At 45.7% G+C, this 72089-nt stretch overlaps 1 protein-coding gene across 1 annotated transcript; it reads right to left on the reverse strand.

The window, feature by feature from the left end:
- Nucleotides 1-6120: 6120 nt before the first annotated feature.
- Nucleotides 6121-48234, reverse strand: LOC121046063. Its single transcript, XM_040499728.2, is given in 30 exon segments — nucleotides 6121-6260; nucleotides 8265-8433; nucleotides 8435-8490; nucleotides 9256-9401; nucleotides 9996-10162; nucleotides 10250-10372; nucleotides 11534-11784; nucleotides 14203-14326; nucleotides 15091-15252; nucleotides 15810-15964; nucleotides 16138-16212; nucleotides 16460-16613; nucleotides 18879-19106; nucleotides 21818-21927; nucleotides 22017-22133; nucleotides 23029-23180; nucleotides 23848-23975; nucleotides 25578-25651; nucleotides 27234-27438; nucleotides 28433-28515; nucleotides 30297-30464; nucleotides 30657-30860; nucleotides 31692-31823; nucleotides 33073-33159; nucleotides 36281-36446; nucleotides 39636-39741; nucleotides 42461-42590; nucleotides 43416-43604; nucleotides 47257-47445; nucleotides 48072-48234. Coding segments are annotated over 30 exon segments (4353 nt in total).
- Between the last annotated feature and the right edge of the window lie 23855 nt (nucleotides 48235-72089).

Consider the following 72089-nt stretch of genomic DNA (forward strand, 5'->3'; position numbering starts at 1 on the left):
GTGTTGTCAAAAGTTCCAATAAACAAACAAACAAACAAACAAATTTATTAAAGAGGTTAAGACCGAATAAGAAACACTTCAAAATCGCAATCGATTTGAACGCGTGGAGCTTTCTGCTGCCGCAGGCAATGGCGGGACAAGAAGCTACCTTTCAATTGGGCGTGCTGCTGGGTCCTCGCTCTGCTCATTTTCCTGATTGTGTTTCTGTTGGTCATCATCAACCATCAGGGTAAGTCCTAGGAAAACCTCGACTTCGCGATGCTCGTTTGATTCTTTCGAGTGGTTTAGAGAGACAGCACTCGAGAATTTTGAACTCGCACCTTAACTGGCGGTTTGTGTAGTGGGTAGAAGTTAACCGTAGATATTTAACATACTGGCTAGGTGGCGCCAACCGCCGCCTGAATAAAAGGGTTCAGCTGCATGCATCCATCCCGTAGCCTTCCCTGCCGCGCGGAGTGCGCCTGCTTTGGTACGGAGATCCCCGTTGCACTTCGCGTTGTCAGGGTCCAGACAACATGTCGGACGCCTCATTTACTCTGAACCGTCTGTAGAGTACAGGATGAACGGTCGCCTACTGGAAGTGGCTTATATTTCACGGTAACTTAATTTTTGGGCACATTAGGAGGGAAAAAAGGTGTCGCAGGAAACCAATCGCGAAAGCCAGGGCGCAGTTAAGTCATTGGCCATCTCAAAACTTTTTCTAGGCGAAATATATATATATATATATACATACAAGCCGGTATTCCGACGAATTTGGAAAATATTGAGACCTAAAGCGTACTGTTGCTTGGGCTAGTCGTGCTCCGTGCTTGCCTTGAATTAGTCGGCGAACGGTAGAAATTCCCTCTGATACCAAACCTATGGCTTTCAGATTGGCTCTGGTCTCTTTTCGAATATTCAAATTTAGGTAAGTGCACCTTGAATAAACCGACACGAAATGCATGCGTAAAATGCGTTTTCATAATGCGTTTTTTTTAATGCATTAACTGGGTTCCATGGTGGGAAGCCGGCGATGTCTGTACCAGCTAAAAACGGCACCTAAATTCCCATTTTCCTATTTGCTGAACGAAACGGCAATTAAAGTCCCATGGGCTGCGACGCCTCCTATATCAGATGCCTCGTGAAGGAAGTCGGCAAGGCCGCTCGAGCTCAAAGCGAACGGGCCTCAGGAATCAAACACAAAGAAAAGCACAGCAACGCAGGTGCATTGTCACGGAAGCCGTGGAGCCGGTGGGTGCACCGCGCATGCGCAGTAGGGGAGCGTGACGTCACCTCCAGAGTGGCGTGTGAAAAAGGAAGCCGGCGTATTGCTTGTAGGAATGCGCTGCGTATAAGAATGCTTTCGCATTCCTACGCGTAAACTGTCTCAAGTGTCCTTCTATAATTTTTGTTTTTCTTGAGTGATATGACAAACATAGCACATAGGTACTACATATCGTCGGACAAACGAGAGACGAGCAAAGGGGCTCTGCTGCTTTCAATTTTTGTTGCGTTCCACTTTAATACCAGACACCACCGAAGAGCACTCGACCAGAAACGCCACTTTTGATGTCACCAACAAGTCCACACAGGAAGTATCAGAATGTAAGCAAACCTTTTGTTGTTCTTTTTTTTCTCACAATTATCAAGTCTGTGTCCCAATAGCTGTATTAAAGCTACTGAGAAAATCCGCGTCAAAAGGCGTCGTTGTCGTCGGTCATCCACAGGTGGTCAATCGCTTACTGTGACTTCTTTTTAGTGTGATTCATTCTCTTGTTCAAACGTAATTACAGCGAAACTGTTATGCGCTAGGATCTGGGAAAAAATGCGTCCGCGGATGTTGACTGAAAACTCCCCATTTTTCGAGGCAAGTATGAATAAATAAAAATAAAAAGAGAGGGCAACCAACGTGGGTCAGCCTTCCTGGGCATTATTAGTTAGTGAGGTCCTAATCTCTTGTTATCATCTCTAGGCATCGTCCTCGAGGTCGTCCTAGAAGTCGTCCTTGAGGCCGTCCAAGAGGTCAATCTAGGCGTCGTCCTCGAGGTCGTCCTAGATATCATCTTTAATATTGTCCTACACGTCGTCCTCGAGGTTGTCCTCGAGGTTGTCTACGAGGTTGTCCTCGAGGTTGTCCTCGAGGTCGTCCTCGAGGTTGTCTACGAGGTTGTGCTCGAGGTTGTCCTCGAGGTTGTCTACGAGGTTGTCCTCGAGGTTGTCCTCGAGGTTGTCTATGAGGTTGTCCTCGAGGTTGTCCTCGAGGTCGTCCTCGAGGTCATCCTAGGCGTCGTCCTCCAGGCGTCGTCCTCGATATCCTCCTAGAAGTCGCCCTTGAGGTCGTCCTTGAGGTCGTACTCGACGTCGTCCTCTAGGCGTCGTCCTCGAGGTCGTCTTCGAGGTCGTCCTAGAAGTTCTCTTTGAGGTCGTGCTAGACGTCGTCCTCTAGGCATCGTCCTAGACGTCGTAAAATTAACAGCTTCGCTGGTTCTCCATCTTTACGTGAAGTAGAAGGGCTCTAAATTTTTTTATTCTCCGAAGAGTTACATCGCAACTGAAAATCATCTGATTGCGATGGGTTAGGAGTAAAGAATATTGTGGGAGGGGAGAAGGGACTAAGTATGGCTAGCTACCCCTGACGAGAGTTAATCAGACTAGGCTTTCATCGAGAAAATCAGACTGTCAATTTTGACGGTATTGGTTTAAGAGCCCGGTTACTTCAAGATTCCACCGTGGTGTTTCTGTACACCATTAAAGTTGTCGTTCGCCACTAATAATCTTGGTCTTGACATCACGGGTATGATTCATAAGGGGGCGCCACCGAAACATCTCACCAATGCAGCATAAATCCCTAATGTTCGTACAAGCCCCCCCCCCCCCCCCACCCCCCCCCACTTCCCACCAGAAAAACAAATAGTTAGTTTTAGAACCCCGAAGTCCAGTCTCTCGCATCGAGGATCCGTCATTTGCTCAGGTTGATGCACGAAAAGGTAACACCCTATAAAGCTTCAGAGTGTCAATTCAGGCCTATACTTTGTTTCATCCTACGATGAACCACGCGAAGAGGTATGGACCGTCTAGTCCCATCACGGACGAGTTAAAAAAGAAACAAAAAAACACGTGGTATATTTTTTGGACGGGCGCATTTGTGCATGCGTCCAGTCACGTGGTTTTTAACTGACTAGTGATTGGACCTGGCAGCCTGTAGCTTTAGCTCTGGACCACCATAGAGTAAGACAAAGCATGATCTGTATATATCTATATATATATATATATATAAACGAATATGTGCAGATGAATATATATATGAAATAATATGAAAAATATATATATATTTTTTTTTTGATAATTCGTATTGGCGTGTTTTTAGATTTTCGTTTCATATTTGTTATTTTTCCCCTAGACGTCAGCGTAGGACTTGGGCAGCTGCAGGTTCGCGCAGATACGGTATTTTGATCGCTGACGCCACGGGTACGACGAGTGTCGGCCCGAAGATCAGGTCTATTTGCGACTCCAGCGAACGATAGGGGGCACGCTGGTCAGGCAAAATGGCGGACGAAAGGAGGTCCTTCGCGTCGTTCAGCACGCACACCACCATGCATTTCTTGCACTGCAGCGTAGTTTTGGTGTTACATTTAAAAGCCAAAACAATTTTTCGACGGTAAAAACGTCATTCTACTCAGTGCGTCGGAATGACACGACGGAAGCATAACATAGATTACTAGAAACGGGGTTTGTTTTTATCCTGCCTACGAGAACCAAGCAGCGATAGCAGATGGCAAAGTCGAAAAGACCTCCTCTCGTGAGCTTCTCGCCGCTGCCACTACGCGGCGTAGATTTCGCTTGAGTCGCCAATAGCTCTTCGTGAACCGCGTGGCGTGGGACGCGATTCTACTACTGCCACGGTTAGCCCACGCGTCATCGATGGACATAGCTGCGGCCTCGAGTTTATTGAATGTTCATTAAACGGGAGCGGCATTTCACTCCTTGGTTGTTCCATGCACTTTTGTGCTTGATTAATTTGTTCAACACGTAGTCAAAAACGGGCCCGGTTCCGGTCTTCTTGATTGTGGATCACGTGGGAGCCGGCTTGTCAAAGGTTGTAAATAGGACTTCACACACGCGGCAAGGTGACGAAAGCGTGAATCGTTTGCAAGCGTCACCGCCTCTCCGCCTCGCTTTCCCCCTCGCCACGCTAAAACGCTACGCTCGCGTACTGGCGATCAATCTGCGCAGGAGGTATCCGCCATTAAATTGCACGCGTTCTCTATGCTTTGAGACGGAGCCCCTTTTCAACATTGACTCTCTAATGTTACGATTGTTTTTCTTTGTTTTTTTTTTTTAGTTTTTGAGCGAGTTTGAGCATTTTAGATGGGCCAATAATTTCTCACTTCCTTTTTTTTTCAGGGAACGTTAGTCTTGCATTCATAACGACGACGCTTCAATGAAGAAGTTGACAAGGGTTTTTCTCGCACCCGATTATTTTCATACATTTACGCAACATCGGCAACATCGAACTGAAGACACTGCGGACGAAGCCGGGGAGAAATAATTTTTTTTTTTCACCCCACTTCATGGTGCCACAACCATTATGACACTTCCCTTTTTTTTTTTTTTTGTAGGCTCGATCAAGCCCGGCATTTATTTTGAGGACACTTTCCGCGGGTATTCGAACAAAGTCATTAGTACGAAAACGAATGATACTTTATTTCATCCGGCTGATTTGCGTATGTGTCTCTAATGTCTGTGAATGGGATGAGATGGCTGTTGGCGCGTGAAAAAAAAGTATCTATATTAATAAAACAACATGTCGAGGTAGGTGCAAGAAGGTCAAGGAAATTTTATTAACACACTAACAGCTCAAGAATGTAGCGCTCCAACAAATAACAAGGTTAGGTTATTTACATATGGCTTATTAAAGACGTCATAAAATATATATTCTTGTTTGGATTATACTTATTTTTTAGAAAGCAAAGTCTTCGGGACTCGATTGCTCAATTTTCTTATTAATGCACACCCTAAAAAAATTAAAAAAAAATTAAAATCTATGGTGTAACATGTGTAATACATTTGCTGGTCACTCTTCTCGTTCCCAAAACCGAGGTTACTAGTTGCTACTGTGCGTTCAACTGTCGTCGTTTTGCTTAGTGCTCGCGAGCGCCAAAGTAACACACGCTTTATTATAGAAAGTCTTTGTATTCAAACCCCTTTAACAAGTCCTCTCCCTAAAGTTTAAAGATATGTTCCGAAGTTATTTCTGGTTACTTAATTTATAATAAAAGTTTTTTAACCGGATATAAGGATATTTTAGGTTACAACACGGCATGAAGGAAAAAGTTAAGCGAGTGACAAAAATAAGTCGCTTGAAAGAACGAATCTTATAGCGTAAAATCTGGCCAGTAGAATGATTGGTGTGTACACAACTCAATGGTACACTCACATAACTTTTTTCATAATGTGGTAGTAATCGATCACTGTGACGATTTCCGTGACTTAGGCATATCATCGGCCAAAATAGTACTAGTGCCACTGTCGAGAGGTTGACGGTCATGACACTGCGCGAAGACGCTCTCTGGTATTTCGTTGATTTTCCGTCATGGCAAAACGTGCCACTACAGACGTTTGACTACATCACATTTAGACTGCCGTCGAAACAACGACCCCCGCTATAACGTCCTATGTTCATATACATAATCGTTTCTGAGGAATTGTTTAATAGTCGTTTCATAGGAGCAAGCTAGAAAAACCTGTAGCTATAAACTCTTTTTTAATGCAGTATCTGCTCAAGCTACGTGTACTCCATGTTAAGCTAAAAACTATGAAGGGCTCCGATGTCATCAATGTATCGTATGAAATGTTGGAATCAATCGCAAGTTACCATGCAGTTATCAAAATGTGGTAATTGCTATTGACTTATGTCTAAGTCCGATCGGGACAACGTCCCGTCGTTCCGGATTATTGAGAGGGCGCATGTGCTCTTGGGAGGGGAGACTGTCATCACATACGTCAACGCAGTCCAAAGACCACGCGTGCTTCAACCTTCCCACCAATGTCTCAAAGCTGCACACAGTGGATCTTCTCGGAGGAGAACACACTTGCTGTCCGTGACTGTGTTGTTCTTCATTCTTAAGAGTTTGTCCACAACTACTGCGGTGCCTGGTCGGCCACCTTGGACGAGCTGGTACTCTGTTTCTTGTGTACCATGAACATCATGACGGCGGCGATGATGAAGACGCTCATCAGGCAGGCCACCACAATGCCAGCTATGGCCGCCGTGCTCAGCCCTGGTCATGGAAAGGAAAGAGGAACAAAGTGACGTTCACCTCGACTTGTAAACCCGTGTTCCCTTAATGGCGCATTCACACAACCGCGTTGAATTACACCTGACGTCAAGACACGACTGCGACTTACCATGGCATTCAAGCGTTGCGTCGCTTAATTGCCCTAATGCCTTTTAGCTGTATCTAAACGGGGTGTATCTCAAAACGTCCCATTCTCATTTGAACCTTGCACATTTCAACCCATTCTCATTTGGTCCTTCTCGCTTGAACCTTCTCATAAGATCCGAATCGTGTTTTTTGCAACTGGACCCATTCTCATTTCGCCCGTTCGCGCTACGACCGAATGGCGCTAGTTCGGCATGCTTCTAACGACGTTTTGCCTTCGCGGCTTTGTTGATGAGCCTTACCTTGCTTGGACCCCCAATATACCATCAGATATATGTTATGTGTAGAGGTACGCACTGGAGAATCGTATATTGACGCCTGCTTCCCTTCCTCTACGCAAACGGGAAAAAAAAAAAAAGCGATGAACATTTAATTTGGAAATTTTGTTTGAACAGAAATAGCACACATAATAGCAGTGGTTCTCAATCATTGATGTTTCGCGGACGCCTTGTAGAAAGGCGGAGATGATGGAGGACCCCGTTCGGGGTGAGGGGAATAGAAAGGTATAGGTTATTATGATAATGATTTAAAAATGGATATAACTAAGTGCTAATGTAAAGTAGACTTATCTCATTTACATACACACGAGAATACTCTCCCGAAAATTGGAACGTTTCTTCTCAACGTGAAGAAAGACAACTAATATCGCTGTGCATGAGTGATGAGACAGGGCTTCGCGGACCCCTAGGATGTCTTCGCAGACCCCCTTTTGAGAACCACGGCATAGAAGTGGTGGCATTGTCCCAAGTCGAGAGATCTCAAACAACGTGACATTTCGGAGTATGATCTGACTCCGATAAATAGTTGGTCTGTTTTATTGTCAGCTAGTAGCTTTTCACGACGACCTCCACGCACTGCTAAAATCCTTAGCAGTGAAAGTATGCCTGTAGTGTGGCTGGAACACACATACACACACACACACACACACACACACAAACGCACACACAAATTATATCAATGTATTGATATTACCCCCAAAAAAACGGTTTTGGTGTAGAAAGAGTCAAGTGCGACGGGTCAAAGCGAGATATTCTTCAGAATCGCTGTTTTGAAAAGGGCCAGGTGAAAAGGGCGAAACTAGAGCGGGCCCAAATGAGGAGTGTTGGAATGCGAAAGACGAAACGAGAAAGGACCAAATGCGACAGGTCCAAGAGAGAAGATCTTTCTGAGAATGGTTGTTTTGAGAAGGGCCAAGTGAGAAGGTCGAAACGAGAACGGGCTCAAATGATAACCACCCATCTAAACGTAAGCCCCCCCCCCCCCCCCCCCCCCCCCCCCCCCCACCCTAACGCATTCCAACACGGTTAAATAATACTACTGCGTGAATGTTACGCTGGTTAAGTAAGTATCTGCAATGCAATACTTTAACAAAGTTGGCGTCACCCATCGGTATATAAGCAACATTTGTTTTAGAAAAGTAGATGCCCCAATAATTTGCTCGGCGCTAACTATATTGTGCTACGTTGTCAAAACTAGCGTAGCGTCCGCAGTGCTGCAGTCACGCACTACTGCGAGAGCGTATGTACGTGACCTTTTGTGTTCACCTGCGCTCGTGCAAGTAGCTTTCACAGCCTTGGAGCCCTGCGGCCAGCCTTGGCAACGTAGCACACGATACTTGATGCCCAGTATAGGAGCTCCCAATGAATACATTAAAGGCCGAAGCATTTAGACGATACAGTGCCAGAAGTTCGCAGATCTCTTCGGCCGATTGTGAACGGTGCAAGAAATCTGGGAGCGCGCAAAGGCTACACAGCCTTGAGGAACATAGGAATATTGTGGAATATTAATGAGGAATATAATAATTGAGGAATATTGAGGAAGGGACCAAGCAGAGGCCCTTACCGTCTTCGACTTCGAAGACGGTGAAGGATCCGGTGGAAGTTGCCAGGCACGAGACGAGCTTCTGCTTGACGCCCAGCATGGTCATGTCTCGCTGGGTCCACTCTTCGTCCCGCTCGTTCCAGCGGAAGCAGCGCAGCACCTTGCCGGGAACCTTGGACTCGTTGCCAGTCCTGACGCATCTGCAGGCTCAAGGCCTCCTTGACGTCCTTCACCTTCACCTCTTGACCTACGCAAGGCCATCACCCGTCTAAAGCTTGCGGCAATATCTCTGTCTGCAGTGGTGTATTTTATCTGAACCTCTTGTCCCCGGCTTATCTAGTTCGTGTCACGTATTAACCGGTTAAAGGAGCCCGGCTCACGCGTGCGGTCTGTTTTCTGGAACAGCCCGGTTAAGCAGACACTCGCTTCATTGGGTGTCAGGTGAGCGGTACACAGCAAACAGGATACAAGGGAGGATTATAATATATATACCCATGGGGCATCGCAATATTCTGTTGATTTGTTGCCAGTTTACGTTTCTAGTAAACGTATAAGCGCCGAGAAAAGCAACCTAATAAGGATATATTTAAACTAATGGTTACCAATATGTTATTTTATATAGTGGATATGGTCCATTAGCCCAGCAATCTAAACGGCCAGAAATAAATTCTCATAGCAACAGAACACTTTTATGCAGTATATGCGTGAAAGTTATTGCATTGTAGATGTAATTCTCGTGGCACTGGATAGCATCTCAAGGCGCCCACCATGGGTTTTATAGTGACGTGACGAGATAACGTTTAACAAGCTTGGAATTTAGTTATTTACAAGTGTGTTGGTATACACTGCAATCTGAAAAACTTATAGATACCTTCTTTCGATGTGTAAAGCTTGAAATGACTTCTACATTTGAATTATTGACCACCACCCTCGCAGGAACAAATCGACAAAAACGATTTAAAACTAATTTTCTTCCGATAGTTTTCTTTTTAACGTGGTAAATTTCACTGACCAGTGTACGGAGTCCTGAATGTGAGCGACACTACGGGAGCCATCCGGGTTCCAACGTCGCTTTCCACGAATGGATTGTTCTGGTGGACTGTAACGACGAGCACCACTCCCTGGCACTTGTTGGCGCCGCACCTCCACATCTGAAACCTGTGCGGGACATGTAAATACCCTGTATATATACTTGGATTACGCGGTCTCGGGCAAACGGGGTCACAGTACGTGAACATTAATTTCCATCCGCCAAAATGCACACGCAAGCGCATGCTTTTCGTAAGCAAACTGGCACGAGTCATTCTCTTGCGTTGCTTGGAAGCTTACCCTTCTGAACTTTTGGTTTTGTTTCTTGCTTATTTTCACACACCTTCGGGCTTTATCTCTGGGTGTCTGTGCAGCGGTCCAGTGTAAGTACTCTCAGCTGGTGTCAAGGGACATGACTTCAAAGCGAGACACATGACCGATGGAGCAGCCAGCGGGTCGCTTGGCGCGTCGAAAAGATGGCTGAACCTGATCAAGCGCCGGCCAATCACAGCTTCACGTACCTGATGGCCCTCAGCGACCTTTTCGACGACCTGTCGGACGCTTTGTCGTGCAGGTGTCTGCGCTTTTTCTTCAAACAAAGAAGGAAGTGTGTAGTCACAAACACCAACTACCATCAATTATTTCCTACAGTGGGTTTCTTCAACTATTTCGATACACAGAGCACAAACAACAACAACAAAAATATACTTTGTGGCACCGCACCTCTCCCGGAGGTTTTTGTGGAAGGTGACGACGACGTCTGGGACACCTGGCTTCGTCTGGCTCGGAATCGTGACCTGGTCTTTGTTGAGAAATCGATGGTGGATGTGGGTCACTTGGTCGGACACGAAACGAACCATCTGTCCCTTGGGAAGCATAGATGACGTAACCTAGAGGCAAACACGAAACTCAGCGGGTTAAAAGTGGCGCGAATTGTGCCGTCTCCTCAAAAGGACATAAGTGGTACGAAACGAGACCTCTTCAATTCGTTTCTGGGCGTTGTCCACGTTTCTTCGAATTTGATCGTTATCCGGGTGTCGGACGCTAACGTTCCGTGTCCAAAGGTAGACCTCCTCAAGTGTCTCCAGGCTGACTGGAATCTGGAAAATGAAACATTTTAAATAGGTAAAAATAAAATTACAAGTTTGTAGGTGCTAGACTTTAATTAGAGCACGGAATCTCGAACCCAACCGGATTGAATTGAATCTGTCCGGATCAGACATCTAAATACGGCCGGGGTTCAGGCCGTGTGAATGACTTCAGAAGTTGCTTGGGCATACCCTTGCCCGCATAGCACGCGGTAGGCTAATCACTCGCAGGAACGCGTCTAGCCAATCTTGGGTCCTAAATCTGGCAGGCTTCACAAAGCGATACGCGGGCTTGGGCAGTCGGCATGCGAAACATTGTGTTCAGTGCTCGGAAGATTGGGCCAATCCGGCTTGCGGGTTCCATCGTTCGCTGGAACCCGCAAGCCGGATTGGCTTGCGGGTTTTGTGACTTATAGACCGATTCAGTTTTCCCGCTAAATTTGGCGGGCAAATTGAAGTCGCGCGACCTATGCATACGCTGATTAAGTTTTTCCACTAGATTTAGCGGGTACGCCTATGCAGCTTTTCCGCTAAATTTGGCTTGAAACTTTATGTTACGTGACCTGGTGCCACGTTAATAATCCAATTCAGTAAAACATATAAAATAGCGCAACAGGAACAAGGACAAGAGGTAAACAGGACAGGCGCTAACTTTCAACTAGTTTTATTCTGGACAATCGAACACATATATACACACGACAGGCAAAGCAGCACCACGTAAAAGTTGATTAATTTTTCACCCGATCATTCAAAAACTGCTTTGCCTGTCGTGTGTATATATGTGTTCGATTTTCCAGAATAAAACTAGTTGAAAGTTAGCGCCTGTCCTGTTTACTTCTTGTCCTTGTTCCTGTTGCGCTATTTTATATGTTTTACTAAGATGAACCAACTAGCCCAACAACGTACCTTACTAATCCAATTCAGTCTCCTTGCTAAAATTAGCGGAGAGACTGAATTGGACTATAGGTAACGCGGCGTCCGGTCACGCGACGTGATTTTCCCCACTAAACTGACTCACAAGACTTATGTAACAATTTAGTTTCCACGCCAAGTTTAGCGGAAAAAATAATGAAAGGGTAGGTTAAAACAATCGCCTTTTAATTACTGTACTCAGTGCAATATAGGGTTTTGAAGATAAATATCGTTGTTAAATTCTGTTGAACCTGCACCGACCTTTTTGCGTAAAGCGACCTCAGAGGTCACCGACGTGGCTTCCAGGGCCCCAGAGATGATGTCCACGTTGCCTCGATCCATGAGGACCTTGGTGGCCTGGTACACCACGGAGATGTCTCCGGGCTGCAGGTGTTTCATGTTGGTGCTCTGGAACGTTGCTCCCAGCAGCTGATCGAGGACGAGGCTAGGCGCCTCGACGGTGTTGTCCGAGAGCGTTGAGAGGAGCGCAACCACGCTCTCAAGTTTCTTGCCTAAAACACGAGAGAAGGCATTGTTAGTAACATAAAATGTGCTATAGAGCTGATGTCCAAAGATTTGTCACGAAAATATGATAAACGGCAAGTTGTCTTTACAAAGGACTGCGCGCCCTGGCAGAACTCAAACCAATGTCCTCCCGCTCAGTAGTCAGACAAGAAAACATTTCATATGTTCAAACTAAACTTTGAACCATGGCGTAAACGCGCAGTCGCAGGCACCTTAAAGGGATTGTCCGGTCAAATTTCGTATTCGAGAAAACATTTAGACATCACTGTCAGTGGCTCATCTTCCACGACAAATCTGAATTTTGTGTGCTTTCTTGGACGAGAAATTGGATTTTAAACCAAGCTTGCATAGCCGGCGTTTTCATCTTCCACCTTCAGAGCAGCGGAGTCTCTGACGTAACCTAACGCAAATATCGCGCCGAACGGAAGCGCCCTTCGAATTTTGTCTAATGCGTGAGTGCTATACGAAGTGGTTCACTCTTGTTGCTGCGCTATAATTTTTTGAATATTTATTTTTAATGAAATAAGATTCTTGTTGTGCGGATGTTTCGCTCCCCATTTCTCCGCGAGATTTACAGTTGCGAGTGAAGGCGCTGCGTCGGGAGTACTGTTTTTCCATGGAGGAATGAATCATCTATGACTTGACATTTGCAAGCCTGGTGTGACGCGAGAGCAGGCATTAGAGCGCAGCCCTTGATACTTGCGATGTTTGGCATGGCGTTTCATATGACTATCCGTCATAAACTACGCAAAATGGGGGTGTCGTTTAATAAAATAAAAATGGCCTATGTCAATCATTAGTCTCCCGCCAGGTAACCATCACAAAATCTTAAGAACTTCCGGCTTTTCTCGGACAATTCCTTTAAAATTTTTTTTTTAGAACGTGTAGAGTGCGGTCAACGTTTCTACACTACATTTATTAGGCACAATAAGCCGAGCAGCCGCGAGCAGCTGCTTGCGCTTGTAAACTATAGCGAGGTCTTGGAAGAAAAAACATTCTCATTTGTTGTAGTAGAAAAAAAAAAACAAATTGCTGATTGCCATTTTTTGCAAAAACATGAAGACTTTTGTTTATTAATTCTTAGTTCATAGAATAAATATCATGTTCATGAACAAGCTATTGAGAGGGGAACGGTGTCCGGTAAAGCCCCTCGGTGTATTTGCGTTTGTCTTGCAAGTAGCGTCAAATACCGCAGTGCACGAGGCGCGTCTCTGGAGCAGCCTTTGGAAGCAAATGGCGGCGGAGCACCCGCCCGTGGCTTGAATCCTGCGGGTTTCTATGACAATGGTTGGCGATACTTGTAAAAAAACACCTTTATCAAGGGGTTTTAGTGGCCGAGTGTGTTAAACCGTAGCTCGGAAGGCGTGAAGCTCTGCAAAACTCGGGAATCCTGGGTTCAATTCCCGCCCTTGCCCCTTCCGATCTAGTTGAACATCGTTCCGGCGTGCGGTAGTGTATCACTACTCAAGTGCTCATTAAAGACCCTAGGCTGGCAGTTGTACTACACTGGCTAAATTAATTTTCTTCAGCTGTGAGGCAGTTGTCGCCCCTTGAGACAGACTGACTTGAAGATTGTCTGATGGCTAATTACGCTGCTAGATTTGGAGCTTTCCAAGACCGCTTCATGCTCGCGCGTTTAGAGCAGTGAATGCTAACTCGCATTTGCACGTGCATAAAGATGCAAAGAAAAAGGCTCTTCGTAACCGCTTGAAATCTACGTGCGGAATTCACCATAAACGTAACAAAAAATCACAAGCGATACTGAAAGCGCACTCGTGTTGGTGGCTAAGACGACTATAAGTACAATACTGTGGCATTTTTGGGCACGTCACCAGACAAGCTGAGCGTACAAGTTCAATCAATATACAAATATGCGAGCGCGTACTTTTGGAAACGGACCTGCCGCGTGAAAACATCCGCAGCCAAAAATTCTTTCCAAAGCACCGCGCAGAAGGCTGCGACTTTTTCAACTCTGGGGCCCCAAGTCGGACACTCGGCGAGAAAGTCGGCGAGATCTCCGACCGCCGCGATTGGCCAGCGCCAAGGTCAAGCGCGGCGCTGGCCAATCAGAGATCTCGCCGACCTTCTCGCCAAGTGTCCATCTTGGGGCCACTGTAATATACGTGGCTTGCACTGACGTCATATCGCGTACTTTTGACCACCATATAAGAGGAGGAAAGGGAAGCTGCTTTTGTTAGAGTTTTGAGTGCCGGGTCAATCTTTTATAATCTTCTGGGAGGAGAATAGCGACGTCTGTGCCAATCCAGGAGGCACAAAAGAGGATGCTGGTAAGAGGGGAGATCCTTCTTCCCCTCTTCTCTGGTGGTCATCGGGGCGCTCTTTGAATGACGTCACATGCAAGACATGTTTACAAAAGTCTCGAGACGCGGTTGCGTATCTCTTACCTTCTCGATACCGCTTGGACGCGGTCTTGTAAACAATCTGCAGACTGTCTGTGTCATTCGACGGAGGAACCGTAACGAGGGAACTATTGCAGAACAAGCTGCATTGTCCGGATCTATCGCAAACCTGTAAAAGTTCATTAATTATTTTATTTATTTATCTATTTCAGTTCATAGAAAGTCATTACTTATTTAGCTTGATAGAATCCGCGCTACAAAGCATTTTACGACACCTACTGAAGGCCTGCGCGGGGCGCGAGTACCAGCCTACGGCTGGTACTCGCGTTCAATAAAAAAACACGATTCCCAGTCGAATTTTGACGGAGAACACGTGACCAATTAGTGATCCGGCCCTCAGTGGGTGACGTACACAATACTTCAGCTTGGGCGAGTTGGTGGTCCATGCTTACACTTCACAGCGCGCAAGAACAGACACACTTCAAAAGTTCACCCACACAAAGAAAGAACACTCACACTGCGCTGACTCAACTCTGGTTTGTATTGTGCTTCCTCTTAATCTTTTGTTACACTTATATATAATGAACCAATTCAATCTATGGCTGATATTACCAGATAACTTTTCTTATATAGTACCTTTTTTTGATAAAGCTATCGAAGAGGAGCTAACATATGAGCTATCTATTGCGACAATGTTTACGATTTCTATGTTTTTTCTGGTTCGTTTTTTTATTGGTCGTGCCCGAGAGGGTAGACGATTTATCACTACGCCTTTCTATCTGGATGGCGTTGACTGTAAGACTTTCTTCCGGAACTCCTGAGGGCTCTTTTACTTGTATATACTGCGAAACACTAGCCTGGCGTAACGCTATATCGCCTTTACATTACAAAAAAACATTTAATACGCGTTGAGTTTTTGGACTCGAGACTCACTTGAGCGCATATCTTGCTGAAGTTGGTGGGTGGTACGATGAACTCGAGCAAGGGCGAGTGCTGGACTGTGGTGATCGGTACGAGCTCGTCGCCCACGAACAACTGGTACGTCATCGGGTGGGAGCCAGTTGGCACAGAACACGAACGGACCATGGCTCTTGTCTAGAACCAGGTTCGGATCAAAAGGTTATTGCCGACGAAATCTTCAGAAGAAAGGTCAAAAGGTTTCTAGATTAAGCCGGTTTAGAATCCCGCGAAACCAAACAAGGACCTAATACTAGAAGTCTGACAACTATGTCGACCCGAAGTCTACATCCTAAGTGGCGCAAGCTACCGCGTCAGATGCAAAGGGTATAGCCATTCATCCATCCATTCACCTATGACGTGCAGAAATGGCCTTTCAGGTACAACCGAGTAAGGCCGGCCGAGTTATTTACTTATTTCCGAGTCAACACTGGAAGAAGTGTGAACAAGCTTTTTCCTCGAACCCGTGACAGAATGTCTGTTTGGGATCCTGCGAACATCTATGGCATAGAACGGTAAAGATCAAAAGCGCTTGTCATCAAGCGCTTTTGATGACCGAGCGGTTGTTTCCATGTTGACCATGAGCACAGTAGCTAAATATCCGCTTGCTGGAAATCGGGCCTGTATAAATCTCGGCATGCAGTTCGCGTTTTTAGGCATGAGCAGATAGAAAATGCCTTCGGCTTCGTACTCACGACGTTGAAGACTTCGACAGCACCGTCTGCTTCAAACTGCACGCGACACAAGGTGGGTCCCGGCTTAGCGTACAGGGAGACGGTAAGATTCCCACAGCGGTTTTTCTCGCAGATCTTCAGATGAACGCTATATGTCCCGTGGGGCACCAAGCTTTCTGTAGGTCAAAAAGGGTAGTAGATGTAAAATGCAAGAATATCCGAGATGGTACTTTGTAAGGCTATGCTCCGGTTTATAGGCTTCCGTTAAGAACCGAATGAAATTGGCCCAATTAAAGTTTCAGAATCACCTCTAGAAATGACCATCTACTTAATTTGATTATTAACTTACTTTCAGGGAGAGTGAGGTAGGTGTGACCTTCGAGGCCCTTCTTCACCCCAGCCGTGCTGTATTGACACACGAACCCTGGAAGACAATACCAAAAGCACCCAGTCGAATTTCAAAGGTGCACTACAGCGCCACGTGCGAAAATGGTGAATAGCGTAATCAAAGTTGCCTCACATAATTCGGAGAAATTTCGACAGATTCGATAAATTTCGTATTTGATAAGTGTGGGCGTGGTCCCATCCTACTCGGGCGCACGCACAAAGAGTGCTCTGGAATAACCGTGCGAATGATCTGTCTGTCCAAAGTCATCGGTTGGTAGTCTTACCCGGGACACTCCAGTTGATGGACACGGACTTGGAGTGAACTTGAAAGAGTGCGTGGACCACGATCGCGGGACCGGCGGGTACCATGTAAGACGACGTAGTTTCATCATACTCGTACACGGGTGTGTTGCCCACCAGGACATCCTCGAGGGAAACCTGTGAGGAAAGTCCGCGTGTTTCTGGCAGAGCATGAACGGCCCTTCCACCGAGATCCGGTGACCATAACAGAAAAAGGGGGGCGTCGCTCTCTTCAACGTCATCAGCACCCGAAAAATCAAATTATGGGAAGGCGAGACGTTCTGCTCTATTTTCTTATCTTTGAAGGAAGGCAGTCTATAGATGGACGCCTTATTGCAATATAGAGAACGCACGGCGTGTGAAATGCAGTTCCCAGATTTCTTGCGTGAGCTCGACTCGTGAGAATTATACATAGCCACGCCGCGTTCTCCGTCGTTCATGCTTATATCTGGTGCGATTGTGTAGACGCTTGCAAGCAGGGCGACTGACTGCTGCCACGTCTCTGCTCGTGCGGGCACGCCCGTGCACTTGAAAGCTCGTCAAAGCTACGTTCCCGCGTACGCTGCACGTGATTTCACGCACAGGGCACCAGTCGGGGCTCCATGCTTGCAATGCGGATCGCAAGTTCGTCTGCTTCTTTTGCAGGGGTTGTGGTGACGTCAGCTTTGATCAGTTCTTATTAAAGGATGGTGGGAAGACCTCAAAGCAAGCTGCCTTGAGGCCTATTCACTATCCTCCCATCAGAGCCAAGCAGAGCTGGGCGTCGTTCTGACGTCAAAAGAAGCAGACGAACTTGCGCTCCGTATAGGGAGGATTCACTGGCGGCCATAGCTGTGTGCGCGTCTGCTAAGGGCGTGCTGACGGCGAACTTCCGCAGTTCTTTCGCAACGTGCATTCCGCATCATCAAGATTGCCGGCATTAGGGACTTTGAACAAACTGTTAAGCCTAGTTCACATGCAGCGGTTTTGGCCCTAGAGCGGCGCGATTTCTGCCGTCGCGGCGCTCTGGCCAGCACCAGCAATTCAGTGGCACGAGCGCCGCGACGGCAGAAATCGCGCCGCTTTAGGGCCAAAATCGCTGCATGTGAAACCCGCGTTACCGTGTTCCGCGTACCGCACTACCGAAGCCTTTGGAGCATGCTTCTAAACGCTCGCCCCGCGGTCACAGTATCACCCGGGCGCACGCTTAAATAAAAGCATGCTTCAAAGGCTTCGGTAGTGCGGTACGCGAGAACGGTGACAGTTTGCTCAAAAGTCCCTAATATTTCAAAACAAACAACATATTTTAAATAAAAAACGCGCGGTAGTGTTACCGGTACGTTTTTAAGACCGCACTTCGTCAACAAATTGACCAAGTCTTAATGGTATAAACTACTGATGAATCATCAAGATATATTCATCTTCCAGGTCACATTTGTTTGCGTAAATTCTTCTAAATAATCGTTTTCTTTGTTATTTTCTTGTTTTCTAGATAGCTTCGGAAAGTTAGAGCCTCGAATCGCTTTTATTTTTTTTTATTTATCTTCAATTACTCAGAGTAGGACATAACCAATTGCCCATTATGTACTACCCTGCACAAAAACATAAGCAACACCAACAATTTAGCTCTTTTACGATAAGAAAACGTTTTTGTTTGTTCTTGCTTTAAACAGCTATAGTCACGTCTTGGCTGCATAATGCGAAAGTTTTTGTGCTTGGAACTTTTTTTTTTTTTTTCGTAGCCTAGAAAAAAACAATAAAGCAATAAGAAACATAACTTATAATGATCACGTCTTACAGCTCTCCAAAGTTTTCTTCCTCATTCGTGTTAAAAAATACCTAAGAAAGAAGCCCTTAAAGGGCCCATGAAACGATTTTTGGGTTGGGATGAATGATTTAAAATTGGGACTTTAATAATCGCATATCGTTTAGTTGGCCAAAAGAAAGAGGCTAGAAAGTCAAAAGCCAGCTTTTCGGTACGAACATTTGAAAATATAGCGGACTATTTTGTACCTCCTTGCCTTCGAAAGCTGTCCGCCTTTTCACTATGATACATCCGCGGTTCCAAAAGCGCGTCACCGGCGCCAAACTGACGTCAGCAGTGCCCAGCTCACGCATTGGACACAAGAACAGCGTCACTCGGACGTATGCGCTCGTCAACAATCAATCCGTCGACGAATATTTGGATTCGCGTTCGTGGCCAATGAGTGCCCAGACGGAACTTATCATCACTGGGGAATGACAAGTTCTATGGTGTGCATAAGAAGCACGGTGGAAGCTAGGAGTCATTGCACCGGTCCCGAAGGAATGTCACGACCACGTGATTTCACAATTCGCATTTGAGTTGAGGATTAAAGCTAAGGAGGAAGAAGTAGGAAAATCGTTTCTTGACCCCTTTAAAGAAATGTCAACGTATCAGCTTGCCAGCGGAATAATTTCTTCTTGGGTGATCACGAGCGTGGACGTGGCGGCTTTTGCTCCCGGCTCTCCGCTGCTGTTGTCGGTGCGGAACACCTCGAGCGTGAAGTTGAGGCTCTTGCCCGGCTCCAGCCTCTCGGCCATGATCCGGATCACTTCCCGGTTCGTCTCCAGGGGCTTGAGCAGCAGGTCGGACGTCGCCGTCGGGCCGTAGTCGTAGCACGGCTGCAAGTGCTTTCCACAAAGAGAAACAAGCGCGAAAAACAGTCACCCATGTACAGCGTGCGCCCACAAAAAACAATTTTTTTTTGTTTTTGTTTTTTTTCACTGAAGAAATTAACTATTTATTACCGAACACTCATTCTCCGGCCAAACAAAGCATTAGCCCTTCGAACCAGGTACCAAAGAATCTGACCTAACCGTTATCCTAGTCAATATTTATGAAGGATTTTCAGAAATTTCCAACGGGAAAATAGTAGCCTATGAAGCCCACGAATATATGAAGATAAATAACTCCAGCTACTCAAGAAAAAAAAAAAACTATTTTTTTTTATTGGAAGCTTTTTGAAAGTTGCTTAACTTTTGAATAACATAACAGTTAGTTTTCAAACTTTACTGTATGACCCCGACCGTTAGCACCAAATTTGGGTGGTATCTGAGCGTTCGGTGATGTGTAGTTTATTTTTGTGGTAAATCGAAAACTGTATCTTTTTTTCTTTTTTTGCATGGACACTGTTTTGTTGGTCAGCTTCGATATTATATAACAGTCGCGCACACAATTTATGTTTATTGCCGAAGAAGGCGACCTCCGAAGAGCAGAATTCACGATACAAGAGTATAGCGTAATCAGATTGTCGTCACACATTCGAGGACACAAAATATGGACGTCAAGTGCTGGCCAGAAACCAACTAAAAAACTTTACAAACATTTTGCTTCTCAAAATGAACTAGATGGGCAAGTTAATAGTATATATATATATATATATATATATACACAACAACGCCAAGAAATAGTAAAAGGGACAAAAAGGGTCCGAGGTAAAAAGGACCACGCTTCGTCCCCCCTAAGGTGACAGTACGCTGGGAACCACCCGCTCACTGACCAATCAAAGGACTTCTTTTCATCCCCCGACTTCATCCTTTGCGAGTGGGCAAGGGCACGAGCTTATAAGCACGTGACGAACAATCGTCGTTTGGCTGGACCAGCGAGCAAAGAGCTCTCCCACCGCGCTGTCGGCTTAGGGATGACTGGAGGGGGGGGGGGGGGGGGGCACATAGTGTTCGGGTCATAGCGCAAAGAGGTCCTGCCACCGAGCGGACATAAGAAAAAGCCGCCTCGTGCGTCGGCGAGGCGTAAGCTTGCGCCATCTTGTGAGCGATGAAGGAGCTAATTTGCGCGCGGTCCACACGATTTGTACGAAGTGCGCGCTGGTCTTGTAACTGGCCGTCCCGAGTTACGGGAAGGGAACAAAAGGGTTAATTAAGATCATTGTGCATCATCGCAACTTTGTTTATATCTTGGTCCCATGTCGCAACCGTGTAGTTCGCTATGGTAAGGGCGGGGATCCAATTCGACAGACCAAGGTGATACGACGGTACTCCACTTCCCCTTGTGAGAAAATTCCGCTCGCATTTTATAGCAATGCAAGCAACAACAAAAAAAGTTCGAAAAAAAAACAAATTTCCTTCAAGTCAAAACTTGCGAGGCCATTTTGAAGGTATTACTGGCTGAGACTCATTCTCTTCCTAACGTTATGTCACGTTACGAACGCTTATAAAGTCACCGGGCCATATGTGCTCATACCTGAAACACGAATGTTTCGGTGACTTATACGTAACGCTAAAAAACGTAAGTAAACGGGACTGTGCAAACCTTAGAGCCGAGGTCACACTGCTCATACACCCTACAAAAGAGAGTCTGCATACAGATTCGAACGAGAGTCATTACGAGATCCGTGCTGCGAATGCCGCGTGGCATTGAGTTCAGGGAGAAACTTGGCACGCGGCATTCGAACCACGCATAGTTGGGTGACCCGTGTTTGCAGACTGTCTTTTGTATGAGATATGAGCAGCGTGACCCAAATTTACGACTCGAACCAGTGTTAGGTAAAGTGCATCATAAAAATATTTGAAGTACAAAGTAAATGAGAGGTTATGTACTTCAAGTAAAGCAGTAAGTAGACTCCGGGCGCAATGTACAGGGTGTCACAAAAGAAAATTTACGCAGCCTTTTTCACCGCAAAAATAAACTAGACATTGCCAAACGCTCATTCTCCAACCAAAGGTAGAGCTAAAGGTCACAACCAGATGCCAAAGTTGCAGCCGGATCCGATAACTTAATCAAAAGTTATAAGTGATTTTCTGAAAATTTCAATGGGAAAATGGAGCCCATATTTGCCCGTTTTCGGTTTCTGGTGCCATAGAGCTCCATGTGTTCGGAAACTCCGTCGTCCGCCATTTTCCCATTGAAATTTTCAGAAAATCACTTATAACTTTTGATTAAGTTATCGGATCGGGCTGAAACTTTGGCATCTGGTTGTGACCTCTAGCGCTACCTTTGGGTGGAGAAGGAGCGTTCGGCGATGCCTAGTTTATTTTTGCGGTAAAAAAGACCGTGTAAATTTTCTTTTGTGACACCCTGTACTTGAAGATAAGTACTACAAATACGATGCACTTTCAAAGTACGAGTACCTTTTAACACAATGGTTCATGACGGGCGAGTGCTGTCCTGACCTGTTGGTGACTGCTATTGGCTATGCAATTTGTCATGCTTACGCAGAAGCAAAGTATTAGTATCAATGCTGCGTGCAATGCGACCGGGTAGGTCGTTCCACTAAGCTTATAGTACATATATGACATATTACTTCGAATGAGAGCGTTGATAGGGATGAGCTATCTTGTGAAAACCAAAATGTGTTAAATCATTAACAAGGCCATAGACTTACTTCGTCGAGACAGCTCCACTGATAGACCAAGGGATCCTGCCCTCCGCTCGAGGGAGACCCGTTCAGAATGACGTCGTTCTGGCCTTGACCTGCCATACGTGAAGGGCCTCCTGGGGGGATTCAAAACCTGTTCGTAACGGCTTCGAGGAGGAGATCGCGTAAGCAGTATTGTATGAGTGTAAACAGTTTCCCTGGATACCTTTGATGACTGCCTTCAGGTCCGAAGAGCCGACGCTGAGAGTAACGGAAGATTCGCCGTAAGCCCACTGGGTCGGGTAGCTGAACACCCGAACTTGGAACGTCACATTGCTGTCCGCTAGAAGGTTCATAAAAGATAAAACTCTGAAATTAGACTACTCTCCCTACCCATTTGTATAAAATGGCGTCTCACTTCTAAAACTGAGGACTCTAACTAAAGGTGCGACTAAATCTTTGTGGTTAAAATCGGCGAATCTAAACTTGCGACGTCTATTTTTTTTTAATTTTGTTTCTTTATTATATACTTTAAAGCTCCTGAAATATTAAATGAAAGTGTAACACATAAAATGGCATAAAAGGCTAGCATAATCTTAGTAAAACGGAGTAGACTAATTAAACTATGCAACTTGCTTCCTCTTAGTGGGGGATGCAGTCTGGCCTGAAGCCACATCTCCTTAATCTAAGAGGTGTTGCTCCGGGCCAGACTGAATTACCTCTTAGATCAAGGCGATGTTGCTTTAAGTTAAACTAACTGCCGCCGGTAGTTCTACAATGTCTCAATTTATCTAAGATTAAAAAAAAAAACAAAAAAAAAAAAAACAGGGTTCTATACTCCTTCGCCCTAATTTCCGTTAGAGTTTTATCAGAAGGCCGAAAATACTGCACAAACACTTGCTAATTTGTTCAGGCTCGTAGTGTTTAGTATAGTGGAGCTACACAACTCCCCCTCTTGTTTTTGCAACAACATAGTTTTATTTTCAGTTATCATTTTTTTTTCCAAGCAGGGTGGGAGGAATCTTTGGAAAGGTCCTTGGCGCTAAATGCTAAACCAGTCACCTGACAGGCACAAAGAACAAACTATTTTCCCATAAATCTTAAACAAAACGGGCAGCACCGAATGATCGCCAACCTCATCTGCTTTTTCCTCGTGTCTTTTCACCGTGAGTCTATGCTTCTTCGGGTTTTTCCGGTATCGCCTATATAAAGTGTCAAGTGTCTGGGAGTCTGCTCACGTGGCAGGGCGTAGGGTGCGATCCTGTAAACCGGGCTGTTCTGGCTGCCGAAGTCGAAGCGGACTCTCGGGTCGTCCACGGTCCAGTCGAGCTCCAGGTCGTCGAGGGTGCCGTTGCAATCCGGCACGGCGGTTTCAGCGTACAGAAACAACCTTTGAAACACGAGGAACACAGACACCTCTTTTTATGGGCAAATACTCGGTCGAGAAATATTAAGACCTAAAAGTGCGTTCGTTTAAACGAGACCCATTGAAGTAGCTGCTGCTATACTCCGTGTCAGTCTACGACGTACGGGCCGCAGTGGGCGCTTCGGGCCATTCCAGTCAGTCTAGCGCTGTGATCTTATCACGTGATTGCGCCTCTTCCAAAACTTACGTGATTGCGCACGTCATTAGGTTGGCTCCGGTGGCTCGTGGCGTCTTCCGTGGTTTATCGTAAGACAAAATGAAATGTACACTAAAAAAATAATCTGGAGTGCCGGCTTTCCCGCAATACACTCTCGAGAGCCCATCGCGGCATTCTACGGATAGACCTTGACGAATGACGTGGTGGCAAATATGTTGAGGCCTAAGAAAGAACAAACTGCTTTGTGGCTCTGACCATCGCGTTTCACCGTCCTCAATATCACACCGCACACTTTTTTTCTCCCGTACAACTGGTAAGGATGCGGAATGGCAAGTCACGCAAGTCGTACAAAGTATTAACCCTGCCTCCATCTGTGCCAATCGTTTTTAGCTTTTCGTACGCACCTCGACAATCGTTGTTTGTCTAATGAATAACTAAGGAATAAGTTACCGATATTTATGTTTCCCAACTCACTCGTCTTCCGGCGATACGGGTCTCTGGTTTAAAATGGCGTCGCTGTAGAGCACCACAATGGGGGCGTTGACATCTCTTCTCGTTAGTAGGTGGGCAGCCTCGGCAATGTTCCTCGTGTCTGCAGTCACCTTGAGAGGCCAGAAAGTTGTTAGTTTCGTACTTTCGCGTCACTTTAGACAAAAGTTTACGAAGCGGTATAGCTGACAGCGAGATGCCGGGCGATCCCTCTTATCTCTAATGGACATCATACTTCATGACGCCATTGCTCTGCTGCAGTAGCAAGTATACCACAAAAGACCATCACACTGTTTACAAACAAGTCAGTCTTTACGCGCACAAGGTGCGGGCACTGCGCATGCGCAGTGCCGTCGACAGCGCCACCGCAGCTGCGTGACATCAGGGCCGCGTGTTGGTCTATAGACCATCACGCTGTTTACAGACGAGTCAGTCTTTGCCAACACCAGGTGTGGCGACTGCGCCTGCTCAGAAGCCAGATTTGTGTGAAACGCCTGCTCACGCGACATGCTGACCGCAGCGCCACCGCATCGGTGTGACGTCAGATCCGAGAGTTGGTCTCTGATGACCATTCTGCTCATTCTTACGTGCCACTTGCTCCACCTTCTGTGAGTTCGACTGGCCTTAATATCTATAGGAAAAGATAGTCCTGCTTCGATTTATTTAAGGGATCTTCCTTCGCATGGTACCGTTTTTGTTTTTCCTTGGCTAAGTATTCGCTAATTGAAGGCCGAAGACCAACTGGGTCTTTATCGTTGTGTTGTGGCTATATTTTCGCGTTCGATATGCGGGTCACAAATGACACAAGTTGTACTTTTTAGAAACTTGAAGACATCATTCTCAGTGACACTTAGCCCAAGTAAAGTTATAGTTTCGTGGGTCCTTTACTTTTTAGCTCCTTTATTTATAGTTAGCTAAATTATAACATAAACTATAACATTTAGTAAAGTTATAGTTTCATGGCTTCTTTACTTTTTACCTGAAAATCCCGTATAAAATAATTAGGAAACCCGGAAAGTTATTTTTGTTTCCTCCGGCTGCATTTTTCAGAAGGAAAATTTCAGCAAGATTTCAGCAAATGGAATGATTATGCCGAATAAAGAAAGCACCACCCTTAAACGGGCGATGCAACTATTTTTCTACGTTGCACAAATACCGCTTAGAACGAATCCTTGACGTTAATGAACTAGGAGACACGCGTTCGTTTTTTACCGCACGAAATCGAACTCGCAGAGAAAATTAAAGAAAAACGAGCAGCGTTCACCCCTCAACTCGCAGCCAGAACAATCGGCCACGTGATCTGGAACCGATTAAATGCCGCCAATGTTGATCATGGCCACGCGCTGAGTTCCAGACATTGTTATGGTTCGGCTATTGTCGTCATTGCAGCGATTGGACACGGGCCACTACACGAATGCTTGTGCAGTTATTGATTATTACGAGCCCAAATCGAGTGCGGACGCAATGTTCGGGTCCAAGCCACATTCAAAATACCGCAACAAAGGAGTTTCTTGGGTCCCACTAGTGCCAGTAAGCTCATGAAAAGTGAAAAAAACATTCCAAGCGGATATCGTTGCACTGCCCTCTTAAGTTTTTCTTTTAGAGCACTGGCTCCAAAATTCCAATAAATTTTCCGCAGATTTTAAATCTGTTTTGTTTTTGTTGTGTTTTGATGGCTTATGTTATGTATTTTAGTTTGTTAGGCCGATATGTACCTTCACGGTAAACTTGTACTGCATTTCCATCTCAAGGTCTTCAGCTTCCAGGATCAGGTAGGGGCCGGTGTTCGCTGCGTATAGAAACATTTAGTCGATAAACGAGTACGAACATAGGAGTTCTCATTCTTTTTATCGTTGCCTCTCATTTACAAGGGCAGCCGCCCTCGCTTCGAAAATTGCAAAATAACTCTACCTAATAAAACCAAGAACTAAGCTTATTTCGCCATCCTTAGATATGAGTAGACGTTGGCGAAAGTATATTCCGGGTACGAAGTAATTTTCCTGCTTAGAAGCTACAAATTCCTCCTAAAACTGAGCCTACACGGTAAACCTAAATACTTGTCAATTGTAAAATTACGCAGTCAAACTTCATGCCCGTTTGGTTGCGAGAGGACACATTCACGGCATTTTGTACAGGTAGCAGCAGATAAGAATGACTACGGATGGTCCTGGTTTTTTTTGTTTATTTGCTCCAAGTTGTAATTACATTTTTGGAAGATTTACAGCGTAAAAAAAAAAAATATATAAAATACATTAAATGGGTCTGTGAAAGCTAAAGTCGATATAGTTCTTTTTTTTTTTTTTACAAATGGCGCTAGGTAATTTTTATTTGAGAAAATACTTAGGTAAGAACTTGATGTTGCAACTAAGATCTGATTATGTTTTTAGAAGCTAGCGACAAGTACACCAACGCGCTGAAGGCTAGCACCGTGTCTCATGCAAACCCTAGTTAAATGCCGGATTCAAGAACAAAACGGTGTTTGTAGATCGCCAGCTTTAAGAAGACGGGTTAGGTGGTGAATGTAATTAGTCATGGAAAAAATATACCAAAATATGACCTATTTTAACGTTCACGGGCTCGTGGTTGGTAGATATGAACATCAAGATAATGATGGATTAAGTGATGCTGACCACAGAATGCCAACAAAACAGTTCTTTTTTTTTTTTCTTATAATGCGCATGGTCGTAAACTTCACGGTCTTCTGCTTGTTTTTCAATGTTTTCCACAACTTCAACAGCGGGAGTACTTCGGCAGTGAATCAAGCTAAGCACTTAGGAGAATAAACAAGATGGCAGCGAATTTAATGAATCCTATAATGCATAAAATGCAGTAGTTAAGTAGCATTCGTTTAAATTTCTTTTTTTGAAAAAATCAGACAGTCGTTTTGGGGTGTGAAGAAAAAATCTATTTTAGCTTTTTTTGCGAGGGAACTGGCTTTGTGCGTGCGTCACGATACATCAATTTCCGCGCCAAATTTAGCGACGAAACAAAATTTGTCTATAGGTCCATGACATCAGGTCATGTGACTTCAAATTTTCCACCTAATTTAGCGGAGAAACGTACATGAATTTATAGGTCACGTGACGTCAAGTTTTCTCATTAAATTTAGCGGGAAATACATGGACGGACGGACGGAGAAACTTTTGGGATTGGTTTTTGAATTAATTGAACATGGACGGACGAACGGAGAAATTTTGGGAGGGAGCTTTAAAAAAAAAAAAAGAAATGCATGATTTCATGATTTGAAAATGCGTGTTTTCCGTCCCCGCACGGTCTCAAAAATTCGTTCAACACTTCTGTAAGAACCATCTTGCGGCAGCGATTCCTGCAGCTGTTGTCGCCGGAGTTCCTACAACCCTTTTCCAAAATACCTTTGAGGAGGGCCTTGAGGTGATCCTCGAGCGGCGCGCTGTCGTTGCGCGTTGCCGTCCACGCGAAGGCCTCAACAGGACCGGCGCCCCACGAGTAGTGTACGGTCAGCTCCAGTCTGCCGCAGCGCGGCGCCACGGTCGGGCCACTGATAGCCGCCAGCAGGGGGCCGGGGTTCGGGGGCGTCACACGTCTCGCATCCACCTTCTGAACAACGCGGACGCAAGCACCCATAAACGGGATAAGAAAGAAATAAAAAAATAAAGACGTGTACAACTCTCTGTAATGCCGAATTAGAGCGCAGCTCTTGAGAGGGAGGAGGGGAAGGTATGTCCCTCCTCCCTGTGCGGCGTAGAGAAGAGCAAGTCGACGTTAACGCAGCAAACATGTGCAAGAGCGTCGAGAAAGACTAAAGATATGCCAAGAGTATGCTTATCATCTGCTCCAGTGAAGTATAGCTGAGACTGTATACTTTTTTTTTCTCAGGCTTTACTTTTCAAGTTTTTGTATTGGAAAAGCCGTTTCTTCCCCACCCGTCGTTTGCGCATAGTGTCTCTTCTATTGAAGGTGCTTCACCGTCTGCACCAGTGCATGAAGTGAAGCACCTGTTGTGAGCGCTGTATTTTAGTTCTTTCTTTCACCTGCCCGAACTCATGAACCGAGTTATGCAAAACAATAGTTTCTTATTCGTGATAATGTAACTTGACCAAAACAATGTTTTATTTATTAAAAAAAAATGTTTCGATAATGTTGGAAAGTTTATAACTAAAGTCAGACAGACTTGCACTATAAGTTTACACAATGTTTTGAACAGAAAAGAAAAATAGGGTCCAAGAAAGAAGAACACTTTTTTGTATGTTTTTGTGACATTTGATTATCTTTACCTCCATCTCGGTCTTCAAAGTCGTTAACAACAATCAACTCAGAAACTACCTATTAAACAAATTAAAATATGATTTCGACAGAAGTTTTACGATACTAAATGACTGATTTAAACTTATAGTGAGTTGCAGTAGGTAAGACGACGTAATAAATTAGTGTTCGTAATGGTAAGTTTCCCTCTGGAGAGGAGAATTACCGATAAAAAAGATATAAGAAGACACAGTGAAAGCAAATGTGCGCAAGATTTTCAAAATACTGAGTGCGCATCCTTTCTATTTTCTGTCTTCAAATACAACTTATAAATTAAGAGGTGGCATACCAAGTCTTCTCCGATGTTCATAACCACCGACTGTTTGTCTTCAGTAACCATATCGGAATTGAGTGACAGCCTCAATTTCTCTCCTGCGTGGCAAAACAAGAACAAACAAAAAATTAATAAAAATATTCTGCGTGAGAAATGTGTAGGCTGTATAGTCGTTGTTAAGTAAAAGAAAAAAAAAAAAAACCAAAAGCGAATTTTTACGTTACTACATGGGTGGAGTTCTAAAAACAAACCTTGTACTGTTCCAGATCGAAACGCGGTCGCATGACAGCCTCTACACAGTGTGGAAAATTTGTTCCATTATCTGAGTGCCCGAAAGCCTGTTCACACAAGTGCGTTTGCTTACGACCGAGTTTTTGTGGTCTCATATGCCGAAAGCAGAGCCGTATATGGGGAGAGTCTGGCCAGTGGGCTTGGCAACATTGGCGCTGGAGAGGAGAAGAGTGGAGGAGAGGGAAGAGAGCGCCGAAGGAGCGAGACAGGAAAGAGGGAGGGATCAAATTGGAAACGACCGCCATTTTGACGCAACACGCTTTCGGTGCAGAGCACTGTTGAAGCTACGCGTCGTCTGCTGCGGGTCGACTTCTTTTTCGCCTGACTAAACGTTTGCGGTCATACGTCGAAAAGGCTTAATTCGTTAGCTTTTTAACCAACCGAAGGTACCAGTTTATCATTTTCTTACTAGAGCCAGCGATATAAAGGGAAATAACCGAAATTGAGGTGCCAATCCCGTACATCCCACCGGGCGAAAGAATGAAAATGGCGGTCCTCCCCGCTCAGCTAAGATCAGCCGGGGGTTCACGCGCGTGCACTCACGCCTCTCACTCTGCGCGCGGACTGATTGGCTCATTTGGGAGGAGGGGGGGGGGGGGGGGGCGTTACGGCGGCGAAATCATAAACTGACTAAACTCGGCCGAGAGAATACGCTGACGCCATCTATGAGGGGACCCTGGAACTGCATCTCACTATGGTTATGCGGTATTCACGAGATTAAATGTACGTACTATCGGAAATGTTCGTTCACAACATGGTCAAAAGCCGTTTAAGGCCAAAGCGAAAGAATAATTGCAAAAAAAAAAAAGGAAATGGACGGTAACTGCAAGTGTTCCGCAACTACCCGATATATGGTGCCAGTGTATTTTCTCGTGGTGAGAAATTCCAAGATGTTTTAAGGCATTCGGTCATAAGTAGTCGCAAATGTGGAGGTGTTGCCAGTATGAAATATGAATAAAAAGGGTAGATGTTGGACGTATAAGAGGGTCACATCAGAGGGTCACTTCATTTTTTAACGCGTGTGTTGTAATGTTACTCAAGGAAGCAAGAGCTAATGTTAGATGATTGTTTCATTATCAAAGGAAGGTGAGTATACAGTGATATATCTCGATAATAAGGATGCCGTTAATATAAATGCACCCCGCTACATAGACAACATTTCCGGGTACGAACTGGCCATATGCAGTCATTTTTATAAGGTTATAATATAAGACTCACATATAGGCACGGGTTTTGGGCTAACTGTAGACATTAACAAGCCATCACTGTATTCTTGGTTTTCTTTAGTCGTCTAGAACGGCAATCGTTTTTTGGACAACGCAACCTCACGAAAGCTTATCTCGATACCCCGTTATTAAAGTTAATATATATTCGATGGAAGTGAACACTTTTAAGACAAGGTCCAGAAATTCTTGGTGACATATCACTTTTTGAATGTTTCCCTATCGATTCAGATATTTCCATGACAATAAAAGACGGGTATTCTAGTCAAATTATAACATATAAGGGATGAGAAGTGTGTATTAAATAACAAATTGTGTTTGAATGCATTTTGTAATTACAGTTTGAACAGAAATAATGGCATCACCTGCGACGCTCTTCCCAAGCTGTATGATGAGCTGATGTTTGGTGGCCCAAAGGCACTGGCTGTTTTCTCCATCGATAGCGTTTAACGTATCCGCCGCTAGTATGGCGCTGCACTCGTCAAGGCGGCACACGTTCACTGGCCGGTCAAACAAGACCACGGCACTACTTCCTGGACAAAAAAGAAAAAAAGAAAAACAAGCAATGACACAAGCATTTTTTAAAAATACATTTTGAGTAGCATGCGTTCTTAAAGTGATTTTTGTTTTTCATATTTGCTACCTTATTTAAGTTTTTTTTTAATCGAAAGTGTTTCGGTGAAAGCGGCTGCTAAAGTGAAGGTTCTCCGGCGTAAAGAGCGTACCGTCTCCGGTGATGTAGGCTGCCTTGATCTGCGGTCTGGTGGCGTAAAGCGACAAGTTGAACCCCCTGGAAAGAGGGTGCTGTCCGTCGAGCGAAGGGAAGACCACGAAGTCGCCCGAGGTCTTTTGGAACGGAACATGGCACTGGCTGTGCGACGCAGGGGCCGGACCACTCGGAATAACCACCGCGGACCTCTGACTTCGGTCTGAAGAAAGGCACCAGTGGATGGGTACACACGCGTTTCCGGTTTCAGACAAATGTAAAAAAAAAATAAAAAATATTGCTGTTTTATTTTTTGCATTGTTTAACACGATGATTATACTTAAGAAAAAAAATGGCTTGAGGAAAATGGAGGGTGAGGGCAAGATGAGATTGGTCCCAGTCTGGCCACCATCGAAGTCGGCGGTGGCCATTTCGGGTTCCCTAATGACGGCCGAAAGTGGAGCCAATATGGCGCCCAGGCTGGGGCTCACGCACCCGCAAAGACATGTTAAGAGAGAGCGGCCGACCAAAAACCCGTACCCTTGCGCGTGTTGAAGAGCCACACGCAACAATGTTGACATAAACACCCAAGTACGATCGCGTACCCACAAACGACGACACTTACGTACGCGTACGCGCACGCCTAGATGTGCTCATGCTCACGTAGAGAAAGAAAAGACAACACTCGCCAAAAATCTCACAAGGGAAAGCTCAGAAGGGTATACCAAGCTATCAAGACCGCAATCAAAAACGTATTCGCTCACATGATCATGTAAACGGACAGGATAAGCATGCCTACATACACGCACACTTGTGGCACATGCCATGCGTGTGACATGCGCAGGCGCATGCACGCGCACATACACGCGCGCAGAGATTCACGCGAAACATGGAAAGAACGTAACACTTGGAAAGTACGGGTTCGTGAGAGGCAGATGATCTGAACTCTGCCACAAACAAAAAGAAACAAAAAACAAAGCAGCAGTAGATGGTTTGCAAGTACGAGCCCTCATCGTTGGTGTATTACATTTACGTCTGAATCTGAGCTCCGTACCTGTTGGTTGCAAGATGCAGTAGAGCGGGAACTTGGGGACGTCACCTCCGGTGAAGGCCAGCCTCAATGAGTCCCCCTTGTTTTCTTCCTTTCGATACGGCGCAGTGGTCGGCTCCATCTTGTCAAAGCCGACTGAAGGGGACAACAGTAAAGTCGACGAGTTCCAAAATGATGCACAATATTTTGTTATTATGGACAATTATCAACGCTGCAGTCTTTGACTCGTCCAACTACACGATCTGGATTTCCTTGAAACGTTGACCGATTATTTTTCCTCTCCTCTAACTTACAAGTTCTGATAGCTGCTACAAAAGCACGAGGGGGTCCTTGCTTTGTTTGTTTTGACTAGGTGTTCACTTGTTGACTGTCAGGGGATTCGCGTCCGTGCCTCGTACGGCGCCGCAATAGAACACTCGCGACAAAGTATACAGGGTGTTTCACGAAAGGTGAACAAATTCGATATTGCGAAAACTACGCGCCGCAACGAAAGATGGCTTGTGTCGTTTTGGTCCTGGGCCAGAGGCCTATTTAAGAAAATGAGTGAAGTCCGGGATAAATAGATTGGTAATTCTTTTTGCGCAATAAACTTATTTAATATTGTGTTTAAGGGCATGGTTTCAAATAAAAAACTGCTCAGCATCATCGAAAAACACTAAATCAACAAATTGCAGAACGATAGAAGGCACGTGCAACATTTTACGGCAACACTCAGGGAACCAATGCCCGCAACTTACGAATGACCATGCAACTTTCTGCATCGTCATTCGCTCAACGAATGACGATGCAGAAACATATGTTTAGACCAAAAAACGCAGACTGAGTTTTGATATTAAGCCATGCAAGCGTGACGTTTTGCATTGCTTAATGTCACAACTCAGACTGCGTTTTTTGGTCTAACCAGATGCTTAGACATCGTCACTTGCTGAGCTGCCTCAGTAAGTTGCGCTGATTGGTTCTCCGAGTGTTGTGCGTAAAAATAGACGCGCAGGCTTTTTTTAGAGTGTAGTGGGAGAGCGTGATGTCACCGCGGGACAACAGCTCAAGCAAAAGGAAGACACGCACACACGCACACACACGCGCGCACACACACGCGCGCACACACACACACACACGCGCGCGCGCGCACGCGCACGCACGCGCACGCGCGCACGCACGCACGCGCGCGCACGCGCACGCGCACGCACACGCACACGCACACGCACTCTCTCTCTCTCTCTTTCTCTCTCTCTCTCTCTCTCTCTCTCTCTCAGAAAATCTTTAATACGTGTAGAAACATTACTCGAAAACATTTCACACCCGCGTGACTCTAATGCTTTCGCATTCCTACGCGTAAGCAGGGTTCGGCGAATTTTTATTTCGATCGGAAAAAAAAAGTTCTCACCGTCTTTGTTGAATACGGTGAGGATGACATTCGAGTTGTTGACCTCCTTTCCCAGCCTGGACAATCGAGGAGTGACCAGGTACGTCCCTTGATAGATAACAAACTTGGTTAGGAACACCAGTTCTCTCGGTGCCTGACAACTTAAAGCAACGTTTGAACTCACGGCAGCTCATTGTGATTCCGTAGCCAAAGCGACCGCAGCGTCATCCGCCAAGAAGGCAGAAGAACGAACGACGAATACAAAAGAGGGAACCCGCTAAACCTCGCCCGTGTTTCTCGAGCGACTGTCCGCGACTTTAACAATGGTCAGTGGCTTTCGCTGGCAGAATAAAAACCGTTCAGTACGCGAAGAGCATTACACTGTAACAAAATAGGATTGTAAAGGTCACGTAAGCTACGAGTATGCGACGGCGCATGGCGAATAAGCCCCAGATCTCGTTCTTTCTGAGTCGTCCAACATTGAAACGGACTACCGCTGCTTGTGTTCACATGTCAACACCTTTTCTAATGCTTCCTGGAGTTCCTCATTGATTCATTATGCTTTGGGGTGTTTTCACGTCAGCTCACTCCGCCATTTTGTTGTCGGATGTCCCGCGATAAAACGTACAGGTATCAGGTATTTGGTGCCGGAGAAATCTTTGGAACGCTTGCCTTTTTCGCGCGCCAGGCAGCTCCTAACAAATAAATGGTGGGCACAATTAAGTCAGTGAAAACACCCTATAGCGTCAACTACGAAGTGACTTGAATGTATCGTAGTTGACAGCTCCAGCCTCCAGGTACTCACTGGCTAGAGCGGGTCCCTCGAAAACTGTGCCCTGTCAGCTCTCGGTGGACTGCAGCGGACGCTACGAACCAACCCCGCCAATGAAACGCTGTCAACGTATCACGTGAATATGCGACCCTCTCATCGCTGCGCCCCTCCCGTAGGCAACGTGTCAGTCACAGGGCATTGGATAGGCTCCGAGAGGCTCGTAGTATTCGCTGCAGTATATCTCAAGGTGAAACTAGTGAAACAGCTAGAGTATGCGGAGGGCAAGTTCTTGTGCTTCTTTTGCAAGGGTTGTGGTAACGTCAGAACACCGAGCCCTCATTGCCTCTGATTGGAGGATAGTAGGTAGACCTCAATGGCTGGATGCCTCGAGGTCTACGCACCATTCCTCAATTAAAGCCAATCAGAGCACGGGGTTCTGACGTCTCCATGACCAATGAAAAAGAAGCAGACCAACTAAAGGTCGGTTCTCACATGCAGCGAAGCGCTGATGTAGCGCTGCTCACGTGTCGTGACGGTGCGATACAAAGCTGGTGAAGGCTCCCGTCAGCACGCGCTTAGCGCGAGGCCAGCGCTAGGCTTGTAGCGCTCCGCTGCATGTGTGAACAGGCCTTGAAGCCGCTCATAAATTTGGGAGTGCTCTGGACGTGACTTTTTTGTCTGCATTTGCGTGGAAAGCCAATCACTGCGATATTAGTAAAAAAATAAGAACCCCTAAATAAACAAACTTTTTTCTTCTTTTTTTCTACCAAGGGAAATGCTTAGTCATTCAGCAAACGTTTTACAAGTGCTTCAATTCGCGATATGAGATTACCTTTCGCGTTTATTGCTACGAATGTGCGAATTGTGGTACGAATTGGATAGCGTTACATAATAGATAGCCTTCATACTGCAAGTGAAAGTCGTAACGTACCGACTTTCTTTTCACTGATAAAGCTGGGAAAGGCGCTGCGCTATTAAACTCGAAGCTACGTTTGCTCAACCTTAATTATTATAACATTTCTGTAATATATTTATTCTCATTATCCCCTCCTACTCACGTATACGAGTATTCCTGCCTTGCGAAGCGATAGACACTGTGCGTGCCGCTCAGAAACAAAATAGAAGAGCGTAATACACCTCATTTCAAAGTGTGCCCTCTGTCGGAAGCTGTGACATCCCTCCACAATGGCGGATAAATGAGTCACCGCCAAAATTGGAACAGTAGAAATGTGACTACCTCTACTTCATTATGATATTATCTAGGCTTGCACGTTCCGCGGTGGTGATTTTTCCACTAGTGTAGGATGTTTCAGACCTAATAATAATCTAAAGGTGACTTTCAAAAGCCGTCTATCGCACTGCACACTTAATTGGCTTTGTCTCATTTGTGCATCTATGCTGTTATACTTTCAAGAAAGCACTCAATGCTTTGCTGTTTGCTGCACCACTTGACAAAATCCGCGCCTCTGCAGGCCGTTTCTTTTTTTCTTCTTTTTTTTTTTTTACAACAGGTGGCAAAAAATGTTAATCGCTCACAAAATTAGTGCATGGGAACATTTCTGATGGAACGCCGTTTCGTTTAATGCAATTTATGGCGGAGAGCAAGAGAAAAAAACGGTGTACGCAGAGTTAACGTCGTTTTCTCTTTTTTTTTTTATTTCTGGTTTTTGCGACATCGATTGTATCGTCACCGTTAACGATACATGCTAATTGTGCGCGTGCGCTTGAGCCTATTTTGACCAGGATCGTAACACATTTTACAACGGGGCTCTTTTTGGAAAAAAATTAAGTAAAGGTTACCCTTTGAGTTCCCACGAACATTTTTCAAACCTGGAGTTTGAACATCAAACCTAGAGGAACCTTTTCAAATTTTAGAACCTGTGACGTGAAATTTAACAATTTTTCAACTTTGAAAGGCTATTGCCGTCTTCTTCAGACTATCAGACACAGTGCACCTTGAAACATGACTGCTTTATTAGTGCATAAAGAAGCTGTACCATACAGAAATTATTATTGACATGTCATTTACAAACATCCGTCACGTCTTGTCATATTCAACGATCTTAGAGAAGAAAAACAATATTTGTATAGTCCGAACCTGTAGATAGCTCACAGCGCGTATAATTTAAAAGTTTTAACATGAATATTCCGCAGACTACCTACTATATAATCAAAAAAATAAAATATGTAAAAAACAGAATCGTCAATTTTTGTACTGGTTAACGAATTATACGTTTAGAAATTCGTTGATTTTCAAACTTCCGAAACTGTCCAACTCGAACTTTCAGAAACACCGAAAGCTTCGAATTTCGCGAATTCGAATACTGGCTGTTAACATAACTGGGTGGAATCGGAAAGTCGCAAAAGTTTGCGAATTGGAGACCTCAGCGATATTTAAAAAAAGTTTCAAAACCTTGGCAACTCAAACCTCACGAGGTTCGCACCACCTCTGCTCACCCTGCTGGAAGCTCCTGGGCAGGCAGGTGAAGCTGGTGCCGTTGCCTCGCCCTGCCGCCGTGACGGTGGTCGGCTCAGTCGAGCCTCCGACGACGGCGGCGTCTCGACGCCGGAACACGCACAGCACGTCCCGAGTTTCGCCCGAGAAAGCTCCCAACAGTGTGATCTGTCAACGGACACCATCTTAAAATGTGAAAAGCGGTGTTGCACATGTCCCCCCCCCCCCCCCCCCCCCCAAAAAAAAAAAAAGGCTTGGGACGAGTTTTCCTTATAAGTTCCATTGGTTCGAAAGGGACCGGTTCTCGTTACATATCTAAGATTGGAATGTGTCGCTACATTAAAGTTATATTGTGGTGTCTTAATGAATTGTGACAGACAATCATGAAGCGAGCGTGGGAAAATATCTACATCAAACTACGTGTCGTGCCGTCACGATCACATTTGTTCGAGCTTTTTGTTTTCGAGTATCTCTCGGAAATTTACCGATTCTTTGAATTCGGGGCTAAATGCCTACTAAGTTCGGGTGAAATTACAGATATATAGACAAAAAAGGAACGCCGTTTTTCCTGCCGTTTCCTCGAAAACGTATCCTGTTCCCGTTCCAGTTCCTCCGATGCAAGACGGAACAGCGGCGTTCCTGCGTTCCTCCTTAAAGGAACGCGTCGCAGAAACGTCGTTTCTTGGAACGCCGTTTTGAACAACACTGAAGGGAGGCAATACGACAAGTTTGCAGAAAGGTAAATTTGGTGCTCCGGGACGCCTTTCTGCGGCCTCACAGTCAAAACTTTGGGTGCAGAGGCGCTCGAACACCTTGAGCTCCGATGAAAGCTGTGCATGCGCAGTCTTCACTTCTGAAATACCACAAAAAGTTGTCTGCGAGTATACTCTGTTGTGCCGCTACTTTATATTTTACTCGAATCATGATATCAGGTTCTAGAGGATAGTTAATTCGTGCGGTTGGATCTAGCAGGAGGTTCAGACACGCAATAAGACCTTGAAAGGAGCAGAATGAGCACCGACGTGTTTCAGTAACGCCCTCTTATGTTTTCCGCTCTTGACGTCCCAGCCAGGATTGGCCTCGTCGTGATTGGAAGAATTTGCCTCTGCATCGCGTCCTGATTGGCAGGATTTGCCACGTTTTGAACCCGCGATTGGACAGGCATTATTAGTATACGAATAAACTATGGTTTAGCCAATCGCGAACTTTGAGCACAGCAACGCTTTTGGTAGAGTACGTCGCAAAGAGGGATGAAGGAAACCATTGCACCGTCAGGCTATGAACCCGTCACAGAACAAAATAACTGACGTAAGAATTACGTAAGGATATAATAGGGAGCATGATTATTCTGCTCGCCACATCTTGCTTCAGTGCTTGAACGTTATGGTCTGTTCTTTTTTTTTTTTTTTTTATTACTTTATTCTCACCAGTTAGCAACTAACAAACGTGTTTGTCAACGAGCGCCACCCTGAAACCTTAGCAGGTCGGCAAACAAAGATTTTCCTGGCGACGAGATGTTATGGGTCGCACCCTCTTATTGTTTCTATCCGTGATCTATCCGATCAGGAGTATCAATGGCCAGAGACATTTTCGACGGTGTATGCAACAAACACGGCGTAGAAGTCAACATGCTCAAAGACGTCATAGTGAGCGTTTCGGCAACCGTGGAAGGTCCATCACAGCTACCCGCTTGGTCGTCGACATCGCCAGTTGTCTTAGCTGAGACTGTGTGAAAATAATCACTGCAACAGAATGGTTAATTGGGCTAGTCGGTTCATGTTCATTCAGATGAAAGCGCCTCAGAAATTCTCCATCGGGCAATCTTTCCGTTCACAGCAGCAGATGCCCGTGTGTACCAAATCTGCAGAGGACAGGAAATCTTGGAAAACTTTAAAACAAAACAGAAAGAGAGAGCTATTCGAAGAGTTCAATATAAGCGATAGGAAAGCTGCGTAAGTGCTGCGTCGGTGCACATTACCGATAAGGAATTTGACTTCTTATGTGAGGAGGGTGATAAATAATTGTGCGTTTTCAATAAAACTTTCACTTGCAAGTAGCGTTCTGTGCATGTCTTGTCTTCCTCGACCCCGTTTTTCTGAGGCCCTTTCATCTAAAAGAACGCACTGCCAATACTAGCATAAGAGCGCAGTGGCACGTGACGTCGAGACTCAAGCGCCTGTCCTCTCCAGGCTTGGCAGGCTTTCTTTCACACAGTTTAATCTAAGACATTGATTCTAGCAAGTCGCTTCTCTATTTTCCACCAAATCCTAATATTTGGAGCGGTCCAATGTCTTCTTAAAAGGACAACGTTCCAAACGTTCGAAAAAGAAGAAGAAAAAAATGGCTTCGCGTTTCTTGTTTTGTTTTATTTTTTTCACAACCGCAGACCGCGTCGACCGAAACGCGGCGAGAGTGAAAATCAATGCAGGGGGTGCACGAGCACTTAGCAACGCCCGCAATGTAGCGCGAATCGATTGACGGAGTCATCCGCTGGCTGGCCTAATGGAACGCGTGGCCGGCTGGCATGCTGGCCTTGTCCGGCTATCGGACATATGCTAAGCAAACACCCAATCTCATTTTCAATCTCCGCTCCGTGTCGTGATTCAATCGTTCGACCGGGTCGACGGCTGTTTTATTGCTATTCACATTGCAGAATCTTGGGCTCCGCACTTAGACGCACGGAGTTGCCATTTCCTACTTTCTGCGCTCTTGGAGAAGCTACGGCAACAAATGTATTGAGTGTCCACTGTGTACATTAGGGATGTAAATCAAACTGGAACGATTAACGCATGCACATTAAAAAGCTCGAACTTTCACCAAATGTAGACTTTGGTGGGGCATTTTACTTGATTAAATTTCAGAGCCTAGCTTCCTTCCTGCAGAAGATAAGAACAACAAACTTTCCAAGGGTCAACGGCGGACGTGTTCCCAGACGGCCTGAATATTAGTGATGGTTGTAACGTGTGGCGCCATCTCGCAGTAAACGCAGCGAGCAGACGACGCAGACTGTCGCATGGTCGCTGCACCTATCAGGAGATGGCGCCACAAGTCACAACCATCGCTACTTCGGTCGTCTGCGAACACGTTCGGCTTTGCCTTTGGCAAATTCTTTCTCATATTTCATAGAAGATGAACTACGGCTTAAAATCTTGTCAAGTGAAATGCACCATTTAAATGCGCATTTGGAGGAAGTTTGAGATTTCCGTCTGGACTGGGTGCCGCGCCGATTTTCCCGGCTCGTTTTACGGTCCTCAGATAGGACACTCAAGTATAGGACACCCTACATTTGAGCTGAGTTGAAAAAAATATATTGATTGAATCCTTGATTTGGAATCGCCAGGGCTGGCCTTTACTGACCTTGACATCGACATCGGCCGGCACCACGGCGGGTGTGATGCCGGTCAGGAGGAAGCAAGACGAGCCTCGGCCGTTGCACACACCGCACACGTCTCGCTCGCCTTGTCTGTGCCCGGTGAGGTGAGAAAAAACAACAAAAAAATATACAGTTACTGCTATGCTGGTAGATTTTAAGGGACCTTTCAGGCCCTTTTTAAAAGCACCTGCTATCTAGTACTTAAATGTAAACATTTGGCGGAACTCCGCCTGGTTAGGTTAAAGGAGCTGTGCAACGATATTCAATCGGAATGTTTTTCTCTCTATACGAGCTTACTGGCACACCTGGGACTCAAGGATACTCACACGCAACGCCATTTCCCAAGAAACTCCTTTGTTGCGGTGTAATTTCAAGGACAAAAGCGATCATTTTCATTCAATCTCTCCTTTGCAAAATTTGATGACGTAACTCGGGGATCGCAGTACACCCAAGTGACGGTATTTCAATGCGGTTCATAGATTGGACCCGAGCATTGCGTGGGCACTCGACTTGGGCTCGTGACAATTGCTAGCTCGAGAAGCATTCGGGTTGTGACCCGTGTCCAATCGCTGCAACGACGACAACAGCCGAGCCATAACAATGTCTGGAACTCAGCGCGTGTCCTGCGCTTTGCCAACCCCAGCGCGTGGCTATGATCAACACTGGCGGCATATAATCGGCTCCAGATCACGTGGCCGCTTGTTCTGGCTGCGAGTTGAGGGGGTGAACGCTGCTCGTTTCTCTTAAATTTTTTCTGGGTCTTCTATTGCGTGGGGTGAAAAACGAACGCGTGTTTCATAGGTAATTAACGTTAGGGATCCGTTTTAAGCGGTATTTGTGCACAGTACAAAAATTGTTGCATCGCTCCTTTAAGTAATAAGAAAAAAGTACTACGTAGACTTTAACCAATTTCTTCAATGTGCCCGACAGGTCGCTACCTTTGGGCCAATATACAGTCACCCGTGAACAAGGAGCCGAGCTGGCTTCGGAACGTCAGGCACATTGAAGAAATTGGTTAGAGTCTACGTAGTACTTTTTCTTGCCATCTAGTACTATAGCTGCTGAGCCACTTGCCCGAGTCAGTCATAGTTTGGGTATGGTGGACATTTGTATAGTGGCATAGCCTCCTCTAAACTGACAAAGCCTGGCAGATGGCCACAATACGTGGCCGCCGAAAGTGAAAAGGTAAAGCGGCAGACAAGTGTCATGTAATGGGCGCCCCGCTGCGGCGAGACGCCGAAACACACTTCTCCCGGGAGTGTCTGCTCGTGCTCCTCGCGTTCTTCGCGCTACCGCTTCTTCTCTCGTCTGATTTCAAAACCATGTTTCGGGCACTCGTCACTGCAAAAGCTGAGCGCTGAATACCAGACTCCTCGAGAAATGCTCTGTGCTACCAAATCTTCGCACTCCGAATCTGCGACCTGGCACCTTGCGGCTCCGTCATCAAAATGGCAGGCTTTGCGAGGATAGAAGGAGGTTTTGGTTGTGGGCATAGCCTCACGCATTCTGAGCCTCTATTGATCACGAGGACTGCGTCAGCTTTCGTCAAGGAATCGGATCCAGTCACATGTTTCGTGCCCAATAGATGGATGAATGAATGCTAACGGCTCTATACTTTATAATGGGCGGTAAGTTGCGCACCTAGCTAAAAATTAAAAAAAAATATCATGATCCCTCCCTTTATTCTTCTAAGCCAATTTGCTTCCCCTTTGCAATTTCGTAACTATAACCAGGCGGTGTGGGATATCACCAGGATGACATTCGGAAATGGTAACCATTAATGCTGCTTGGTATGGTTTTGAAAAGAGTCTAGTGTCGGTAACGGGCTAAGAATTCAGTGCGTGCTCCGCCTCCCATCTCGAGCTTTCTGCCTTCGGTAAGACTTGGTCGCACGTGCAGTCCAAACTTGATGAAAGGCAACGAGCGCCTGCTGAAAGAGGAGCTTCCAATTAATGTTTAGCCTGTTGCCGACCACAGTGGCAGATGGCAATGCTGCACTAAACCGTGTTAGTATCCAATTTGTCGTTAGTCGTCTAGACAGCAGAAGTTTAGTCTGCCAGAGTAGGACACCATTATTACCTACTGTAGATGAGAAATTTAGCCAGCACTGTACGACTGCCATCCTGGGGCCATAACGTGCTCCACGCATTAGTAATATACGACCACGGACCGGCACAATTATCATCCCGTGTTTGTATCATGTCTTGAAAGACAAAGACAGCGATAAATAAAAATATTGAGGGGAAAAATAAAAACCCTGTTCAGATAAAAGAAAAAAGACAATTTCTTAATTGAGGCTGCCGCTACGCATTGAAAGAAGGAAAGAAGCAGATGACTATAATAAAACAAAGCAACTTAAGCTGACTCTTTGCGTGCTTCGAACCAATAAAGGGAGAAAGATAAAGAAGTTATACAGAAAATAAATGAAGATCCTGAAGCCATTGCTCGGAACCCCTCATGTGAGCCTCCTTTTGGGCGGAGCGACTCGCGAGGCGTGAAGTTACGCGGCGCGCGTGACGCACTGAATTGGCTAACGTGGCTCAAAACTTCCATAGCGGTACATCGTAAAGAAAAAGGGCTCTTTAATCTTACCAAGTATACCCCCCAAAATTTTCTAGACACAAGCCTACGATGCCCCCCCCCCCCCCCCCCCCCTCTCCCTCCCTTTTCGCCTTATAACGTGGAAAAAAAGACACTTTCAAACGCGGCTGGTTTGTGCCGGTCCTCCAGCTCGAACTGTGGTTGTGACCACACAGGCAGCCGTGATGTCACGACTAAAGTTTTCTCGAGCGATGGCGTGACTACGCACCCGTCGCATTCGCAGGGTGTCTTGGCCGACTTGCATCGTCCGCAGGAGTCCGTCACGTTCTCCCTCGTCACGGTGCCGTTCCCGCCCACGCAGCTCCCGCACACCAGCTCGGCCCTCTCGCGGTGCTGTCCTGCGCACCGCTCCACGTCAGCTGGCACGGGCTTCGTCCGGCTTGACGCCTAACAGTCTCTCGAACTGGCATATCTAAAGCCGCCGTCACACTGCTAATATGTCGTACAAGAGACAGTCTGCAGACTCTCTATATGAGGCGTCCCTCGTATGACGGTCACAATGGCCATACGAAAACTGTCTGGAGACGTGAGCGAAGTCTACAGTTGTGCGAAGCATACCGTTGTGCGAAGCAGAAGTGCTTTGAACAAAGCTCGAGTCCTGTCCGCAGACACTTCTGCCATAATGTCTGGAAGGGTTACCCTGTCTTTTGTATTCGCAACTTTCAGCCACGGTGGTACCGCGCGCGGTGTGAGAATTGCGCTTCCTACGTCCCCGATGATCGGCTACAGAGAATGAAGGTGCTTGCTTACATATTCCCGAAGTAGAGGTATGAGTTAAGGCCCTTTGTGTCGCTCGTATTTCGCTAAATTGGACTTACGCCTCGCAGACTGCTGTTCTATGACGATCATCCCGTTGACGATCATTTTGACAGGAACTATCGCCTCCGCCCAAGGGCCACAAATGTTGCGAATGGTGTATGGGCGGTGCGACTGCGACTTTACGATCGCTTCCTAGCCAGGGAGATCGCGCTAGAAAACGAGGCCTGCACATGGCGTCATCGTTCGTGGACCCTTCGAGTGGCAAACACGACGCAGCTCAACGAGAGTTGCCGCAATACGGCAGATCAGTCCGTCTAGTGTCGCACTCGTCGGGAAACGCTGCAAGACACGCTGTCGGAGACGCCGAACATATGAAAACGTGACCCGCGCCTGTATAGTCTCACCGGGCAGGCGGCAGACTCCGAGGCAGTCCTTGAAGGGGCTCTCCTTCTGGGCGGGGCCCCTGACGCAGACCCCGCAGGCGTCGCTCACGTACGCCGACTTGCCGCCCTGGGCGGCCAGGCAGAGGCCGCGGCAGTCGCGGTGCTCCTCGGACGTCGCCGTGTCTCCGTACACCTTGCTGAACTTGCCATCTGGACGTACGAACCACACGTTCCCGTGAAACGCCAATATTGCCGCGTCCATGGCCAAGATGGCATCGCGCATGACTCCCACGATTATTATTCCTCCCACGCTCGTTATTTCCGTTTCTCTTTCGCGACTCTCTTCTAAAACATTCTAATACAACCTTGTCACGCGTCGCTTGTTCGTGTTCAGGATGTTCTACTAGTCTGTATCAAAGAAGTTGAGACTGGCAACATCAAGTCAGTCGCTCTCTCTTCGCCGTCGCACAACGTACGGTTTCTTCTGGTTTAAATGTGTAGGTACGATTTTGCCTGATTATTTTGTTATTGTTATTCCTGACAGTATTACAACACAGCGGGTTCTAATAACACAGACCAACTGCAGCGGGATATTGTGGCATCCCGCTGTGGTTGGTCTTCCACAATTCTCCGAACGCTCACTGTGACGTCTCCAGTTGGATCGATTCTGCTTTCATCGATGGAAATCAGAGTAATGCGAATCTATGAGCTTTTGCGGGGATAGTTTAATAACAGTCCGAGATTCCGCCTTTCATTCGAAATTGATAATTTTGGTCGTGACGTCACGAGTACAAACCGCAAGAGGGCGCCACCAAAACATCTAATTATACTCATTCTCGCTTTAAAGGAGCTGTGCAACGATCTTAACGTTGAAAGAATGGAAATCTTCTACTTTTTGACATTGTTTATCTTGTCACAAAGAACAAAAATACACCTCCTTCCTTCAAAATGTTGCGATTCCGCCGCGTAATCGCGAGGCCAAAATTTGAATATTCCCCGACCTGCAGCCGTGAGCGGCGGTCATGAGAAACACCTGGCGTGACGTAAATGGGGGCCGGCCTTGTAGAAAGATAGCAAGTTTTGCGAATACCTGCTGGTTAAAAGGTAACTTTTCTATAAATCTTGTCGTTTCGACATAAATATAAATGCGTCAAAAACCTGGTATCATCGGCAAAACTTTTATTATACGTAGTTTTAGTGGCGCCATCTATCCTAGGTCTACAAAACCGTCAGCTTTCTCTCTGATACCGTGAACAGCTGCCAAAAGCCGGAGGGGGAGCGGGACAGAGCCGGACGGGTATGGCCGGACCCGGATGAGATTTTCCTCCTTTCACCATATTGTTCGCGCTGCGCCAACACCTTCTAGAGAAGAAGGCTGTACCGCTCCGAGTGGTTAAGTCACAATGTCGGATGATGGAAGGCCATGGCGCAACTACGTGAGAAAATATCTGCTATCGACGTGAAAAAATATTTCTTGTGAAGCGGCGCGGTGGTGTTCGTGCGCGTTTATCTGACATTAATTTGCGTTTCAAAAGCGCAGTCGTGTACAATTATATATATACAACACGTTACCAAGGTTGAGAGTACCAAATTTACATTTAAAAGTATCCCCGTAACCGCGGGACTACGTGCAGTCCCGCAGCTCCCCATACTTTTCGAATGAACCGGTTCCGATGCGGCATCTTCCCTCATACGGGCTCTCATTCTGGTAAATTTACGTTGTATGTGAACTGCTGACTGTCTGAAAAGAAACGCTGAGACATTTCAGAAGGGAAGGAAACCGAAAAAACAAAATCCAGTCATCGCCGCAGGGAGCGCACACGAGCAAGAGATGGGTCGACAACGTTAAGCTTTTCGTCGCCGCTGCTCTCGTATGTGGTACTTTTGAGACTTGTTTTCTTCTTGTCGTTTTTTCGTCATCACCGTAGTTTCGGGTAGTTTTTTTTTTTTTTTTTTTCGCTTGATATTACGGCGTTCACGTAGATTCGTGGAACAAGTCCTGCTATGGTTCGAGTGACATGTGTGACAACTAGCCAACGATGACCCTGGTCGATTATCGACAGACCTCTCTCTTGAAAGAGAGAGACTGCTTGGAGTTCGCGTCCAAATGCTTTCGTCACGGATATTGTGGGACGTATGGATACGATCGAAAGGTCAGAAACAACTTATTTACGGGCTTTCTTGGTCATGTAGAACGCGAGTGAAGTGCTGTAATCGTTTTTTCTTTCTTCTTTTGATTGCATGATAGAATGAATTTTTTTTCTTTTTTTTTTTTTTGTCGTTATCCGTGTGCAGTTCCGTCGACATTTGCAAATATGAGTGGTAATCTAGTTTTCACTGGAAGGCGAAAAACAAGCTTGTGTGATTATTGAAAGTACGCTGTTTGTGGTTATTATGTGTTTATTTATACTAATGTTATTTTATTGCTTTTATCGCGTTTATACTAGAATCGTAACTGTATTAAGGTAACAGTATTATTGCATACAAATAAAGTTATATTTTGTTCTAAGGCAACTCGAGCCCATAGGAAGTAGTAAATTTGTTGACTAAGTAGTAAGTCTAGTACCCTGCCACATGGTAAAGTTAATATATTTTCACTCAATGATATAAAATTTAATCAGCTCGCGGACTCGAGTGATTATACGAGAGTCGCAAGCTGATTTGTCGACCCCATAATGTCACTCGATTGAAATAACATAACTTTTGCCATGTGGCCGGGGTCTAATGCAAGAATTCAGTGACTGTACGCGATAACATCGCTTATATAATCGTAATGACACTTGCCTTGCCGTGTCCGCGTTTACTACGTCTACCTGACTTTTAACAGTGATCTGTTTTATTGTGTCCAATCACTGCGTGTCTCGCTATTCTGTCGAAGTATTTCTGTATAAAATATGTATTCCTACAGAAATAATTGCGTGACTCAATGTTTTCGACTTAAAACAATCACATTTTTCTATAGACGTCTTATATGCATATCGTGCCATTTCGTACCGATTATTTAGCGGAATAACAGTTTGCCCGTGTAATAAAATGTTTTCTAGACCCGTTGCAATGTGCAGCTTTCATTTTAGCTAATAAGGCACGCGTATGTGACTAAAAGCGCGTTACGACGGTCGATCTACGCGCGGGTCCTTCGCTTTGACGCGCGCCCCCGATGGCCTTCCGTTGCGACGTCACGAGAAGAGCGTTACGGCCTTCTTCTCTAGGAGGTGCTGGCTGATCCCGCCAGCACGTGGTCACGCGGTCGTGAGCGGATGAGTTCTCGCTGCTCACTAAAGGCTCTAGAGAGAGAACTTCACCGGAACCTCGCGCGACCCTCATTGACGTCACAGCGCACGTGACTCGGAAGCTGGTGAAGAAGTTGAGAGGTTCTGAAAACCTCAACCTTTGCCCATAAAAAACAAAAAAACCTAGGAAATTTAGGCAAAAGCGGTTTTTTGTCATTTGCTTCAGAAAGGTGGAAACACCAACTCCCCAATTATTTCAACAAAGCACTGAAACTGTTGCACAGCTCCTTTAAGTCCGAACGCAACTGACACTACGATCTGCTGCAGAAAATCAAGCTGCGCGGCCAGTATTTCGTCACTGCGCCCGGCGCCTTTGAGCGTTTGCTATTCAGAGACTACGTCAATCACTCACAGTGATTGATGTAGTCTCAATCCCGCGCTTTCTGTTACGCGTGATGGTCTATACTTCTTTCCGGGGCTAGCATACCCACAAAGACAACTGGCGCCGTGACGAGGCACTTTTGGTGCTACTTGATTGGCTGCATCGAATCGCAGCTTGCCAGCAGGCGCTGGTGCACGACGACCTCGTCCATGGCATGCGGACACAAGGACGCGCGGGGGGCTTCGCTCACAGAGGCAGTTGCCCGAGCAAGGGTCCAGGTAGGCCGAGCCCCCGCAGACGCCGTGGCAGTCCCTCCTGGCCCTTCCGCCGCAGCTTCCCTTGCAGTCCCGGCCGTGGCCCGGTTCCAGGCCCGTGCTGCCGCCCACGCAGAACCCGCACGGGTTCAGCCGCGCGCCGTGGAAGCCCAGCCGCTCGCACTCTGCACGAGAGACGAGACCTTAAAGGGCCGACGACCAGACTCGAGATTCTGCAAGGCAGAAGATCCTCCTTACCATGGGAGAGGAGAAAACAGGCAACGGTGGACAGGGGAGAAGGGGGGAGAGGAGGAAGCGGGCAAAAGTGGAGAGCGCAAACGGGTCGTCGGTGTTTTAAAACGCGCTCTTCATACACGCGTACAAAAACACAGTCTGCGGACGCTGTCTAAGTCTTCCTTGAATGACGGCCCTGTCACAGTGGTCATACGTAAAACTGGCTGCAGACACGTTCCCAGTATGTAGGAAGCAACAGATATGCTTCGAATATGCTTCAGGCGTGTCCGCAAATACTTCTGTCACCATGTCGCGTATGATGTATGTTGTGAATGCGACTGCGGCTTTAGAGGTAGTGAAGTAACTTAGCGAAGCATAACTGCACCACCTATACAAAGACAAGGGGTGCTCGGAATTCTGAACTCATTTCTCCCGTTGCATTTCAAAGAACTCAGACTTTTAATATTTATATATACCTATCGCGCGTAAGGCCGACAAGTCGAGAAAACCGAAACGAGTTGCATGATTCCTCGGAGAGAAAGAAACTTTAGGCGGGAGTGGAGGTTGTCCGACTCACTTTTGTCGGCGCTGGCGGATTGGGCAGCCAGAATCAAGATGGCGGCGACCAGGGGCGACGCTGGAGGCCGCGTTGGCGCTGGGGGCATCGAGGACGCATGCGCGCCCGAGGCTACCTGGGTCCAGGCAGCACCTCTGCACGAAAAGAGCGGACAGACCAGCATGCTGCTTACAAGCAAACCCGCATTCGCCCATATCAGGAGTGGGCACTGTCCAGCAACCGGATTGGATTGCGTCTGCGCGTACGCCGTGCCAACAGCAGCCATCGTAGCGGCGTGACTTCAAAGCCGTGTTGTTCGTGAAGCAAATTGTTGTGTGCATGTTTTTACAGCCGGAAGTTAGTCTGCTTCGGCGAGCGTCTGGTGTCTATGCTGTAGATGAGCGATTAAGCCGGTGCGGTACAGCCGCTAACCTGGGGTCTTTAACGTGCACCACGCAGTAGTGATACACGACCGCACGCCGGTACGATGCTCATCCAGATCGAAATGGGCAGGGGTAGAGCGGGGTGCCTCAATGTCTTCCCGTTTAAGGTGATGTCACCCTAAAGGAGGCTATGGCCACCCTTTGTAGTACAAGATGCCGACAGCACGCGCTCACGGTGAAAGTACGAAGAAATCGACGAAAAGAAAAGGTCGCCGTAGCACAGTCAGCGCCACAAACGCGCGAAGGGACACGCTCGTTCACGCGATTCTGATCAAAAAAGAAAAATAAACGTGGGAGACGGCCAGATGTCTCCAGCAAAGCGCACATGAAGGCACCTTAGGGTGGAGATTGAACCCACGATTGCTGGGTACTCCAGCGCGAGTTTTCGCTCTACATGCTCCGAGCTGGTGTGCGCTAGCCCACTCGGCCAGCGACCCCCCATTCATACGCGCCCATAGGCCCCACACATTTATACGCACCCTGCAGTCCAAGGATTGCCACTTATAGATGCTACGATTTTTTGCACTTCGCGCAAATACCGCTTAGAACGGATCCATGACGTTAAAGGGATACTAGACCAAGAATTGCTGCGCTCATAATAAGTATCCCACAAGCCAGCAGCCGCCGAAATGCGCGAGCACACGCAAGGAAATGAACGTCATAGGCCTCCATTCACGCTTAAGATGACAGTGAAACGTATGGTATCGGGGCAAAAGGAGAACAAAAAGAGGCTTTTCATCCACACAAGTGAAAGGTAAGTGCTTGTTAGACCAACCAATCGCCTGCTTTTTACACCAGAGCCCACTGTGGAGATGAAAGATTGTCTTTATTCTCCTTTCTCCCGGAGCCCAAACATTTCACCGTCATCTTAAGCGTGATAGGGGAAAAAAAAAATCTGTAGTAAAAGCTGAGTTTGAGACGTCGTCCTGTCTATTTTCTGTCCCTTCTACGCTTTGATGCTTCTTCTCTACCCCAGTCTCAGGTTATTTCAACATGGTGATAGGGGGACCATGACGTCAACTTCGTTGCGTGTGCTCGCACAAACCGGCGGCGGCCGGCTCGTGGAAAGGTCGTACGCCATCTATTATGGACACTGGAATGTTTGGTTCCCGGAATTTTTGTGGAAACAATATAAGACAAACTCCTGAGATCAAAGTGTTTCCTTCCAATAAAAAAAAAAAAAAAAAAAAAAAAAACGGTCAGAAATTTACGCGAGCTTGTGTAAGGGATCTGTGCCAATCTGTGCGCGGCTTTCTTTTGTCCATTTGGTCTTTCTTTGCTTTCTTCTGGTCAAGTGAGAGAGAGAAGGTGATTCTTTGTATCAATTTCAGGGACGAAGATCATCTGCATTGGGGACAAAATTTAGGGTATCTAGGTCACAGCGTCTCGATGGGCCAACAGGACGTTTCTGCTGTCGAACAAGCGGGAGAGGCCTCGCGATCGCGTCTTTTTTTTAGCAACTCAATCGAGAACCCAGTCGCTTGTCCAGGTAGCAGGACCTATTTGGAAATAAAGGTGAATTGAAAAGGTGTTAACCGCAGGGGACGACATCTCCACATAGAAACGAGGCAAGACGTCCGATCAGACTTTTGAGAGCCAGAAGCTGCTCAAAGTCACAAAAGTGTGAGTGGCGGCTACGATAAACACTTCCATAACAGTTGCGCTTTGCTTCTTACCCCAGGACAGTAAGGTAGAAAGTAACGCCGCAAAAGTAATGGAATACTTCTTGAAGTAGTTGTCACTTACTTTTATGGAAGTGTAATTGAAACTGTTTTAATGCGTTGGCATTAGAACGCTCGTTTTGACAAAAAAAAACCGGTGGTGTCTTTCGTTTGTCAGCTACAGAGAGAGAAGGAGAAGGAGGGGGAGAGGGTGACGCGTACGACGCTCCCATTGGTCCAAAGCGCTGACGTCAACACGCGCCAGCCTCTCCCCCTACTTCTCCTTCTCTCCCCGTAGCTGACAAACCGAAAGACACCGCCGGGTTTTCGTCAAAACGAGTCCTTCATTCTTCGTGAAAGTCACGCACACAGATAGCGCGGAGCCAGAGGGGAGGAGGCGCAGCGCAACAGCCCCTAGGTAACGAAGCCTTAGTGCTGAATAAGATGACGTCATCAGAGAAGGCCAACTCAGGACGCAAATTTGAAACAAGTGCCGCGTCAGTGCTCGGCTTTGAGTCGAGTTTGAACTTCCAGCCAAACGTTGACGTAATCGTCGTGTCCAATCTGGGCCCAGCGTTGGCTTTCTTTGACGACGCCATCACATTCAGCACTACGGCTTTGCTATCAAGGAGGTGTTGCGATGCGGCACCGTGGAATGCGGGCGTCTCGGCGTCACTATAGGATCAGCGGCACCCGGGGCGGTAGCTCGCAGTGAGCCACCCCCTCCCCTTTCCCTCTCCGAAAGCTTTCACCGTGTTAATTAATGCCTCGGTGGCCTCTATGAATCGGTCAGCCGTGTCCCAAATGGCCAACCACACCTCGTCCAGCGTAGAACGACGAGTGCTTCAGCAAACATATTACCGATCATAAATTCACATCCGTTTAACCTGTTGTTTTTTGTTTTGTTTTGTTGCTGTATTAGGAACGTCATAAAAAGTATTACGTGACCTACATGTACGTTGCGGCGCTCGCTTTATTGAAACAAACGGCTCTCTTTCATTTCCGACCATTCTGCACCCGGAGACCACACTGTGTCTTTTAAATGGTCCGTTCTGATTCGGAAAGGTGGATTTCGATTGGTCGCTCATGAGGGGAGGATGTAAATGGGCCGATATCGATGACTTGACCGCACCCTCGTTTTATCTTTCAGTCCAAAAGCGAAACGGCGAAATCAATGGTCATGCCTCTTGGACTGCTTGTGAACCGCGTCACGCGTTTCAGATAGCCAACCGGACACGAACGACCGCGACTGAACTTCCCAGTGAAATGGGCTCTTACTCTGTATGATGCGACGTGCGGAGGAGGCAAATAGACAGAGAACGAGTGACCCGTTTTTTTTTTGTGTGTGTGTGTGTATGGGTGATTTTTAAGCAGTTTGCAGTTTGTCATGTCGTCTAATCACACCATAGACAAGTGGAGCAATGCATGTTTAATGGATTGGGCACCGAAGGGGTCGGCAATCAAATGTACTCGAAAAACGCTAAAGCTGCGAGCGCGTGCTCGTTCGCTGATCGTTCCGATGACAATTAGGGCAACGGTATTTAAAGTGCCCGTGCGGCAGTCGTGTGACCTTTCTTTGCGCGGGTTGAACGCATAAAGATAAGTAGGGATATATTTGCGCAGAAAAGTAATCTCTTCTCTTAGACCTAAAGAGAAAAAAATCTAATTATGGGAAGCGTCGTGGATGCTTACTGCATGCATACGATTAACCTAAAAAACTGTAAACGGGTGCGGCGTTTCGCATTTGGTATTCGAAATAAAGAGTGTGTACTACTTTTCTCATCTAACTGATATGACTCGTATCTAAAGTAAAAAACAAAGAAAAAAAATTAAATTAGCACCATCGGCTGTCAAACGAGTCTTTGGTAATTCTTTGACTGTACCGAGTTTTACATAAAGTGAACCAACACCACGATCCAGCGGAGCCAATCATACATCGTCAAAAGTGCACCGTCACGGCGCTCGTTGTCTTTGTGCGTTTATTATTACCAACCAATCACTTACAAAAAAAAAAAAAAAAGATAGGCAGCAACCTTTACCTGTAAAGCTTTATAATGCATGAAATGCATTATAGAGAATTGATGAGGGGTAAGTACAGGCAGTATATTTCCCCGCTAAATTTAGCAAGAAAACTTTAAATGCTTGTATAGGTCACGTGACGTCAGGTTACCCGTCGTCGATTTTTCCCGATAAATTTAGCGGGGAAAATGGATTGGTGACTTAGGTTACAAGACGCGAATTTTCCCGCTTAAGTCTAGCGGGTAACTGGATTGACATGTAGGTCATGTGACGTCGGATTCCCGTTAAATTTAGCGGGGAAACTAGGTTGATGTTTTGGCCACGTGACGTGAGTTTGCCCGCTAAATTTAGCGGGGAAACTGAGTTTTCGACGTTCTTCCACTTGCCCTACAACGCGTAGGTCACGTGCCGTTGTCAATTTCCCCCAAGGTGTTCAGGTCACGTCACGTCACGTGACGCCATTTTCCCGCCAAATTTAGCGGGAAAATTGATTTGTTGTGTAGATCGCGCGACGTCATGTATTACCTTCTAAATTTGGCCGGGAAACTGAATTGGTCTGTATGTCCCGTGACGTCATGTCAGTGACATCACTTTTCCCGCTAAATTTAGCTGAGAAACTGAATTGGTGCAGAGGTTTCGGGAAGTCAATTTCCCCGCAAATTTTAGCGGAAAATGCACAAATGGAAGACCGGACGGGCGAACCGAATTCGGGGATGAAGGGGGTTACCCTTAAAATTGCATTTCACGCTTTAAAAACAACATAAAATCATTGCACAAAAACGACGACCGCCGTGACAATGCACTTTTCGTGCTTCTTGATTTTTTCCTAATGATCCTAGCATCGGCAGCACTTGGACATAAATAAATAACGATACAAAAAAACACGTTTCTTAAGTACGGCGAGAATGCTGGGTAACAGTCGTTTGGAACGACCACTGTAGCGATACCAGCTGCACAGAATCAAAGTTGTACCGTAAAGTTGTACCCATTAAGCGGGAGAGCACAAAAAGAAGACGCGCAGTGACTCCACCGCTGTTCTATTGCTGTCCTGGGAATTTCAATCCTGTCCCGTCGTATGTGCACGGCGCCGTCCCTGGGGAACTTTTTCTGGCAGATTAGTTGTAGGGACGCTACTAAACGACTCGACGTGACTCCTCTGTTTGTTTTTTCCCCGTCCCGGAAGGCGGGCGTTTTATCGAGCACGCTCGGTTCCAAACTGACCGAAATGTGCGGTCGACAAGAGCGACCGATAACGGATCCTTCGTTTTAGACTATGTTCTTTCTTTCTTTCCTTATTTTTCATTTCCTCCGCACGCTGTAGGCGGTTTTAATTTAGGCAGGCTGTGAATTTCGGTTGATTAGCTTTAGACTAAAAAAAACTCCTAAGATATAACTTTGTAATAAAGCGATTCGTTATAGCGGTGCAGATGATACCAGACATGCGAAAATATTTTTTTAGAGGATTGAAGCCGTTGTTCCACCGCTACATATTTTACAAAAAAATACCGGGTGTTTGGGAGAAATACGAACCCGATGTTTCGCACCGCAAAAAAAAAAAAAAAATAAAATAAACTAGATTTTACGGGCAGCTCCGACTCCGTCAAAAACGTAGCCTCAGCCGTTCCAGCAAGATGCCAAAGTTTCAGCAGCAACCGTTATATTATTTGAAAGTTAGAAGCGATTTTATGAAACTTTCGACGGAAAAGTGGCGGTCAACGGAAACCGAAAACGGGCGAAAATGGGCCCCATTTTCTTACTGAAAATTCGAAAACACCACTCATAACTTCTGAAAAAGTTGACGGTTGGTCCTTAAGCGTTGGCATCTTGCTGGAACGGCTGAGGCTATACGTTCTAACGGAGTTTGAGCTCTCCACGATGTCTAGTTTATTCTTTTGCGGTGCGAAAAGCCGGGTTTCGATTTCTCACAAACACACGCTACATTCTAGAAACACTGTCTGCAGGCCTGTTCAAAGAATACATAGGTATGATAGAAGCATTCCTCGAACATGTTTGAGGCGTTTCCTCCGGTAATGCTGTCAACACGTCTGCAGGAAATACCAGATAATCGTACATTCGATTAACATTATGTTGGAAGTACCGAGGCCACAGGCTCAATCCTTTTTTAATTGTTTTCTTTATTTCACGGTAGGCAACATAAATAACTGAATTTACGAGTAACAGTAATTGGAAGTGCAAAACTCTCACAGCTGCGCGATTATCGATTGGCTTTGAATGGCATTTCGATCGTAGCAGGCGTGTAGGAAGGTTGAAACGACAAACGGTGGAGTTTTATTTATATAAAAAAAAAATTAATAAATAAAATGGATCGGCGTATAGAAAATGTACTATTTTGCTATTTCCATTTTCTAACATATTCGTCGTAAATATCTGAAGCACGAACTTATCAGATGCATAAAATATTAAGGTCGAATTGAGCGTGACAAGTGGATGTTTTTTCTACCTGGTCTGTGGCGACGGGAAACGTTGAGAAGTCGCCGGCCAATGCGTTCTTATTTTTCTAGATTGTGCCGATAAAATAACGATTAAGTTGCGTTGTTTTTGTTTAACGAGCAAAAATCGTTGGTTTTTTTTGGAGGGTTGAATAGGCTAGAAGCAACGCAGCTCGGAGCGAAAGCTTGTGCTGCAGAACCCAGGCATCTTGTGTTGAATCCCCACCCCTGCTTGTTTCGATCTTGATGAGCATCGTACAGGCGTACAGTCGTGTATCAGTACTGCGTGGTGCACGTTAGAGACGAACAAGATAAATTGCTCATCTACAGCTGGGACACGAGGCGTCCAGGCTGATTAACTTCCGGCTGTATGAACATAAACGCAACACATTGTGTGGGTCTGTCTACAAACAACGTATGCTGACTTGCGACCCGATTTACATATACAAAAAGTAGGTGCAACGATTAGTGATCTTAGTTGTAAATGTCAATGTTATCGATGCAATATTTATTGAGTAGTGTACGAAGGTTATAAGGGGAGGATTGCAAACTGTAATTTGTACCATATAACGAGAGACCTTCCATTCCACTGAGCAGCAGTTGCAAATGGTGGATATACAGGTATACGAAGCAACGCACAATGCATTCGTTGTTACCATATTTAAAAAAAGGGGAACGTCATTCAAGTCCTAGTATCTGCTATCATTGCCTTGTCCACAATAGTTCGGAGAAGGAGCGAATTCTGATTAAGGTAGTGCTTGTAATATAAGTCAAATAGTCCCTTTACTGTTCAGTCGTTGAAGAAATTTCAACGTTACGTAAAAGGGTAGATTACTGGGCTAGTTGGTTGTTGAAGGACATGAGCACAAACAGTGCGAAAGGACGGGACAAAAGTAAGAGAAGCACACTAACCATGTAAGCTGGATGTATCGTACACCAACCGGATATGCTGGATGTACTACATGACACAAACAAAAAGGGCCCTTTTGCCCTTTGACTCGCCCCCCTCCCTATCGGTTAAAAGGGGGTAGCGCCTCATTGTTCCTCCGTTCAGCTTCGTTAAAGTCTGGTTCGCACGTAGTTCCCGAGAGTTTCTACCGTCAGTTCTAAAACAATCAAGGTTTCTTCTTCTCTTTTGGGAGGAGTGCTGGAAACGTTGCTAAAAAAAAAAAACTATATAAAAAAGAAAAAAAAAAAAAACGACGAGGCGAAACGGTTAAAGAAGCTCAAAGTGCTTTCCACGTGCGCAAGTTCTCGCAGAACTTGAGACGTATAGCAGCGAACTTCAACGTTGATGTCGTTTTCACAGCTCCAAGCAATCTACCAAAAATGTGTGCGATGTTGAGCGGAAACAAGAATAAACCTAAGAAACATAATCGTGGCAAAAAGCACGCCAAGCACTTTGTGTCTTACGCCACTGAAGTTGTGCACAGGAGAGTTCTCTGAGCTGCGGTGTAGTGTACATAGGCCAGACCGGTCGTTCTTTAGATGACAGACTGCGATAACACGCGACTTCGCTCAACAACGGCTACGCGTCTCACTTGCCAATACATTGCAAGGGCTGTGGATCTTCCCCCTACACTTGACAACGCGCAGGTGACAGAACGCACCAGAGTAAAATTGTTGAAACCCTTACACTGACCTGCGAAAAATGTCGCTGTACCAGTGTCGCGTCTCTGCATTTGACGAGCAGGGAACTGCAATTCGTCGATAGCGATTAATCGTCTTTTTTCATAAGTTGTTTCCTTTCCCACCTGGTTACATGTTTACGCGTGACGCCGCTGGTTTGCACGAGCCAACGGTCGAGTTAACCTAGTGCCGATTTAACCCCGGGGTATGGCCCCGCACAACAAATGTGTGATTACATGAGCACGTGCATGTGCGAGACACTCTATACCCGTGTGGAATTTCCCATAAACTTTTAGTTGTCGGTCAGCGGTTGTCCTGTGTGCTCCTTCTTATTTTGTCCCGTCCTTTTGCTCTGTTCTTAAGTTTGTTGTTTCGATGTTATTTTCAATACGGTTCGGTAACACTAAAGCAAAGCGTGTACAGGGAAAAGCAGCTGATTTTGTAGGCATTTCACTGTGTTTGCTGACACCGATTGTCATCAAAGACAGAAAACAATAGAAATGCGTGGACACTTCGGTGGCAACAAGGTCGAAAACCACGACCACCACAACACAGCGCATCGTGTTTTGGTGTAACGATATTGGTTGCTGGTCTCTTTGAAGAATGGTCGAAAACGCGCCATTGAAACGGTGTCGGGCCTTTAAAAATGATTTGGAGACGGCGAATGTATTTTCTCTTGAGTTATGAACATGACAAAAGCCTGAAACATACGGGCACAGACGAAACTTTAATAGAATATAAAATATCGATAATCCGTCTCCAGAAAATATCTCGGGATGCAACCTGATTTGGATACGACAGCACCCTTAGCGAAAGCTGACCCAAATCAGTGCAACACCCATGTGTTCTAAACCTGCTAGCATACCATTCGTTCCTTATTTTATGGTCCCCATTGCTGCAGTAATTCAAAATGAATGGCTTACCTTCAGTCGAGTTTTCCCATTGTCCAAGTTTCTTTACACCGAACACAACGCACGTTCGGGGTTTCCCACCAGCGTTTCCGGGTAACACAGTATCACACGCGCTCTTTCACCAAATACCGCAGTTCCGTCCAACTTGAACAAAAACGCGCCCGCATCGACTTTTCGCGTCCCGACCGAAAGTTGCTTTGAAAGGAACCTCTTCCCCCCCTCCCCCCCCCCCCCCCCCCCCGCTTTTCTCGCTACCCAGACAAGGACAGCTTTTCATTGGTCTAGAGATTGTGACGTCACCCTGACGTCGTCCACTCATTGGCGTGTCCAGCGGCTTTCGGTCGATACCGATTGGCTGGGAGGTAAGGCTGACTCGACGGGATGCCGTGGAGTGGGTTACCCGTGAGCTTTGTCTGGGTTGTTCTCTTTGGGCTTCGTCTTTTTTTATTTTTAGGCTTTAACTCTGTTGGCGCCTTGTCTTCGGCTCGTGGTCGACAATGGTGTGTTCGATCTGTTGACGCGTGCCGCCAAACGGCAATCAAATGAAGCGAGTGCTGGCGCTGGGTAGACATATTTCTTTTTGTGTGTTTGGAATAGATCCTTTTAAAAATTCAGTGCCATCTTGCATTTCAGATATCACTTTATATTTTTGCATGACAATGGCGGTCGGTAGTACATATTCGTCAACGGCAGACATACTAAAATTACTGCGTTCTTAGCTTTATACAGTTCTTTCTTGTTTTAGTTTGTGTTGTCAAGAAACTACCGATCTGTACAAGGGCCTTACTTGAGTGCTGATAATATTAAAATTTTATTGCCATGGGCCATCTGGGGCGTGTCAAGTATCCCAAAAATTCAGATGACACTCTCAAGTGCATACCGCTCAGAAATGTTTAGTCTCTTTAATTAATCACTCAATTAATTTTATTTGAAATATACACAGAACATGGTGCGCAAACGGATTTGAATTTACAGCCCCTTTGGCTAGACTTGGATTCATTCCAACTGTACAAAAATAAGTAATGCGGCGGTTACCTGGCACTCGTGCATGTGCCATAGAAAACATATATCTTACTCAAATATTGTTTCTATATAAACATTTTTTAGTGTAGTTGCAAATGATTTAAGTGGGATATTTGAGGAATTCTATATTTTTGGTTAGAGTACACACTCATTTTTTGACGGCGCACATTATGAGACGGTGGAATCTCAAAACTCTTGGTGTAAAAATTTATAGTTACTCTGGCCGATTGAGAAACCGTACTGACGGTAATAGTGCATTAGTTGATAAAATAATGCCATCATAACTACAGCTTTATAATTACGTACCGAGTGAAATGGCAATATCCGTTAATTTTGAAATAATGAATCGGAGTGAGCATTACATTTTGTATTGGCCAATATTCTGGTCGCTCGCTTTTGCAGCTTTATAATCAGTTGTGCGTAGTTTTAATAAATAAAACCTCAAGATTTCACACTATATTAGAGGTGGTTGTAAAAGATGCTAAAATATTTCTCTCTAGGCGTTCTACTATCAATACATTGACATGTTTTAGAATACAGGGTGTTTCACGAAAGGTAAACAGCTTCGATATTGCAGCCTCTGCTACGTTGCGTGAGGACAGCGCAGCAGAGGTTGGTTGCACTATTTTTCCTCGGGGTGCGGTGCCGTCGGTGCCAAGAAGCGCTCCGATTGCAAACCGAACCTTCAAAACCTGTCGAAGTTGTGCGGTTTTTCAGAAAGCCGTAAAATACCACGCGTGCCTTCTATTGTTCTGAAATTTGCTGATTTAGTGTTTTTCGATGATGTTCAGCAAGGTCCTAATTGAAACCATGCCCTTAAACTCAATATTTAAAAAAAAATATATTATGCGAGACTAATAAACAACTTAATTATTCCGAAGTTTAAGAATGCTCCTAAATATGACCTTGGCCTAAGGCCAAAACGACGCAAACGTTTTTTCTTTTTTTTTTTCTTGGTGCGATGTGTAGTCTTTGCAATATAGAATTTTTTCACCTCTCGTGAAACACTCTGTATCTAAAATATATTTTTTTCACTGTTATTTTTGTGCGCTTTCGATTTGAAAGAATTAAAAGTTCAAGCTCCGCATCGGTTTCTGTTCTCAAATTCCGCCTCCATGAGCCATCAAAATGCAGTGCAGATAATCTGCACTTACATGATGACAGTTATCTAGGCGGCCAGACTGCATTTAGAAATATGTCTACTGTTTTCACGGTCAAATTGACCTTTCAGCAGCTTTCGAACGTAATCGTAAAAGGGGCGGTGATGCTCTGTTTAGGCTCGTAGCTTAAACCGGAGTCGGCTTTCCTAAGGAAAACTATAAGATACCCTGTACTTATTTAACTACGTCTTACCATTCCGTGAACTGCACCCATCAAAGAGGAAAAATTTGATAGTTGTAGTTCATGTAACGAAGCTGCCGCAGGAGCGTCTCGTATATCTGGTAATGAACATTTCTCAACCTGCCCTTCGCAGGACGACGTACCGCATCTTCGTCGAATAGGGGCAGTAACCTAAAATTGGAAGCGGGGACGCATTGTTCCGTTTTTCGGTCCGTTTTTTTGCATGCTTCGAACATAATTTTTGTCAGAGCAACACCCAGACATAGGGGAGAGAGGTTGCGCGTGTCGTCGAGTCAGTTTTCAGAAAAAAGTCACTCATGACCGATCAATGAAAATGTCTCTGTCCACCTGCTCCTTCACATACTTCGCCTCAGTTGCCTTCTTTCTTCCTTGGTCTGGTTGGAAGTTCATGTTTGCTGCTTTGCGCCTGCTTTGTCTGGATTTTTCTTGCGCCTGCAGCACTCGTCAAGATGGCATTGTCGCGGTTGCAAGGGCGGCCGTCCAAACGCAGCGGACACTGCGAGCCATTCTCGCCAAAGTCACGTGACACATACGCGGCCTTTGATTGGCTCAGATGGCTCGTAGCATCCACTGCGCTTGGACATAGAGCCAAAGCCTTTACCTCCCATCCACTTCCCTCGTTCCTGCCATTGGTTGCGCCCAGTGGTTTCGTCGCGCACGCATTCCAAGGAATATAGTCGATTAACGTAGAAGTTTGGGCTAGTTGGTAAGTGGACATGATAAAAACAAAAAAGCGCAAAGACAAGGGCGAAGTAGAAGAAACCACAGGACACGGTGTTGTCTCCTGTGGTTTCTTCTACATCGTCCTTGTCTTTGCGTTGTTTTCTTTTTAGCATTCGAAGGCCCCATCCGGATGCCCCCCGTCAAAAAACGAAAGGAAGGAGAACGCGTCAAAAAAACTCTCCGCTCGAAGTGCACGCTTCCCGCTTTCCGTTCTTGATTTGGAGACCCTTTAACCTAGCCTACCCTAGGCACGTCGTGTCAACGTGCCTAGATCCCTCTAAACACAACCTACGCAACCGCGCGAACCAGACAGACATTGCGCGTTCATCGACGTTCATCAGCGCGGTAGGACAGTGTAGGTAGTCCTACCTCCATCACTTTCCTGGAAACGGCTAAGTCTCTGGAAGCTTGCTTACGCCAAGACACCGCCGCGTGTTCTGAAATCCGGGACTTTATCCGGAACAAACCTTTTGAGGCCAATGCTCGGCCGCTTAAACCCGAGCGCCGTGCATTGGGTTCGCAGCATGGCAGGGCACGACCTTGTCTTCGACCACCGTATTTGTCGAGAGTGGCGGCCCCTGTAGCTCGCTGAAGCCGCGAATGGTTACCGACGCGACGATCCTGGCGTCTCTTTCCGACGCCGGGCCTCTAGCGTACCCTCATTGCCTACCGCCGTGCTTTTGCTGAGCATGTACGCTCCAAGCTCACCAGACGCCGAAGCACCATCGACGGTGGAAAGACGGCTTTTATGCGGGACAACCGAAAGGTTCCCCTGGCGTTCTCAATTTCGCTCCCTCAAAACACTTGAGAGAGCCAATAGTTTTAATCTATGCAGGGAACGTGTGACGGGACTCAGAGGAAAAAAAAGTCTGCACTTCGGCACTGCTAATGGTAAAGTGTCATGATCAGTGCCACTGCGCAGATTTTATTAAGGTGAAAGCCTTACCTATTTGTCCCATCGTTCTGTCGACCTTCAAAATCCTCGAGCGAAACACGTGGGCGACACGAAAGTACGTGACCACTCAGGCGAATTAGAGGCGATGAATTTAAAAGGATGACAAAGCGAATTAAAAGGAATTGAAGTGAATTAGGGGGAATTAAAGTGAATTAAGAGTAATCAATGGGAATTAAGGAAGACTATAACGCGAATAATGTCAAAAAAGACAATGTGAAACAAAGTAAATCATGTGTCAGTCTTTAATGCATCCGCGCTTGGGCTTTTGCCTTCAAGTCGTCTTAGGGATAACGCAAGAGAATCTGTGAATTGAAACACATTTGGAGCTTCGTCATACGCTGATCTCTCTCCAAATGAGAGGGACTGGCACTCCCAAGTGATTTGCGGGGGAAGTAGACGCTGCAAATGTACATAGGGAACCGGAATAATCGAAACCCATGCAGGAAGAGCCCTGACCTTGGAGGCATTCCAGATAAACGTCGTTCTACAAAGGGCTCGTGCAGGTAACGTTTAAACGGTAAGATGTGATGAATGCTCGTATTTGGTCCGGCTACTTCTGATATCTGACACGCGTCGTTTATCACGAAACGTAATGAGGCATGATACGCGCAGCCGAATCCCATCGTTACTCACGCATGTGCGTAGATCGACTAACGGTTTCCTGTTTTTTACTTATGTTCAAGTCGTTTATATATCTCTTTTGTGCGTGGCCACCGATTCGATTGGGTACTTATTGAGCTGGATTACGGAATATATCTGGAGTGTGGCTCACCTGTTCTCCGAGCAAAAATAAAGGGAAATGTTTTGTTTTATTAATGATTGGGTTCATCAGTGACGCGGTGTCATCGCTTGACAAATGCCTGCCGACTACGCGATATTTGTCCTTCCGAGAATCAATTTAGAGAGTCGTCCAGAGAGATTGATGAACTCTGAGTGTGGTGTTTGAACGTGGCTGTTTATTTTCAGAAAATCGGTGGAAGCTCCTAAAATATCTATTAATTCGAGATTAAATTGATATTCTAATATCTATTAATATTTGATTTCGCCTCTTTTGTAATTTTTTGTTACAGAAAAGAAATTGTGATTCTAGATCTCCCAATGCGACGAGTTCTTTTTTTGGTTTAAAATTGCAGACTTCTATAGTTAATTACAATAAAGTGGTTCTGAACGGTGCCATTTTTAGCGCACTGGGATGCAGACGACAGCACGCTGAGCTTGTGAATAGACCGATTTCACCAAGCGTCCGACGCATGCGCGAGGCAGCCATAACTTTAATTCACAGGAGGCAATCGGCAGTGCACGAGACTGTTCGTCCCATGCACGCGCTGAGCTCCAGCGAAGTTGTCGCACGTGCAGAAAGACTAAAACTCCCTCGATGCATTGCGGCAGCGGTGGCGTAGTCAAGCCGACTGGTGAGATCGATCTATTTGCAAATATTGATACGGGCTATGCACCTCTCGTGCAAACACCTCGCGCGGAGTATTCGCAATTTTATTCAAGTGTTTACAACTTTGTTTTTGTGTACATGACCGCGTGGCGTTCCGTAAACAAAACTATTGAAGCACAAAAAAAAAAAAAAAAGAAAAAGAAACACGTTTACGAGGATATCTCGAGAAAGGTGCCAAATATAAACCTAGCGAGTAAGGGCTGAACTCCATGGGGCGATTACGCTCCGAAAAATCGAAAATTTTTGATTCGAGCGATCGGTGTCTAAACTCTGAAACAAGTTTTTTTTTTTTTTTTAATTTTTGGTTAGGCTAAGGTTTAGAATTTTCATGAGCACGTCCAGTGGCGCTTTAGATGGGCATGCTCACCCAAGACCACGTCACCCCCCCCCCCCCCCCCCGTCCCTCCCCCTTAAGACGTCACGTGAATCACCGCAGCGCCTCCTACGCGGAGAGCAAGGCGTCTGCCTCTTGCGGAGGAGTTGGGATGACGTCAGAACGACGCCGAGCTCTGTTTGGCTTTGATTGAAAGGATAGTGGTTACACCCCAATGCTAGACGCCTTAAAATCTACCCGTTATTTATTTATTTATTTTTATCAATCAGCCAATAAGAGATCGGCGTTTTGACATCATAGCAACCCCTCTGCAAGAAGCAGACGAACCTCGGCAAGAAGCAGACGAACGTCGGCATGGCCGCCAGGGCCTCTCACAGCGTCTCAAAACGAGTGAGACGCTAGCACGCGGTGACGCCAAGACAGACGCGTCTGCCGCTTTGCGGAGTCTGACGTCCAGCTTCAGCGTGTTGGCCGCTTGGGATGGGTCGGGGATCCACACGCAGTGACGTCATGGGCAACCCTCATCTTTCAAGTGGTATTGGCTCAGCTGACCCTGAAGTGTTTCCGTGGGTAGAAAGCTCGCGCTGGAGACTGAACTTTCGGCACATTCTTCACTTGTATCTGACTGCGGTACGAGGAATCAGACTATAGGGAGTATTCACTGGCGGCCATAGTTGTGTGCGCGAGTGCTGAGCGCGTGCTGACGGCGAGCTTCCACAGTTCTTTTGCAAAGTGCATTCCGCACCATCAAGAGTGACAGTCTTAGCAGCCTATGGATGTGAGCTCGTTCTGAGCATGCGCTCTAAACAGTACCCACAAATATGGCGTACAGTGAGTCTATACTCGTCTGAATACTATGTGAGAATAAATCCTTTCTAATGTTACTCTGAAAAGTAACGTAATACACGTAGTTTTATTGCTCGCAATGCGCATCGGGTAAGTCCATTTGAGCGTTAATTCTGAGTTTCGTTTCAGCACGCGCTTTGACCACTCGGTTCAGTAAGGTACGTCTCCCGTCTCCACCTTACAACAAAGACGAAAAAAAAAAAAAAGAACATTTTTTTTTAGGCATGAGCGATTTACTCAAATTCTGTTTTTACACCCAGCAAAAGCGTGCCGATTCCTATAGGGACACGGAAGCACCAACCACGTGACCTCCTCCCGTCGGCGACGCGATCGGAAGCGAGAAGGCGGAACGCCATTAAAAATGAACATCCTGTAGGGCACCAGCGGAAAGCATGAAAAAATAAATAAAAGATAAACCCCCATTGAAAAGAAAAAAAGTAAGAGAATAGAAAACTCCAGGAACGGTGGTGGATCGATGTTATTTGGAGCGTGAATCTAGGTATGGCGAGCAAGTCAGCAAAGGCGTAGAGAGTGAGAGAGAGAGAAAAAATATAACCGTAGATTTGTTTGGCGTTGCCCGGGCGACGGCGGCGGATCAAGTTGCCGCATGATGAAGCACCAAGACGTAAACGACGAACGGCTGCATTATTAACGTGACGACGTTATTAACATTGTGTTGGGACCACCTTTCACCGAGCGAAGGTGGTTCGAGCGCTATCCTGATGACAACGTTGGGAGGTTCCGCCGTGGCTTTGGAACAAAGGAAGCACAGTACCGTGGCGTCCTATGGCCTTCCCACGTGGAAAAGAAAAAAAAACACTAATAGCAGGACACAGTTATTGAAGGACGATTATATCTTTTCTCAGCAACTGGGTGACTGGTATGTGAGTTTGAAAGTACTAAGGTAGCGAACTGGGCGAGTTGGTAATTGAAGTACACGATGAAAACAGATCAAACGACGAAGACGAAGTGGAGAAACAAGTGACAGGACGAAGCTGTATACGCAGCTCAAGTTGCGTTGGTGAAACAAACGCAAAGAAACACAGCGTAGCCAGAACAGGCAACATCAACAACCACCTACTTATCTATCAAGCACCACATTTGATTTGGAGCTAAAAACACTTCAAAACAGTGCCATTGATATTAGCTCGCAAAAAGCAAACCTCTTTATCTCACAGAGCAACAAACGGCGCGCTGACGCAAGGTCTCCCAAACTGGAAAAAAAAAAACAAAAAAACAAATCTGACTTTAAACAGAATTAAGTATCGAACATATATTCGCGTAAACAAAAATAAAAAAAAAACCTTTGCACGCTATTAAAAAAAGTCACGCGAGGGATTTTATTACAGGGGAATACCAAACATGTTTTCGTTCAATCTCGAAATATATAAAACACATATTAATCACTACAGGAACAAAAACGTACCGGAGGCCTTTCTGTTGATTAAATATCAAATATGTATGAAACTTCCGTTTTTGTGTCGACCTTTAGAAAACACCAGGCTCGGGCATGTTGACCGTGTTTAGCCGGGAGCACAGTATACAACCAGAAGCCGGGACGTTACGCATCAGGGTTACTTCCAATGGGGCGAGAAAGCTACGCAAACATTTACAGACGTGGTAACCCAGGAGCGGGTGAAAATCTGAGTTTTGTTTTGATCTTTCTGTCGTCCGTCCTGTTTTTCTCCCGCTCCGGAGTTACTCCCGTCAGTATTGAACCAGCTCGCCTCCGCACTTGCTTTAGCTTTAATAAATATTTTTCGCCTTTCCTACGTCAATTACGCCTAGTGAAAGCCATTCGAAAACTTTATATGTCTTAGAAGAAAAAAAGTTTCTTCTTAGCAGACGAATTTCAGGACCCAGCGGAGGTGGGCTTAACCCGGTGAGTCGGATGTGAGGATGGCGTGAATTGTAGCCCAGTTTTTTTTCCATGGGAGCGTTCGGGCCCGGCCAATCTCCGTTGAGCTGGCGACACGCCCGTTAATTTCGAAGCTGACACGACTCGCGTGTCTTCTGATTGGACGCGGGGGCCCGTGAGTGTTCCAGATTCGCCGGTCACCCGTATCCTACGCGCCAGAATCCAATTGAGCTTACACGTCGGATGAATATTCCATTCCCGGCACAATAAAGAAACGGTGAGTTGGAACAAAGGGTCGCCGTTTGCAGGCCAGTCGGCTCGCTGTTTCTGATCCAGATGTATATAAGGCATGGGGTCTATGCATCCCATCACGTGATAGATTTTGACGCTGCTCTAGAAGCTTTATATCGCAAATATTAAATCATAATTTTAAACAAAAATTGTTTGGGTTATTGTGCAATGGGAAGTATGTGTGACTTAAATTAGTATTAGCTTTTGGTTGTGAAGTAAAATATCTAAAATTTATTTATATGCAACTGACAGCTTATTAGGTAAACCAGCGTGTGTACTTTCACTCTTGCTTGTTGATTCGTGGTTCGGTATTCCAATTATATAAATCTCACTGGCTGAAAAGCAATATAAATAGATGCTGGGGCATCATTACTTAGGGTGTCGCGGAAAAATATACCGACGTCTGTACATGCTCGGTGAAGTGGTTATTAAGCAGTGTTGGATACACAAATTTAGCCCCCCCCCCCCCCCCCCCCAAAAAAAAAAAAAAAAAAAAAAAAAAGAAGAAAAAGTATATATAATGCTTTTTCGTATATATCGAAACCAGCAGGGGCGGTAGTCCATCTTATTGAACGCCCGACAACGCAGTCCCCCGTCACTTATCGCTACTGAGTGATGCAAGATATTGGCCTCCGGATAGCAGTTGCATTGTACTGGCTAGATGTCTCATTCACAGCATGGATCAATGTCGCCATAATATAGAAAACCAACTAAAGGCTGTTTATATATATATATATATTTTTTTTTTTTAAATTTAGAGTAGCATTTGGTTACGTTTGATTCCGTTGCACGAGGGTTTACGTTGTGATAGGCATCTCAGCCGCCACGGCAATTAAGGTGCAACCCCACCGTGCACGACGTTTTGGTGCTTTTTCGACGGCTTATAAAGTTATTTCTATGTAACCTACTATTATAAAGTTAATGTCGCATTAGAGAACTGTTTTTCAACAATACTTTAATGTCTCGATATTACGATTACGATTAGCGGTTAGTTAATTATTAAGTTTTAAATATACCGCAGTCTCTAAAATAGAAAAGCATATCTCTCGAATTAGAACGTCCCATCATCCACTATGTTTTACGGAACCATTCTGTTGAATATAGTGAAATAAAGAATAAGCAATAAATTGTACAGATAATGTATATATTAAAATAAAGAATAAAGTTTAAAATGGTATTATTGATGTTGCTTTAAAAACGGAATCACGTCAACTAATCAGATTTAGGAGACATTAAATTATGAAGCCTCCTTCTACATTACATTTTCGAGAACTTTCATATTGACATATTACCCTTTAAGAATGGTATTAGACCTCAAATCTTTTCCCAATGAGTTACGGCAAATTGATACTTCTTAATATAAAATACAGATGGCGACACGTGTTCAAGAATAGCTTGATGTGTATTTTCCGTCGTGTGCGGCTTGGAACGCCACGTGAAAGCCAGAAAAAGCGCCAGATGTCAGGGTGTCAAATGCCTGGATGCCCGCAGTGAGCGAGCGAGAGATGTCAAAACAACTAGCGCGAGGCTGCGGGTGCACCACAGCTGCTTTTGAGCGCGCTCGACTGTGCGTCGTTACACATGCCCGACGCGACCAAATGGAACGGGCGCTATGGAAGGGATTCAGCCAGATATTCGCAAACATAAATATTTTTTATCACTTGCAAAAATCATTTTCGCATTCAAACTACGCTTGTCGGAATGGTTCGACTATATTTTGTTTCAAAAACCACATCGGAGGCTCTTAAGTGGCAATGAAATTAAAACACACCACAAATCATTAAAACAGTGTCTCTGAAATATTGGCCGAGGTGCCCGCAATCTGACGGAACCCAATCTGAAATTTCGGTTGCACGTCAAAAGATTTCCAGTTAGTCAAAATAAACCCGCAATATCTTTTTATTGGGGCGTGTGCAGTTACTTTTGTTGGTTTGGCTTGCAAAAACCAAAGATCTGAATATTTACTTTGCTTTACCTAGAGCCACTAAATGAACATCGCTTAGAGTATCGGCACTCTGTTCCCCGGCATTGTTGTGGGCGCCGCCATTTTGGCTCATATGCCGAACAGACGCAACTGCCGATCGTCATGTTTCGAAAGATCGACTTGCTCAGGGTTAAATTCGCTGTAAGGAAGGTCAGGCAATATTGCTTTGCTCTGTCACGAACTGTTTAAAAAGTTGTGGAGGGCGGAAAAGCATTGCCTGTGATTTCAGATAAAGGTTCAGATAACTGACAACCATGATTTTACGACACAATATGGCTGAGTGTCGTTACTCTGAAGCGTAGCTTATTTAGTGGCACTAGTCGGGATAAACTAGAGCCACTAAATAAGCTACGCTTCATACACATCTTGGTGCTTAAAATGATGGTTGTCAGTTATCTGAAGCTTTATCTGAAATCACAGAAAACGCTTTTCCGTCCTCCACAATTGTTTAAACAGTTCGCGACAAAGCAAAGCAATATTACGTGAGCTTCTTAACACCGAAGCTAATGATGAGGAAATCTCACTTTTCAATCATGACGATCGGCAGTTGCGCTTGATTTGTACTGACCACCAAGATGGCGGTGCCCACAACAATATCGGGGAAAAAAGTGCAGACATTCTAAGCGCAGCTCATTTGGTTTAGCTCACAGGCAAAAACCAAGTACGGTGGGGGATTGTTTGCCGAGTGTGTTGTGGCACCGTAGATCAGAGCACGTGGAGAAGTTCGCCAGTACGAGCTCCGTTCAAAGAACAGAGCTCACGCTGCAGAACCTGTAGGGACTAAAGGCGGAACTCCATGGAACGAATTATGTGACGAATAACTGCGAACGCCGCCCGACGGCACCCTCGCTTTGCGCGCGACGTAGCAGCCACTGTGTTGATTCCATGCGCAGAGCAAAAGCCGTCGGGCAAAATTCGTCGGTTATTCGCAGCATATTCGTCCCATGGAGTTCAGCCTTAAAGCCCCTCGATGTGTTTGCGTTGGTCTCTCAAGTAACGTCAGAGGGTTGCCAGTGCACGAGGCCCGTGTCTCGAGCTGCCTTTGGAGGCAAATGGCGGCGCAGCACTAAAATGATTGGCCCTTGAAAGCGAATGGCGGTGGAGCACCCGCTTGTGGCACCTGTCTTGCGCGTTTCCACAACAATGGATGGCGATACTTGAAAAAAAAAAACGATTTTATCAAGGGGCTTTAGCAGCGGCCCTGGGTTCTGTCGCCAATCTGCATCCTATGGTCCTACCGTCGTGCGATCGTAAATCGGATATACTGCGTGATGCGCGTTAAAGACCCTAACTAACCGTTGTACTGCACTTTTTATAATCTGCAACGGGTAACAATGTCGCCCTGCGCAACTCCTGCTCTCTAAAAACTAACGACTCATTTTGAATGCGCCGTCGCATTGTATTTGTAATATCTGTTCGCGTGTTCGCGTTCTTTTTTGTCTCCATTTTTGATTATGAGGCTTTTACTTATAATGAAACAGACTATAGTTGTCGGACTTATGAAAAAAAAAATATTATATAAGTAAGAAAATGGCACGTAAACGCAAAAGACAAAAAACAAACAAACAAAAAAAACAACAACAACAACAAGAAAAAACAACGTAGGCTCACTTCATAAACAGAAATGAAATCATAGAATTGATTATAATTGTGTTTTAAAAGGTCTGAGCGCACAAATATCTATAAAAGCGAGCTCTATGCTTTGAACGGTGCGCTTGTTCACTGGAAGAGTAGTTCAGGGCAGCATGCACGCGCTTGTATGTTCCGCTTTACTCGCACGATAAAAGCAAACACTTTGCTGGTAATGTATTTAGTGAAGCAAAGCTTTCCTTCTGCATATGTGCAATGCGCTCAGTTTTCACGTGATTACACACTTGTTTATCATTATTGTTTTCGTTTCCCACTACAATTCAGTTCGTGCTCTTTTGTGTGCTACATGCATTGAGACGAAGGTAACTCAGGAGCATTCTATTTCGCGGACTGTAAAAAAAAAAAAAAAGAAACATATGTTACTTGTTACGTGTGCCACAATCAACACAAAATGTTCTAAACTTCACACGTGTTCGCTTGCGTGAGCAAACACTGTTGTTTGTCAAGATTAATTGCGATTGTATGAAATCACGTGGGAAAAACTCGTTCTAAGCACGCGACCGTTGGCATGCAGTGAATACTCATAATCGGTGCCGAGATTATTGGTAGCTGTCAGCAGGCGAAGTTTTTCGATCAACCCAAAGTTAGAATATTTCCTTCTTCCTGTAGCAATCACGAGACAACTTACACCAAATCTGAGGGTAATAAATTACTATGAACATTCAAACATTACGGCCTGAGCAGTATATCTGTACAAGCATTAGCTTTAGTTGCACCCTTAGCTTTCGATACAATGAACCCTAGTTTAAAATGTAGTGTTGTTTTAGTCTTAATCAGCGTACCATGTGCGTGCTTGCACTATATTTTACACAACGTTAAGCTCTATTCGTTTGCATCTTTTTTTTATTTTTGCACACCCCTACTTGCGCCCATAAATCACCAAATTAAGACTGGTACATTGCTTTAAGTCTGTGCAAAAACTATCCACAGACCCAGAATCTTTGCGTGAAGAGTCATTGCAGTTATCACGCAGCTCGTATTAAAATTAATTCTTATCAATTATTGCTGCGAGTTAATGTTTAACTTTGCGATTTTTTTATTATGACTTTCGTACCAGTCCTAGTTTGGCTTCACCAAACTCAGCATCTAAACCTGAGTGTCATTTTTTGTGTTTTCCAGTGTCGTGGTTTTGGTCAAAATAAATACCCAGCTACCTAATAGAGACATCTGACTGCCCAAAAAATAGTTAATTTGTTTTGATTTTTGAGGTATTTAATTCCTCAAGCTAGAATTTCGGAAACCCAAGTTTATCACATCATCACGTTTTCCTGGAAATCCACAAAGAGCCAAACCATGTACGACAAAAAGCCCTGGCCCGTCATATATATCTGATCACATTGAAATATGTCTAATTGGCTTCCGAAAACCCCGCGGGTTGCTAACGGCGCATAGGCAATTTTACATTTTTCAACGCGTCGGTTGTTTCGTTGTGCATCTGTCTCGCCATTTGACTCAGGACAATTTTCGCGTTTTGTTCTGACTAGAGCCACTAAATCAGCTGCGCTTAGAGTATCGGCACTCCGTTCCCCGACATTGTTGTGGGCGCCGCCATTTTGGCTCGTATGCAGAGCAGACACAACTGCCGATCGTCCTGATTCATAAGGGAGGCTTCCTCAGCATTAGAGTTGGTGTTAGGAAGGTCATCTAAGATTGCTTTACTCTGTCGCGAACTGTTTAAACATTTGTAGAGGGCGGAGAAGCGTTTCCTGTGATTTCAGATAAAGCTTCAGATAACTGGCAACCATGATTTTAAGACACAATATGGCGCAGTGTCGTTACTCTGAAGCGTAGCTTATTTAGTGGCACTAGTTCTGACCACATATACTGGAGGCGTGGGCTCGGAGCGTAGGCAACTGGCCCCCTTGCACGAGAACTGGCGCAGCCGTGCGCGTTCCAAAGAAAGAAAGCCCGTGCAGAGAAAAACAAGCGAAGAACCAGGGATGTCAAATTCAGGATACAGAAAAATACCCCACTGTATCGAAGCGCCACCAAACACGATTTCTCGCATTGATGTACAGGCCTGGAAGGCGATCCCACCGCCATCTGTTGGTTCAGAATCACACTAACCAAGGGTGGGGTTGTTAAGTGACGGTAACGGGCCCAAGTGCCGTGGTGATCAGGGGCTCTAAACTCGTCAAACACAAAGTTGGGGCCAAAGTTCACGGAGCGCAGTGATTGTACCATCATGACGATGACTTCGCGCTTTTGCAGCCGGCGTCCAATCGGCGCGCTTCGCAAACTTTCGGCTCCAACTTTGTGTTTGACGAGTTGAGGGCCCCCGCAGGTCGTATCTCGACTCGACGGAACGCAGTTTTCCCCCGAACCCTCGTGAAATAGTGCTGCATCATCCGCAGCATATCTCATGTATAACAGTTGGAGCGACAGAGTGTTATTCAACTCGAACTTCCTCTCATAACTTTGAAGTAAAAATGCATATACTTCCTTTCAGTTTC

The sequence above is a fragment of the Ixodes scapularis genome, unplaced genomic scaffold (genome assembly GCF_016920785.2).
Source record: "Ixodes scapularis isolate PalLabHiFi unplaced genomic scaffold, ASM1692078v2 PGA_scaffold12__126_contigs__length_90152505, whole genome shotgun sequence".
NCBI classification, from domain to species: domain Eukaryota; kingdom Metazoa; phylum Arthropoda; class Arachnida; order Ixodida; family Ixodidae; genus Ixodes; species Ixodes scapularis.